Raw genomic sequence first — 67,204 nt, 5'->3', positions numbered from 1 at the left:
CAAACAGCTGGTAAAAAGAGACATGTGCAGGACTTGACAGGCCTACCTCAAAAGTTACGGGGTAAAAGAGAAAATGAGTAAAAGACAGCAGGGCAGCAGCTGACACCTGTTGCAAGCCATGCATTTGCCTATCCATCTGTCTTATATATGTCTCTGTCTTTCTGTCTGCCTGTCTGTTTGCCTGTACCATAAAAACTTTGTCACTGAGTTTGCAGTCTATCAAAAACGCTTTGCATTAAACGTTTGGTTTGAAGCTGCAGGATAGGCAGGAGAAATGTTGAAGTGAAGTGTTGCTTTATCCATGCGCAGGTTCTCAACCTTTTGTATATTTAACCAGAGGGCACACCAGTTGAGACATGTAAAGGCGACTGCCTCTGGCGTGGCTTGGCAACATCCTGTTTCTTTCCAATAACACACATCAGAGTATGTTCCATAAATACACACACGGATCAACACACAATACCCATAGAGTATCTGTCTCTGGATAAATAGCTTTTAATAACTTAGCAGTAGTCTCTGTTGAATGGTCTGTTGCCATGGACACTACTCTCATAGACAATTTTCACAAACCAGAGAAGTGTGTGTCTGTTTGTTGTGGGTGTATGTGGTGATGCTGTTTTCCATTCTCTCGCAGGGATGTGGTTTGGGGAGAAGTGAAGTGCAATCATCACGTCTATGCAGTTTCCCTACAGCTCCTTGACACCTTGCTGTTTATAAAACAAATGTATCATTCTGTGGGGCAATTACTTATTTCCTTTAGATAAACAGAGTTATATAGGATACAAATTACACAGACACACTGTTTTTTGTTTGTGTACAATTACCCGGCTGTAAGTATTTCCTAGTTTTATGGAGCAAAAGTAAAACTATTATATGTGAAGGACATCTTCTCTCTGTCTTTCTCTCCCACACACACACACACGCAGCACTGGTGCAAGTGGAAGAGGGTCAGAGGTATTAGGCTGGTGCTATTGTGCCGTCAGTGAAAGGCTTACATTGGATCCACTACTGATTGATCACCAAGGTTACAGCAGGAGCATAAATCTGGGACACTGTGGACTAAGCATTACTTTTACTGCAACTTTTTTAGACTTTGAGCTTTTTTCCATTCTTAAGACAGTGGCTGTGTTATGTGCAACCCAATAATCCCCTTTAGAACATTTAATTACTAATATTACGAGAGCATTTCCCCAATAAAATACAAATAGAGTAATGTACTGTAAGTATGTATGTGATTCACATACATATACATACATACAAGATATGTCTGGAAGCATTTATGAATCATTAATTAAATTGTGTAATGTATCCATGAATAAAACTGCTTTGGCTTGCATTGCTAGTGTATGTCTTAAACAGCTTTTGGGTTTGGAAAGAGTCACATTATGTACCTAAATGGCGACAGACTAGATCTGTTCTTTATGACTTTAAAAATACTTTTAAATTGTCATGGAATTATTAGGTCAGATTCAAATGTCCACTTCTCTGAGTCATACAGCGCCATGCCATTATACTTAGGACACTAAATCTGTCTCCATCAGCGCTGAGGCACAGGAAACCAGCTACATCTCCGAAACAATAACAATAAAGACCCAATGTCAACCCATTGTGTATTGCCATCCTGTGTACAGTAGTGTGCATTTGTGTGCATATGGTATTCACATGAATGTAAATGCATTTATTTCAGTGAAAAAAAGGTTTTGTGCCAGAGCCAAAATGTTACATGAAGTTTGTAACTTGAGCCAAGAAGTTCTCAATGTTTTTCCTTTATCTCTTACAGCTGTGTTTCCTCAACTTTTAATATATTACCTTTTTCAAATCCAGCGTAGTTTTTCTTTCATTTATCCCATCGCACTTTTATGTTACACTTCCTGTTGATGGCATTTATTAGCAGCATATTGGTCCTATTAAAGGTCCAGTTGTTAACTCCAAAGCCCCTTAAGTTAAAGCAACTGAACTACATTATAATGCAAAATATTGATTTGATTTTCATTTAGACATTTATAATTAAAGTACAGTCTTTAACAGTTTATATGGATGAAAAAGCTTGGGACGGAATCATTTCTATACAAATTCCTGTTTAAATTATTTTCTTATTACTGTACTGCCTAATACTGTCTGTTTCATTACTTTATATTCCTTTAATAAATGGCAATTCCATTGGAATCTGCATGAGAAAAACAATAAATAATAATGAATGGTTACAATAATCAACCACTTATTGTGATCAATTTGACCTGGACAGCTGGATCACTTTAGGAGGTTTATATAATAAAACATGTGTTATACTAATCACCCATTATGCTTTTAGGATGATGCTTTTATAATAGGTGAATAGCAAATAGTAAAAAAAAAAGTAAAAATGTTGACTAAAGTGGCCTTCAGCTGGATATCAAATAAAAAAAAAAGAATTTAGATGTTTAAACTTTCTCACATTAAAGCTTCCAACGTTTTTTTAGACAAACTTTCATGACCCATGTTTAGAAGTTTTATTAAAATGAGAGTTTATGAATGAGTAAAAGCAGTGTGACGCCCCCTTTTCGCTCATGTTCTTTTCTCTTACACCAGCTATTGCGCCAGCTTGTGTCTTCTCACTCTCTCGGGTTCTGACACACTTCAGAGAGGGGGCATTCTCCTTGCTAAAAAATTTATGAACGTTTTTGTTATTTACTCCCAGAGAAAGAGAAAAAGAGCACCAAATGAACCAGTTCTCCTCTGTTCCATAACTCTTCACCCTTTTGTGTGGCTGATCAATGGGAGGGCATCAATGTGTGGTTAGAATGTGAGGGTGAAACCAAAATGTGAGATGGACAGAGCATAGGTGTGTGTGTGTGTGTGTGTGTGTGTGTGTGTGTGTGTGTGTGTGTGTGTGTGTGTGTGCGTGTGTGTGTGTATGCACACGTTACACAAAAGGTGTTGCATTGCCATATTCATAATGCCAGCTTTAGAGGTCGTTACAGGAATGAGATCCTAAATGTCTGTTTGTAAAAAAAAATTGCTTTCCACTGTGAAAGCAAATGGCACTTCTTTGCCAGACTTGGCTGAGCATTGTATTACACTGCAAAACGTGAACTGTAGCCCATAGTAACATATCCGAACAGCTTATGCAGTTTAGAGTAATCCTGACAATGAACTATTAGCAGAGTCATGACATTATATATTCCACCCAGTTTTCCACTCTGAGTGTACCGAGTTCTGCTTGGCTGCTTTGGTCAAGGTCACTTCCATATGCAGACAGTTTGATCATTGGCTCCCAGTGCTGGCATTACCTTCCCAGTCCAATTTGTCTTGGCAGTGGTGCTTCACTATCTGTCCGTCGCCTTCCTTGGCCATGCTGTCCTATCCCTAGTCCTGAGACTTTCATTTTGTAAATGGAATAGAAGCTAAAACATTTAGACAAAAATAAAAAAAACATTTAAAAAAAGCTCTGAAAGAGGCTTTGAAGAGAAACAGTCTATGAGGGATATAACCAAAACAACCCAATGTAATGTTTTTTTTTACTTGTTCCGTGTACGCTTATGGAATAAAGCAGTGAACTGTCAGCGTATGTGGAACATTGCAACTGAGCAGGCAGAGAAGTGAACGGAGAGGTGAACCTGTGGTCACAGACACACATTCTAAGTGGTTGGAAATGTTGAAAGCTTTCTAGAACCAAGGCTGTGTCTTTCAGACACCCATGGAAATGGAAATAAAATAATGGAAATAAACATTGACTTGATGGACTTTCTTTAACTTGCATGTTGCCCACACTTACTACGATTTTCACAAAGTGATTATCACATTATGCTGATCATCACTTTTCTTTCCATTTTGCTCTGCAGACATGCTGGAATCTAACAACCTTGTGACGTTTGAAGGCCTGGCCAACAGTTCGTCTTACCACACCTTCCTGTTGGACGAGGAGAAAGGAAGACTTGTGGTGGGAGCCAAAGACCACATCTTCTCCTTTAACCTCCTGAATATCAGCAGAGACTACGCAAAGGTAAAATCAATGTTTTGATTTTCAGTCAGTCTGTCTGGTGGCTTTATCCATATAACCATCTATCATTTGCATTTCTGATCGACCTGATATCTGCCTTGAGTGTGCATCTCCTTCCAGAGTGCCAGCCAGGAGCTCAGGTATCTTGGGACTTTCTTTTCTGTTTGTACAGAAAAGAACCTCATGAATATTTCAGATCGGGGCTGTCGCACACAATCACACGCTGTGCCAGGCATGTTAGCTGCTCTCTGCACACCTGGATTAATAATGAAGTAAACTGAAACAAAGTGGATAACAAATCGCATTGTGACCCCTTCAACCCTCATATATACACATGCGTGCACGCAAGCAGAAGCTGTATCGACTCACTCTCTTAAATTGATTCGAGGAGGGGGATGATTCTTCTCTAACATGCACAGGAACTGTGTTTGTGTTGCAGATCCCTTGGCCAGCTTCTTCCACCAGAAGAGATGAATGCAAGTGGGCAGGAAAAGATCTCTCGGTAAGAGCTAAAACCATCTATCTTCCTAGTGGGTGTCAGCATTTTGCCCCTCGACTCCCACAGATGTTTTGAAAATGCCTTTGTTCTCTTGTGCTATGAAATAAGTGCAACTCTGCAGGTCTCAAAGTAAGCCTCACTTGTAGTTGCCCTGGGATTACATGGGATATGTGCTCCATTTTATATGGCATTTTTATCATAAACAATATGAGATTTTTCTTGTTATTCCAGTGTGTTGACATATCCTATCTGTCACATGGCCAACACACTGCCTACTGTAGCTCACCATAGGTCTGATCATAATCTCAGAGCCAAGATAGAGACCATCATTTGACCTTAATCACTTATGAAGCCTCTGAGCACTCCATTTAATGGAGTGAGTGAGGCCTGGGAAATAGCTGTGATTTCTGGCAGACCTACTGGTATAACATTATTATAATATATCATTATATTATAATATATTCAGGGCTCATAGGCATTGTTGTTCTGATGTTATTAGACCAAAATCTTTCATGTTTCTCCCTTGGTGCTTTTAAATGTATGTACATACAATCCACTCTTTTCAGGTATTTTCAGAGTAAACTCAGGGAGCGCATCAAAACTGGACTTGGCCTTGCTTGTTTCGCTATAAAACGGATCCTTTCAGACATAATAAATTGGGGAATTTGAAGTAGAAAGGGTCATTTACCACATTTGAATAAAACAAACTGGTTTCACCCAATCAGAGTAAATTGGTGCCTGCCTATAAGAGTTTAGTCTTGAAGCAGTTTCGTCTTCTTAGCATGTAGCCCGCAGTAATATGTTTTAAAACAAAACGCAGACTTAATCATCTGGGATTTATTTGTTTAGGATAAGAGTTTTTTATTAAATGTAATGAGCTCCGAGTGTCCAGGATCTGAAACAAAAAAACATGTTGTTCAGGTATAAAGATCCAGGACTTGTTTTAGATTCCTTACCTCAATCAACCCTTGCATGACAAGCTACGCATCACATCTCCCTGTTTGTGGCAGAGTCCAGTTTTAGAGCATCTTGTGTGGAGTGGTGAAACTCTATGTAAACACACTGAGAGGTTGTCTCTGCTCCCTTCAAGCTGTGTTATGAATTCTATCTTCAACAGAGCCTAAGGCAAAAGGCTAGAATGTAAAATCATGGCAATGCTGTTTGTTCCACGGTTCACTGCCTGGGTATCAGCCAAGCTCTCCTGCCCATCTGTATGGCTGATTGAAAGCGCTGTGAAGTCCTTTGTGTGTTATCTGTCAACATTGTGGCATGGATGAATAAGACGCCTTGAGGGGTGGTCTTTCTTTTATAGAGTCGAAGGAAAGTGAGAATTAAAGGAAGGTGGAGAAAGATGGAGAGTGAGTCTAGTGATGCCTCCTGATGTACTGTAAGCAAACACTTCAGAAGATAAAGCAGAGAGGATAGAAAGAGATAGACGTAGAACGGTGTACATTCTACGTATCATTTATTACAAACCTACACACCTGTATGGTTTGAGTCATATTTTCTGCATCATCATGCTACAGTACATATTCAGAGGTATGACAGTGCAAAGACAGTATTGTGTTATTGCTTGTCACTCAGATAAATCTTCTCATACGGGCCATATAAATCAAACCAAAGACAGCTGCTTAAATGACAACAAAAGCTTATGTAAACATAGCCTGCTATCTGCTCATGACCTAGTAAAGCCAGATGAACTTAGTCATGCATAAATTGTGGCGCTATTCGATGTTTTTTTTTCTATTGAATATGTGATGACACATTCAGTTTTATTTGAGGTCAGGTCTGCTCCGGCACGTGCTGCCAGAGCACGAGGAAATTAGCCTTTTGGCAACAGAGCCATGCATAAGATGCCTGTTGTGCCACACACACACGCACACGCACACGCACACGCACACACACACACACACACACACTTTACAGTACAGTAAATATTCCTAAGTTCCTACATGAATCATAAGAGACCAGTACAATGCAGAGTGACAGAAATGCAGCAATGGTTTCCTGCATTACTGTGATTGGTATACAGTAGGATTATTATGATTGACTTTTGTTATTCTATGGTCTAATTCCCTACTGTTTGTATTTCACAATTATTCCATGGGAAATTACACACACACACACACACACACACACACACACACACACACACACACACACACACACACACACACACACACACACACACACACACACTTCTCAGAAGCCAGCAGTGAAAGATCTCACTGAGTTCAGAGAGAAAGACTGTATCGTATGTGTGTGTGTGTGTGTGTGTGTGTGTGTGTGTGTGTGTGTGTGTGAGTGTGTGTGTGTGTGTGTGTGTGTGCGTGCGTGTGCTTGCGTGTGTGTGTGTGTGTGTGTGTGTGTGTGCGTGTGTGTGTGTGTGTGTGTGTGTGTAAGTGAAAAGAAATACAGAGTCATGGATAATAAAGCTTAGTCTGGTCAAAATATTATTTTCAGAAGTATTACTCAGCACAGTGCGAGAGTAGACTATTCTCTGGGGAATTAAAGTAGATTACAGGAGGCTTTGCTCTCTGTTATCATTACAGATTTCTGTATTTAAGTATTGGATTTTCCTCTGTGACCTCTGCACTTAGTGCGCTCTGACCTGTTTACTTTTCCAGCTGTTTCACCACTTTTTACTAACGCAAATGTCAAACAACAACAAGCTTTTAGACAACCATGGAACTAAAGACTGTAACAATTGTGACTTTAATGTAGTTTTGAAAGGTTTGCAAGTTTTTGTTTTTCAAAGGTTGATTTTTCCTCCTGCTTAATCTGTTCTCTTTCTCTGGTCCATCAGAGGGAGTGCTCAAATTTCATTAAGGTGTTGCAGCCGTTCAACCAGACCCATCTCTATGTGTGTGGGACAGGAGCCTTTCACCCTGTGTGTTCCTACCTGGAGGTGGGCAAGAAACCCGAGGTACAGGCACACGTTACATTTTCTTCACTGCCTCCACTTGCATTCAAACATAATGATGCATGCTATCATTAAGCTATAAAAGCTATACTGCATTTTATGGCATAGTAAAGTTTAAGTATTTAAAGTTGTGAAGGACCATGTGTAGTCGGGTGGGAGTGCATTCACTGATGATTTACTAAGTACATAAAATTGGTTTCATTTTGCAAAATGAGGTTGAAAATTACACACAGGGTTTCATAGTCTGCAGAATTTCCAATTCATCATTCTAATATGGAAACGCTGTATGTGTATGTGTGTTCATGTCAGTATGAGTGAAGGAAATTGCTCTCTTCTCCTCCAAATGTCAGACTCATAAATGTGCGTTTCCTATTCATTAGACGGCTATTTACAGACAATTAGAAGCAGGAAATATCTCTGCAAAAAGCCATCTACTGTATATAGATCATAAACTAGAAATGTAATTCATCTGATGGCTTTCCTATGAGTGTCGAGGTCACTAAATCATAGAGGGTGATGACATGTATTGCTTTCATTCTCAATCCTTTCCTGGCTTGCGTTTTTAAAACATGTTTTCCACACTGTATGGCAATATCACATAGTGCTTTATTTATATTCTTTAATAACATATTTCAAGCATCACATTTTTCTGTGATGAGCTATGAAACGTTAGGCAACCGTTTGGACTAAAATATATAATACAATTCTGTGGGTTGTAATAACACTTATTTTCATAAAATACTATTTCTCACAACCTGGAAGTTGCTGCAAAATTGGTTCCCCTGAGAGAATTCCAACTCTTTTTTCCTTCTGTAATTTGCATCCTTAACGCCCGAAAATAATGTGAACCCTTGTATTTGATAGTTCACTTCCACTGCTGTAACTTTCTGTCTCTCCCCGTCCAGGACAGCGTGTTCAGACTGGATCCTCTCATAGAAAATGGCAGAGGGAAGAGTCCCTATGATCCCAAGTTGCTCACTGCCTCCATGCTAATTGGTGAGTTTAAGACCGGATACACTGTGCTGTTCTTCTGTGCGTAAGAGCAAAGGTCATATAAAAACGTGAGAGTCTTGAAAACACCCTCTACCTCGCTCTTTCATTTCAGAAGATATATAGTGTGTAAAGTAAACGTGAATAACAGAACAGGGCATTCCTGTCATTCATTACAAGCGGACCTGCTCTGTAGTTTGTATTTACACACTGGGAACCACTCATTGGCAGGACTGTAAACTCTATTTCAATCTGAATACTTCCTTTAAGTGCTGGGCGTGCATGGCAGATGACACTTAATTGAGTTTTCTTTGGACTGAATCCCCATTTTTGGTATATAAAGCAGGATTATGTGAGCATGTCTTTCTTCTTTACCCCCAATTACTGCCAGTCACATTATGTTATATCACACCGTTTAACCCAGCAGATGGCCATTTTCCAGCCCATCACCCCTAATCTCCGTTCCCCTTTCTCTCTCCCCTCTCACCAGCATTATTATGTACACCCCCTGTCTCACACCTCTGTCCTGTCCCTCCTCATGTGTCCCTCTATCCGTTCACCCTTCCCCTGCCTCCCTTCTCAGCCCTGCCTGCTGTGATAATGTCAATTTCACACTCCTGATGTTCATCACGTCCATTACTGTCTGTGTTTTCTCAGGACTCCATGTCTACCTGCACTGCTAAGCCCCTGAACAATTACTCAGTTTTTGTACACCTGCATCACTGGGGAGGAATCACCTCAGACTGTTTTTCTCATCCGGGTTTTACTAAACTAACACATTCCTCTCAGATGGCGAACTGTATGCTGGGACATCAGCTGACTTCATGGGGCGGGATTTTGCCATCTTTCGCACTCTCGGAAAACATCACCCAATCAGGACGGAGCAACATGACTCCAGGTGGCTAAATGGTGAGAGAGAAGAGGAAATTCACTCAAATATAATACTTTCGGGTCCTTGATTTTGCAAGTAACTCTTATTTGGTTTATTTCCAATTTATCAAATGAAGAATTTCAGTGGCGGCGTGTCTGATGCTATATGACCTATAGATCGCCTCTTGTATTTTCTATTTAGACTACCGTCAGGCCTTCGACTTAGATGTTTTAATTAATACAGCTTTATACTTTCATGTGGATCATCTGGTCTCAATGACAGATATTGTCCTGAAACTTTTCTCAATTTAAATAAAGTTAAAACAGAGGTCCTTGGTATTGTCTCAGAGGAAAACAACTTTCTGCAGTCTCTGGGATTCATTTTACTCTTGCCCCATGTTTTCTTTATCTTCACAACTATGTTTTTGTAAATTCATTAAACTTCTGCTTCAGCCAAGGAACTGTAGATTTTTTGCATGGCTTAAAATATTGCAGCCTGTCTTCTAACAAAGACAAAGTGCGTTACTCAAAGGTTAGCTTCTCTCCGTTGGCTGCCTGTGAAGTTTAGAAATGTAATATAAAACTTGTGTTATTACTTATAAGGCTCTACACTGTGAAGCCCCTGAGTACTTCTCTTAAAATGAAAGGCTACCGATCATTTGCTGTCCTTATTGCTCTTGTGTTCACTATCCTGCCTCTTTGATATGTAATACTAAATGCTTTTATTGTGAAGCACTTTCTTTTGAAAAGTTATACATAAATATACACTTTGAGATAAAACCTAATCACTTAATTGATACTGTCCTTGATTGTGTTTATCTCTATGTTTTGCAGATCCCAGGTTTGTGGGCGTTCATCTGATTCCAGAGAGCGACAACCCAGAAGATGACAAAATCTACCTGCTCTTCAAAGAGAACGCTATGGATGGCGAGCACGCTGGGAAGGCCACACATGCGCGCATCGGACAGCTCTGCAAAGTACGCATACACTCAAACACGCACTCACTAAAGCTGGCTCTTACAAAGGAAAATTCAGACGCACACAAAAGGAGATAGACAAAGGCACACACACTCTCAAAGCGACATTATGTGAAATAGCTTCTGTATCAGGAAAAACACTTGACGGGTGTCTGAGTGCCTTTCATAATGGCAGGTTTCAGGGGCTGTTATCTGTGATTATTTTTAGCCTGGAGAAGAGTGGGCTTTGTTGTGTGTGGTACAATCAGCCCCCGAAGACAGAAACCTGAGAGAAATGTTAAATGTCACCAGAACCTGAGAGGCAAAGACGCTGTCAATGGCAGCACTGTTATCCTAATGCCAGGCTTTGGCACTGATTGGGTCTGCTACACCCTTTAGCTCCAGGGGATGGTTATGTTAAACCACTGGCCTCGTATCAGCTTTCACGTTCCAAATCCTATTCCTATTCATCAAGCAGGAATCCAACAGGCTGACTACAGATCAGCGAGTAATGCCCAGCCTCAACCTCCCATCTAGCAGCATATCGTGACTCTCTCGTAACAGCCTGATTACCCAGTATGCCAGGAATCTGCTATGCTCAAAGAAAGACAAGACATCCATTATGCAAGATGTGGTATTAATTTGGGCCTATGAATATTTGCACACAATCTAATTTACTGTCATAAATCAACAACAAGTTTTCTTAGGAGGCAGTACTTTTTGCTTCTGTGTTTGTGTGCTATTTGTGTGCCATATCTACTGTGAGGCACACAGACACTTATTATTAGGGTGTGTACTGGAACATACAGTACTTTAGAGATCGTCTGTTTCTTTACAAACTCAAAAAATCTATTATTCATCAAGGTAAATGCATTTTAAAGTGGCTGTTTGGTTCATTGACAGGCCTTTAATTAAGTAACCAAAAGAAAACACATCTTGAACTGAAATTGTTAAATGAGCTGTCTGGAGTATCTTTTATGCATTTTGCTGTCTGGTGTAACTTTCAAATCTATAAAGTGGACATAAGTTGTCTATGTAAAGACTCTTAAAGACACGTTTCTTCTAAAATTACACAACAAATGCAATTATTTATCATAGAATCATGTGTGTTATCATAGATATATTACCTCATGATCTGACACAGGTCTTAAAAGCTGTCTCCTGTTGCCTTGTAAGGAGTATGTATGTGTACATGACTTCTAATATGGAGGTCTCCAAAGGTTCCTTGTCCAGCCTTGACAAACACATCAAGTTCTCCAAGTGTTAGTCCCCGTCCAAGCAACAAAGGCAAAATGGCCAAACTTTGAAGGCTTATAGTATGCTCTAAAAGGCGTTAGAGGAGGGGGGGGGGGGGGGGGGGGGTGACAGCATCAATTGCGTAGGGTAGGCAATTCTCATGCTCTATATCCAGCCAGCATGGGAACGCCACACTTCATTCAACCACAGGGTAATGAGGCATACTGTATATTCACAGCTCAGCAGCAGAGTATGGAATTAGGCAATGCAAGTCCTTCATCACCATTATATAGCCAATGTTTTACATAAAGCTGCATATAAATACAAAAACAAAAAAAGCTTCTTTTGTTTTTTAAGAAGTCTGATATATTGGTATGAGCTTTAAAAAAAGTGGGAAAGTGTGGAAAAGAAAACAATAATTTTCTCTTTATGTAACTTCCAAATCAATGAATTTCCCTGCTGAGCTTCTACATGTGATGTGTCCGACAGAATGACCTGGGAGGTCACAGGAGTCTGGTGAATAAGTGGACCACCTTCTTGAAGGCTCGACTTATTTGCTCTGTGCCTGGCAGTAATGGAATAGACACACACTTTGATGAGCTACGTGAGTGATTGCTCCCGCACCTTTAAAAGGGTTTCCCACATTATTTCCTGAGGATGTCTTCTCAGTGGAAAATATGTCTGCAATGTACAACGTTCTCTCTTTGGCTTTCAGAGGATGTTTTTCTGATGAGCACAAAGGATCCTAAGAGCCCGATCATCTATGCAGTATTCACCACTTCCAGGTATTGTTGTTGACATTGAAATAGTTTTGGCCATAATCCCTAATTACCGGACTCTTGTTTTCAACGAGAACCTGACCTTTCCTTAACTGACTCATTCGTTCTGTCCATTAGCAACATCTTCAAAGGTTCAGCTGTGTGTATGTACAGCATGACAGACATCAGGAGAGTGTTCCTGGGTCCTTACGCTCACAGAGATGGACCCAACTATCAGTGGGTGCCCTTCCAGGGACGTGTTCCCTACCCGCGGCCTGGCACAGTGAGTACAGTACACTCTTAACTGGGACGTCAGTGTGTTATGAAATGGGCTTGAAAGTTCATTCTCCTTTACAATGTTATTGTTATAACACATTTTTCTCCACAGTGCCCAAGTAAGACGTTTGGAGGGTTTGATACAACCAAGGACCTTCCTGATGAAGTCGTAACCTTTGCCAGAAGCCACCCAGCCATGTTCAACCCTGTCTACCCCATTAATAATCGACCGATCATAGTCAAAACAGACGTGGACTACCAGTTCACTCAGATAGTGGTGGACAAAGTAGAAGCAGAAGATGGCCAGTATGACGTCATGTTTATAGGCACAGGTACACACATTTGCATACATACTCTATATTGTAAACTGAAAATGATTTATTGAACAATTGAAATAGATAGTTACGCATATTCTACAGAGTGGATATTTACTCAAGACCTGTTTGTTTTCATCATGCATTAGACATGGGGACAATACTGAAAGTGGTATCCATCCCCAGAGGCTCCTGGCATGACCTGGAAGAAGTCCTATTGGAAGAAATGACTGTCTTCAGAGTAGGTTATCTTCGTATCCCCTGTATTACTACAACAGGTTAAATGATTGGCAGTGTTGTCTAATCAATCTGTTATTTTGTCTTTTTTATTTTTTACAGGAGCCAACAGCCATTACAGCGATGGAACTTTCAACAAAACAGGTATTGATAGTCGTTCTTATTGCATATAACATTAAACTATAGCAACATGTGGAGCAGAACAAAGCACTGTAGCCAATGAGGAGATCTCAAGCTTACATCAAGAAAATATCAAATCTGCTCAACCCTGATCTCACCCAGATAAAAATGACAGAAGAAGATGGGTGTTCGTAAATAAAAACAGTTTAATGCTGCCAGTCTGAGCCTGTTCAGGCAAACAAAACAAACAACTTCACAAACGTCCTTTCAGTGTCCGAGGCTCACTGTGGCGGACACGTCTTTTCCCCCAGGACTCAGCCTACTGCAAGAGAACAGAACCAGGTTATCACCATGCTTATATTGTGTGACTGATTACCTGATTCTGTCGAGCTGTCTGATCTCCAGCTGAGACACTCCCATCTTTCCCCCAGCAGCCGGCACCGTAACCACACCCCCCTGCCACAATTGTCTTTCCACATTCCTGACTTGTATTTTTACTTGTATTTTGACAGACATAAACATAGGCATATTAATCAATATACACAGCTCATCCAGATTGAAGCCAAAATAAAATATCAGTTATTGAAAATGGACTTTTTCTCTCTTTTACCTCCACAGCAACAACTGTACCTGGGCTCAGATATTGGTGTGTCCCAGATGCCTTTGCATCGCTGTGAGGTTTATGGGAAGGCTTGCGCTGAATGCTGCCTGGCAAGGGACCCTTACTGTGCATGGGATGGCACCGAGTGCTCCAGATACTTTCCCATGGCTAAGAGGTACTGAATACATACTACTACATTCATGCCATGTCACCAACCTACGATTATGTTTTACAAGCTGCCTCACACCTTGTGCACAGTGACTAATCTGCCCTGTAAAAGGTTTAGCAAGTATTTTTGAAGTTTGCCTTAAATGCGTTAGGATACTTCCAACCTGGCACAATAGAATATACTTTAACACATCTGGTTAGGTATACACATTGAATTTAACTGAACTGAAACACACTGCAAGTAGCACAGTTAGGATGTGCGTTTCATATAAAAAATAACAACAATTACAGAAAGCTGTATTTGTGTTTTGCATTTTTAGCAATCTGCCTCAGATTTAAACATGTAAAATGTACAACATGTGTTTGAATTATGCTTGTTTAAGAATGAGTTTTGTTTTACATATTGCCTGTATTTTAGAGAAGTAAAAACAGATTATATAAAAGGCTTTTCGTGTCGTGATTGAAGACATATGCAGGCAGTCTGCAGTTCAGGACTGAAGCTAGGGCACACTTATAGTGCAGGCTCTGTATATTTGCCAAAACCCCCTAAAGGTAGAGGGTCGTGTTTCTTCCAGAGAGCCAGAAATATAACCTGCCTCATGCGTTTACTGTAAATGAGACCCAATGTCAGTGATGTCTGGAGGCTGTCTGGGTGAACCAGGGGTGAGGTAGGTGTTAGAGGTTCGGTGGTACTGCGGTTGTAGTAGTGGACTGATCTGTGTGTGTTCATGTATGTGTGTACTTGTGTGTGCTGTGTGTGCCGCCTCCCACTCACAGCTCCATGGGGCTTATTGATTTGAATGCTAGCTGCACAGTATCCTGTTCTCGCTGTTAGTTGGTCTCCAGAGTCCAACATTCAAACATAAGACAGCCAGAGAAAACTCTTACCTCCAATTACCAACACACCCACACTGGGTTAGAACAATGTGAAGCAGAGGGGGAGGACTTACCAGTTTGCTTTGGTGTCTGCATAGCTTCTTCAATTATTGTTTACAGAAAATATCCTCGGTGTTATGTTTCACTACCTGAAACTCCTTTGCATCTGCAACCAAGAGAGATGACAGGCTGAAATGATTGATTAGGTTTGAATTCCTCATACACACCCTATAATTAAAGCTTTCCTACAATATTTTTATTTTATTTCAAACACATCACATTCAAACACACACCTACACAAACAAACTCCCTGTACACACATATTCACACACACACACACACACACACACACACACACACACACACACACACACACACACACACACATGCACACACACACACACACACACACACACACACACACACACACATACACACATACATACACACACACACACACACACAGACACACACACGCACACATGCACACACACACACACACACACACACACACACACACACACACACACACAGACACACACACACACACACGCACACACACACACACACACACACACACACACACACACACACACACACACAAACATTCAAAGAAGCCAGTGTGTGTGTGCTGACTCACAAAGGTGTTTATATTTGTGTTTCTGCAGGAGAACAAGGAGGCAAGATATCAGGAATGGAGACCCACTCACACAATGCTCAGATCTGCAACACCACGGTACATAATGGAAAGAAAATGTATTTTACAAACTATATTATAATCAATGCAATGTGTAATAAAACATGTGTATGATATGTTTTTAAGTACAGACATTATTACTCTGATTAAACCCATGTATGTTATTTTTTTAACTTTCCAAATTATATTTTGAGAAGAGCTTTTCTAAGAGCGTTCTCTAAGGATTTCATTATTTAACAAAATAATTGTCCCAAAGCTGCGGGCTGACTTTCCCTGAAGCGATTGAAACAGTAGAAGAGCCAATTGAATGTGTGCTTTATGTGTCTCTGGTGGTGTGAAGATTAGAGTCGGTCCATGTGAAGCTTCTAATTAACATGGTCAGGATTCCTCTCTGTCGCCAAGCCCTCCACTCTACTGCCCTGTTAGTGGTCTTAGTCCAAAAGCAGCTTTCATACTGGTGTCTAATACACTGTGATTATACCTGTCTGTCTTTCATTTAACTGAAAAGAACAAGAGGAAAAAAAGTGTTATCGAAAGCTTCAGATTTGTGGAGGAGGAATTCAGACACACAAACAATACTTGTTACCTGTTGCTACCCACTTAGTAGGCAGCAGCACTTTTAAATATACATGCTAACCAGCCGCAGCACTCTATAAAGAAAAGCATAAAAGACACATTTACTGGAGAAAATGAGCAGGCAATATAATAAATTGTACCATGCTTCACTGGATTCTGAATTGTGAAAGTTACAACAGTATTTAGGAGATCAATCAGTAGAACACTGACTGAATAGCATTGCACCTACTTGACAGTATAAAAGCCAGATTTTAGTTACAGCCCATTTCCTCCAAGGACTGCCTCTGTGGTGGGAGCTGCCTATTCTGCACATGATTGAGTGTGATAAGAAAAGGAACAGGATAATGTGACAAAATAATGTAAAATGCAATCATTGAAAAATAAGTAAAACCAGGCCCACATCTCAAGCAGTACTACGTTTTTTTACATTTCAGTGAGAGAAAAGCAGAGAAGGTTTTATACAGCGAGTCACTAAAAATCACCAAAGAAATTGCTAAATATGAGTACATACGCAATTTACTTCAACAAACATGACTAATATGTTTTCCAATTTTTCATCTAGATGAACTAAATGGGCAGACAACTCTTTTGGATAAAACTGTGTATGGAGTGGAGAACAGCAGCACTTTCCTTGAATGCAGTCCCAAGTCCCAGAGAGCCCTGACATATTGGCAGTATCAGCACTCTGCTGATGACCGCAAACAAGAGGTTGGAACTACATCAGTACACACTTCATTTGTGTTGAAATAAACTCTGATACAATGTGCAGAGCAGATGAATATTGATTGATGGTACTTCATATTGAAAAATGTATACTAATACATTTTATGAATATTTAATGCCATAATTGACTCAAGTGAAATACATTTTGGGTAATCTAAACACCCAGGCATAGCTGATTCAATTCTTGGTAAATGTTGAAGTTCATATCTTTCTTATCTTTATCTCTGTGTCCTTTACTCTCTCTCTCTATCCAATTTTCTCATTCTGTAGATCAAATCAGAAGAGCGTTTCATCCGCACAGAGCAGGGCCTACTGATTCGCACACTTAACAAGAAGGATTCTGGGATCTATCTGTGCCAGGCGGTAGAGCACGGCTTCATGCAGACACTCCTGAAGGTGACCTTAGAGGTCATCGATACGGAACGCCTGGAGGATCTGCTACATCGGGAGGAAGAGGCCGCAGCCAGCGTCCCTGCCCAGGATCTTCCTCCGCCTCAAGAAACTCCCAATCAAAAGCTGTGGTACAGAGACTTCCTGTCTTTGGTCAATCACCCGACTCTGAACAGTGTGGATGAGTTCTGTGAGCAGGTATGGAAAAGGGAGAGGAAGCACAGGAGGCAGAAAGCTCACCTGGTGCAGCAAGTACAAACACACCAGCAGCAACAGCAGCAGAAGGTTGTGAATCCTCGTGCCCATGCTCAGGGGCTGGCAGCCAAGTGGAAACACCTGCAAGAAAGGCAGAAGGGACGCAACCGCAGGACCCACGAACTGGAAAGAGCCCCCCGCAGTGTCTGACTTATAAACCTTGAATTTTAACACCCAAACCTGAAACCACACCCTCATTCTGTAACCCCAATTAACCTAGCCACTTTTCTCCCTCATACTGAGATACAGACATCTTCCACAAAGACTGGGTAGAAAAGTTAAACTGGAAAAAAGGCAATACTGTTGTCATCTGCCGGCTGGTGTGTTCTGTGCGTGGGCAGCCATGTTTACAGTAGGGCAGTACAGAGGACTGCGGGAAACGGGATGTTGTATCACGCCACACCATTTGAGCATATTATCTCAGCTGGCCTCTGTGGCCTGAACACTGCAGAGGGACAGTGAACTGGATACATATACCCACCCTACAGACATGACTCCACGTTGAGATGTCAATGGCATTGTCTCATGGCATGCTAGTTTGGTGTCTTTATCAGTGTGAAACTAAGTAGATAGATAATAAATACCTGATCATTTCTTTTTTTACTTCACAAATATGAAAGAAGAGGAGGTGTGATTGTATTAAAAAAAAAACAGTCTGGAGAGTAAGTCATCTTGCAGTGGAATAACAAGCACAAAATAAGTGAAGCTCATGGAAAGCACAAATGGGATATTTGGTCACTTTTGGTATTATATAAGGTTAAATCAGTCAACACGAGAAAGAAAAATGTCCAAGCACTGCAACTAGGAGCAACGGTCACCATTTCCAACAAATACTATGTAGCTCAGATGTGTAAATACTGTGTTCTATGACGTCTCCTCGTACTAAAGGGAATGGCTTGCAGTTGTCTTGTTGCTTTATGTTGTTTTCCCAGATAGCAATTTATTTAAGAAAAAGTCTTTTGTATACAGGGAGATTTTGTACTAGTCTGTGTGTCTACGCCCTTGATAAGCTTCCCAAACAAAGTCAGGTTTTATTATTCTGTTTTTGTTCATCTTCTTTTTTTTTGAATCATCAGATTCCTTTCAGTGTCAACAGTCGTTAAGTTGGCCGTCACTTCATGGGGATGTCTGCCAACTGCATCATCTCAGTACATGAAATGTCGTACTGAGTTCTTCCATGTTCATTTTTTGATTTGTATACACTCTGTTTCCACTATATGTGTATTTATTGATATACAATTATGTACATTGTGAAAATATTTTTTGATGTGCAGACTTTTTTTTCTTTCTTGGTTTGATTAATCTGATTTACAGGACCAAACTCTTAAAATAACGGTATTATTATTATCATAAATACTGCAGTAAAACTGGACGTTATTTATCAATATACATGCATTACATATCAAATGCACTGAGCAATAACCCACTATCCTTACTGAATTTTTCTTCCACATTTATTGCCTCATATTCATCCCATGCAGCGCAGTGTATCAACTTCATTTCATTGCATGCAACATACAAAACTCTAGTTTTTCTGCTTATAACAATCCTTTTATTATACAACGCACACACAAAAACACAAACCTGGAATGTAGCTGTGAACATTATGTAAATATAAATACTATGATCTATGTTTGACAAGTATCACACTGTGTACTAGTGCATGTGAATACTATTGTAGTGTTCCTGTTTTGCTATAGCAATGATATAGTCTGGTGTTGTCACCGTTATTGTGTTGTTTGCTTACGCAGTACACAATATTAACTATTTCAAAGATGTAAATACTATTTCTGTTAGGACTCTTAACTGTATAATTGATCATTCCTGAGATAGGTATTCGTGAAAAAATATACAAACAGGATCTCACTGTGGATTTAAAACACCCACAGACCCGTTAACAATGGAAAAACAACATGAACAATGTTAATTGAGCAACACGTCAGTATGTCAGATGACCTTGTGAGTGTTTACAAACCTCATCTGCTTTTGGAAGCCATGACGGAGAATGATGAAAAACAGCTGGAGCCGTCCTTGAGAAAGCGATTTTAGGCTAAATAGACAAGTTCAACAAGTTCAGCACCAGAGTTGTGGAACGTTCAGTAGAGATGGGCATATGATAAGATCATCATTATAAAGGCAAAATATAGGGTGCCTCACTGCATCTGTCTTGGACATACGGTGAAAGTGAGGAAATGAAGTGCTGCTGCTGTTGCTGCTGCTTTTTTGGCAAGATAATGATGATGGTGGTGATGTATTCTACTGATCTAATAAATGTCTCTTCATGAAGTGTCGGTTTCATTAAATCTATTTTTAATGTGCGGTGTCCTGCTGCTATCATGAAGGATCAGATTAGATTTTGGACCACCTTGCTGCGCACATTACCATATTAATGAGAAAAACTTTTATAAAGTTGTATAATTCAATATTTCGGATTATTATTTACAGATGTGTATTTTACTCTCAGACAAATAAAGTGTACTGAGATCATAGAATGGTCTAATAAATGATTAATTAACAAAACTGATAATATATGAAAATATTAAATTGGTTAAGGAAGAATATACATGTGCCTCTTATAATATAATGTGTGAAAAGTGAAGCTGTGTAGGCCTACTATGGTGTGCCTCAGGCAGTACAGGAATTACTGTAAGTTAATATTAAGACCTTGAAATGCGATGCAATGTGAATAATACATAAGGTCCTCTACACTCAGTATCTCACTGAAACCCAGCTGTTGTATTTGCATAATGGCAGAAGTTGCTGGTTAAAGATACAGTATAACTTTGGCTTTCACTATCTGCTATAAAAGACTGAAAACCAACATCTTGCAATCAAATATCAGTTCTCAAGGGCTTGTCAGAACTCAGTTTCAATAGATCCTGCAACTAAATATATATTGTGTTTTACTACTGCCCTCTTGTGGTTATAATAGAAAAGCACATGCAGTATATACCGCTTCATGGAGAAAAGTGATTTCACATTTTCCATCTGTTTGTATAGGTGCTTGGTGTATATTTAGTCTCGACGCTACAGTTCAAAACATAACCGACTTGTTTTTATCACAATAGAGCTTCTGTTGAGACACTTGGTCACCTTTGATCCAAGGTCAAAGGTCAGTGAGCATATGTCTCACCTGGGCTTTGACCTGTGAAGTCAATTGAACTGGTGCTGAGGGAGCTCATCAGTTTCAGTGTTCACTTCCTCAGATGCTTCAAAGGGAACATTATTGAGAGGTTCTAGTTTTGATAGAGGTCACACACACACACACACACACACACACACACACACACACACACACACACACACACACACACACACACACACACACACACACACACACCCTTTGTGACCCTGCTCTTGACCATGGTGTGACATTGCTAAACTTTGATACCACAGGGTGGACACATCGTACTATACCATACTATAAGAATATTTAACAATTATTATAAAATGATACAAGATGTTGGCAGTAACATTTTGCCATATAAACCACAAATGCATAGACTGCTTTAGCAAACACAGAGAGACAGAGATGAATGCAAAATTGCAGCATACAGTACACACTTTTATCATGTCTTCTTCTAAGCAAAGTTAAACTTGTTCAGAGTTTTTCCCCATCTGCCTCCATACACAAAGCTCATTGATAGGATTGCTCTTTGGCATTGTAGCCATAACCGTAGCACGGAGCTTGACTGCCCCCCGGTGGCTAAAGGGACCTCTTTCGATACGGTTCGGCTCCAACAATCTCACTCTGCCGAATGGAAAATAGCAGCTCCCCCTTTGACTCCAAGCCAAGGCCATGGATGAGTGAGTAGGACCGCCCTGACACACACACAAAGGACCTCTACACTCAATGGAAAAAAACTGACACATGAGTGACAGAGTGGGAGAGCGTGAACACAAAGATTAGGGAGAAGCTAATAACCTTCTTGCTGCTGGTTTATTTTGCACTGAAACTGCTCGGGGACTGTTTGTTTGTGGAGAGTAAAGTAAAGCTGTTTCAGTTTTGTAGAGTTCATTCATCACACACAAGACAGTTATTTGCACTTCAATTTAATTCTGTTCAATTCCATTCAACTAACTTTTAAACTCTATTCGTGAGGGTGACACATGTACATCTAATTCATACCACAAGTTTAAAACATTTTAAATATAATACACTTAATGAATATGGGTAACACTATAATATATGATTTTATAAATGATCAGAGCAACAACAAAAATATCTGACAAGATTGTACGTCATTTAGAAATCAAATAACTAGAGAGAGTTTCAATGAAACTTGAGTGTGATGACCCACTTTGTGTGTTTCATCAGGTGAAACTCATCTTTCCTCAGCATACACTCTTCAAAGGAAAGGTTTGGATGAGGAGGCATCTGGCAGGCAGCTGAGTGAATATAAGATCACATGTTTGCATGAAGACACGCAAAGTGCATTGGACTCTTTTCCTCAGACACTCATCATCTTTTACTACCGCTGCATCCTTTACTGCCGCTGTGGGGGAAGAGGCATCGGTGTATTCCCTCCTATCAGGAGACTTGGAAAAAGTGAAATGGAGCAGAGAAAGCCATTTGCCCAGTTGGGTTCTGCTGGAGACATGTACACACATGAACACATCACTGGTACGTTCCAGCTGGTCTGTTCTGGGGCACCCCGAGAGACAACACGTTGCTTTATCTGGAAGATTGATGGAAAATTCCAAAAGCGCCAAGTTTCAGCATGCACCTCCACATCTTTGTTGATGTTTGGTTCATAATGCAAACCACAGACTACTCATGTAATACTCCTAACATTTGAGCTATTGTCCTAAAGGAGGACATGCCACACAGCTGGGAGCTCAGCGACAACATGTCTGACATTTAGTCAACTAAAGAATGACCCCTGACAGCATCTAGCCCATTAGCCGGGCAAGAAATAACATTCATATCATATGTCATACATCTGTTCTGCCACCTTATAGCAGAGTATGGTATATCACAGCGCGGAAGTGAGGTAATGATCTATTCTTTTCCCTCCAGCTGTCACTTATCAAAGGCTTGTAGATTTCTGGCTGTGTCCGTGTCTACGTCACTGAGTCAATACTGATGGTAGAAGTGTGGTTGGGTGGGGGTTTATAAAATAATTTTCTGGAAAACTTAATTTTGCAGATTTAGTGGGGGTGGGGTTACTAGATCAACAAAGAATAATGCTTTGAAGCGCGGTCAGTTTGTGTGTCTGCGTGAGCTGCTCTCCATCAGACTTTGGTAGCGTGCAGGGGCACATCCATCTCCTGGGGTAAAACAGAGGACAGAGTATTTAATTGTGGCAGTTTGGCAGCGGTAGTGCTGGTGGTGTGCTGTACATTTGGCAGGAACTTCGGATGCCTCTCCATCCAGTGACAGAATGGCACAAGAGGTTTAGACTGAAGGTATGACTAGACCTTTTGCTCATTTCATGTGGAAAAGACCTGCTTTAATTTTATTTTTATAACAGTCACATACTTATAGTGTAGTCTACTTACAACTATGGAACAAATATGTATTTTAATGTAAATATTATGGACTTTCTTTTTACAATGCATGGCAATATATATCAACTTAATCGAAAATATGCAGCAGGAATTCTTTTTGTGATAAGGACACAAGCTGAGCAAACACACACACACACACACACACACACACCCATATAAACCTTATAAGCCAGACATGATAAAATAATTGATATTTGACATACAGCTGTGAATATGATATTAGTATAAGTATTTTTATTGGCTTCCTTTAAGTACAAAATTGCACTGTAATTTGCGGGCTCTCATCTCAAGTGTTACTATCACAATTTTGACAGTTCACAAGTATAAAACTTGTTTTATAATTAGATCTGTCAATTTTTTTAATCTCACCAGACATTTGATGACTCAAGGCCGTTTTGGAACATCTTACAGATCATGCAAATAAAAGAAGAGGGAAGTCTTTTTCTTCCCTCACCTTTACCAGCTCACACTTGACTCATGGAGCACACTTATAAACATACAATTACATTGGAATAAACTTCACAATGAATGGTCAATTACCCTGAGTCTGTTTGTAAACTTCTCGAATTGTTTATCCAGTGGCAATGATGTACAGGCCCAGTAAATCCGTGTATGTGTACAGTACTGTGTAATGTAATAGTCTAGACAGTCCAATATTAGCATTGGCATGAATGTGAGTCTGGGTGAATGAGAGTATTTATTTACCACCGCATGGTCAGATTGATGGACAATGTGGGGTATGAGTTTACATGAGACAATTCAAGAAAAAAAATATATCAGTTTCCAAATCTCGTTAAAACATCTCATTATGTGTTCAGTAACATGTGTTATCGGACTCAAAGGAATGCAGAATAGGTATAATCAATAACAAATGTATCTGATTATCCTTAAAGACCCTTAAGGGAAAGGGTGTTGGCTCAAGCAGATATTAGATAAAGGCAAGAGAGGGGGCAATGTAAAGAAAAGCATGAAAGCTGCTGAAAGGAGGTGATGAGGTTCAGACAATACATGAATGAGGCCTCAGACTAGACCTTAACAACCCTGAGATGGGTCAAATGTCTGTGCACCTAAGGGCAGAGGTCAATGTATCCAGAGAGTGTGTAGGTAGTCTGTGTATCTGACTCTTACCAGGCTGCTCCCTTCCACACGTCTAATCTGTAACTGATTGAGGTCTGCTTAAGCAAAGTTTGGCTGGAGCTCCTGGAACACATCACCCAGTGGAAGGCTTAGCTCTGTCATTCTGGCTCAGCGCTGCTTTCAGAATATGAAGAGGATAAAGAATCAGTAACCCCACATTTGAAAGTAACACAACCAAATTAAAAATACATAGGTCTGATTCAGAGTTGTTTGTTCATGTAACCATAAGGGAATGCCTTCCCTGAATTTAACCTAATTTTCAAAATTGCCTAAACTTTGGACGTGTACACAAACACATCTCCATCTCTACTCCCTCCCTGCTTGTGAAAAATGTGTTGATGTAATTTTTGAAAAATTAGGGACATGGACATTTAAACATTTACCACCAAAATTCATCCTTGTCACTTTAGATTAACCATTGCAGCCGAGAGAATGTGCACTTAACAAGATCCTGATCGTAAAAATATTGTCACGCTATCCTGTCTAGATGTAATTAAAATTTTGATACATTTGCATTTCTGAATCTACTGAAATCTGCACACTCAGAATAACAAATGCACATTTGTAACTAATGTCTTTAATTGTTTCTTATGCCTTCAATTTGATTTTCTGTTACGATTGGGTGAAGAGGTGGACCCAAATGCAGAATGCCAGATGAGGTTTAACAAAAGGAGAGCTTTATTTAACAAAGCTAATCGAATACAAAACAAACTAACAAGTAAAACAAAAAACACAAACCAGGGAAGACACGAGGTAGCACGAGGTAACACGAGGGAAGCACGAAGTGGCACGAGAGAACATGTGTAACAAGAATGACGAACCGACAAAGAACACTGAGCCAGACAGGGATATATACACAGACACTAAATGAGGGAACGAGACACAGCTGGGAGAGACAGGCAAACACACAAGGGCAGGAAGTAATACAAGACATGACACAAGGGGAAGAGAACATTTCAAAAATAAAACAGGAAACGCAAATCCAGCATCGTGACAGAACCCCCCTCTCAAGGGACGGATACCAGACGTCCCAAAGAAAAATCACGTCAAGTCAAGTCAGCAGGGCGGGTGGAGAGGGTCCGGAGGAGGGAATCAGGGGCAAACATGGCTCAGTAGGCCGGCGGAAAGGCAGAGCTGGAGGCAGGCAGAGAGGCCGGGCTGGAAGCCGGCGAAGCCGCTCGGGAGGCAGGGCTGGAATCTGACGGAGTAGTCGCTCGGGATGCCGGGACTGGGGGCCGGTCTGGGAGCCAGAGGAGCCGCTCAGGTGACTCGGGAGTCAAGGGGAAGACGGTGTCCCGAGAGCTGATGGGAGCACAGAAACTGGGGCCAGGAGAATGCAGGGACTGGGGTCTCGAGGGACAGAGGGAGCACAGGGGCTGGGGTCTCGAGGGAGAGGGAGCACAGGGGCCTCGAGGGAGAGGGAGCACAGGGGCTGGGGTCTCGAGGGAGAGGGAGCACAGGGGCTGGGGTCTCGAGGGACAACAGGGGCTGGGGTCTCGAGGTGCAGCTGAGGTCTGCAGTGGTCCGGCAGCAGGAGCGGGAGTCCGCGGAGGTCCGTCAGGGGGAACTGAAGTCTGCGGAGGTCCGGCAGTGGGAACTGAAGTCTGCGGAGGTCCGGCAGTGGGAGCTGGAGGCTGTCAGCGGCCCGGCAGCAGAAACAGGGTGCTGTCGCGGCCCGGCAGCAGAAACAGGGGGCTGTCGCGGACCGGCAGCAGGAACGGTGAACTGGGAGCCAGAATGACGCTGGCTAGCACTGCCAAAACTCCTCCTCAGAGACCTGGAAGCCTTTTGTGCACACCTAGGTCCTCCCCGGGCCAGGCGAGTACCCAGGAATGGATCAGGTGCTGGAGCAGGAGGAACGGTGAGCTGGCGAGCTGACTGGAAGACAGACTGATCTGCTAGGTTGAGGAAATCCCTAATTTTCTCAGGCAGAAGACTCCTCAACCAGGGCTTCTTTCCATTCCAAGTACATTTTACATACAGACCAAATAAATCTTCAAGCAATGCTGGGTCCATTTCTGGTTGGTTCGCAATGTTACGATTGGGTGAAGAGGTGGCCCCAAATGCAGAACACCTGATGAGGTTTAACAAAGGAGAGCTTTATTTAACAAAGCTAATCGAATACAAAACAAAAAACACAAACCGGGGGTGGCACGAGGGTGGCACGAGGGTGGCAGGGTGGCACGAGGGTGGCACGAGGGTGGCACGAGGGTGGCACGAGGGTGGCACGAGGGTGGCACGAGGGTGGCACGAGGGTGGCACGAGGGTGGCACGAATGACGAACCGACAAAGAACACTGAGACAGACAGGGATATATACACAGACACTAAATGAGGGAACGAGACACAGCTGGGAGAGACACGTAAACACACAGGAGGAAACTAATGAGGGTAACGAGACACACCTGGGGGAGAAAGGCAAAAACGCAAGGGCAGGAAGTAATACAAGACATGACACAAGATGAAGAGAACATTTCAAAATAAAACAGGAAACGCAAATCCAGACTCGTGACACTTTCTTTGCTATGAATTTTTTTTATTGAGATTGAGAATGAATGATTAAGTATTTTACTTTCAGACTGGAAAAGGAAAAACAACATACAGGAGTACATACAAGACTGTCAGTGATCACGTTTCACTTTTACAATTTCAAACAAATTCCATACATTTTATGCAAAACGTCCTTGTACTTGCTCAGTCTAGTTGTTGCTGATACAACATATTCACCAGTAAAAAAATGATGTACCTCACATACATTCCTCTCCAATGTTGTAAAGTGTTTAACGTTTTCTATCTTGCTTCCCAGTAAAACATTTGTTGTTTACTTACATCCTGCCACCTCTTTGGACATAATTGTTTTCTCTCTTTGCGTCGCAGGATCAGACGGACTTGTACATTTGTTATTGACAGGTAAATACATAGCCAAAGTACTTAGTTAATCCCAGTGGGAAAATGTCTTGTAACAGCAGCCAAGTCCTGTCAATCATAGAAGCTGCAGAAACAAGACCCACAAGACATGCTTAAGGCAATGGCTTACTAAGCTTTAAGGCCTTGGTCTTGATAGCTGTCAGTTTGTGAAGATAATTTTGCTGCAAAAGTGCTGTTTAACTTTAGCTTTGATTACAGGTGTTACCTTCAAGGTGTTTTTCTTGTCTAAATTTAACCATTAGCTAACCTTTTCATGTGGTGAACATGTGAAAATAGCACATCTGTTTTGTGCTGTTGCCACATTATCCAATTAGTGGTTGAGGAAATAAACTTTCTCAACCACCGCATATACTTTTCACAGTTCATTCTGGTTGTGCGAGACTGTGTTGATGAGTATACACTGCTGAAAATATGTGACCCAAAACAAGTGTGTTTTGTTCCAGGAAAAGTGTTGACATAAGGGGTTGATTTTATTGACTTTGTAAACCCCGGTGTTTACCTCCAAACCTCCTCACACAGTCAAAGCGTATCTTGAAATGTTTTTTATGGAACTGTTAGTCCAGTAATTATGGACACATTAAGTGACAAACAAAGGCGGTGGAGGTTACAGAGGCATGAAGTCAGACAATGCAGACACTAGGCTTGCTGGCATTGCTCTGATTAGTGCCACACTGGCGTCAGTCTGAAACTGTAACTTATTAATGGGTTTATAGCTTACGGGACTTTCTTTGTTATTTGTAAGCAGTCATCGTTGTGGAACTTTAAAGGATGTTTTAGATGGAGGGAGGCATATGTTGAAGTTCAAATAATAGTAGGAGAAATATTATGAGAAATACTTTAAATCACTTTCTTAAAGAGAGTCAGATGAAAATATTGATACCACTTTTGTGTCTGTATGGTAAATGTACCACAAAGACTGGAAACAGGAGAGAAAAAACCCCTGTAAAACCACAATGTGCCCTTTTAACACTTCCGTTTTTGGAGTCAAATAATGATCTTTAAAGGTAGATATTTTTGAATTTGCATAGTAGCTGTTTACAGTATTTGTTCTAAGCTAAAATACATCTACTGGCTGTAGCTTCATATTTATTGTACAGAAATGAGAATGCAAGAAAACATTTCCCCAAATGTCAAACTGTTCCTTGAAGGTATAGCGTATTTGGCCCGGCTGGGGAAAAACGCAAAGGCTATAATTTTTCCAAGGTTATGGTACTGCCTGCCACATTCTTGTGCATATACATGTGTACACATACAGTATATCAGCATACTTTTGCTTCTCTGGTATATGTCTCATTGTGATCTAAACGATTGCCAAAGGTTATTAATCAGAGTTGGGAAGATATGTAAACTTAGTGACATCTGCAGATGGATTAACAGGAGATTGTGACACGGGTCACTGATAGTGCCATTTAAAGCAGTCAGAGTGATATAGTGTAGGTTAATAGGTTAACTGATAGTTCTGCCAGAACGAACAGCACATCTGTAACAAGCATTAGCCCTGATACGCTCCACCCAATTCTCAACTTCCCACTCACATTCTTACTCATGTTTGACAATGACGAACACATACTGCATGTCAGTGTGTGAGCAAAGGGTGCAACAGTGAAACTTAGTTAGTATTGAAGGGCAGTCTCACTCTGTCCTCTTGATAATAAGAGTTCAGACAAGGACGAGGTGTTGATGTGAAGCGTGTCTAGCATTTGTAGGAGGAAGAAACGCAGGAAACAACAGACACTAGCCCATAATTTACTAAGAGAGACATACCAGCTAACAAATACTCCCAAAGTATGACTCACACTCTTAATGAGAAATTATTGTCTGGGTTTGAACACGAAAGCTGGGCTTTATTGGTCACAGAAAATCAATCCATATGGGATTTTGGGGAACCCTTACTGATGCTGAGCCACTTCAAAGTGCCACAAGATCCCCTTGTTGCAGCAGCGCATGGTGGTCCTGCCCCAGAGCAGGATGGGAGCACTATTATTCAATTTCCGTGTCACTATTCATATTTCATAAACAGTGAAGGGTACGCATAAACATACGCATGACATCTCACACACACAGACGTCATGCACTCACACACACACTGGCGGGCAAGGCGTACATTTACACATCGCAGTCGCATTAAGAAAAGTTGTTTTGCCAGTTTGGTTGATTTCATGCAGGGAGGTTTTCCCAAACGTTGTCTGAATTAATGCAACGTACAACACTGTATTTTCCCCACAGTGATCACAGCTGACATTTCTGTGTGGGAATAAATCACAAACCAGGGTTCTAGAAAAAACAGCCATAAGTACATGTTGAAGGCAGATGTTGAGTCTATACTTTTCACTCACCATTATTATTATATCTACCTCTATTTTGTCTGTTGACAGCGATCAGATCCAAACGTGTCAAAAAAGCTTTTCAAGCCTGGTTTTTCAATCTTAACCTTTCTACATAAATACACTCATGTCACTTTGCCAAGCATTGCGGATAACAATGCACAGGAGTATAAATGGGTACTTCCGCATGTCCGTGAACTTTTTCGTTCTGTGCTCATGTTCAAAAACAAAAACTAATTCACCGGAAAGCACATAAACACATAAACACAGGCACACGATGCACATGCACTCTCAAGCAGACAGCCACACCCGAGCAAACACCTGAAGATTATGTGACCATTACAATGATGATGAATGAGAATACACATGAGGCCAGATGGTCACTTCCACATATATCTCCAGAGGTGTAACCCATTCCTCCTCTTCACCATCTGTGACCGGAGAGCGCTGGCCTGGGCTGTGTTTCTCATTACTAACTAATAAATATTCCCTGAGAGCTGAATCACAGGAAGCAAAGAAAGGCAAATATTGACCCTGTAGCGTCTTTGATAGTAGAATTGTAACCACCTGAGCTTGGATGATACATTGTGGTTTCTGGCATTATATATATATATATATATATACAGTATATATATTATTTATTTGTTTTTTTGTGGCAGAGAACATTTATTTACCACACTTTGTTGCCATGGACGCTCATGCGAAACGTGCACCTACTTAGGGCCTCACCTGTGGGTTACCGGCACTCAATAGGAGAGATGTGAGAGAATAATGGAGTGTAACTGAATACATACAGACCGTATTCCACTTCTCTATAAACATATGTTAAAAGCGGTCACATGTATGATTTCATATGCGTGAAGGTGTGCACAGCTACTTCTATATCATAATGTTCGCACTCAGCAGACACAGCTAAGCCAACCATAACACACCTGGCTTCTCAGTCAGAGTATACCTACACTTCTTCTCTCCTTCCTCTCTCCCAGTTTGTTCATTTGTGATTTACAGTGACTCCCTCTCGCGCAATGGTATCATACACAATGCAACATGGGCTCCATAGAATATAGATTCAGGATACACATTTGTTCGTCTCGGTGAGTTTTTGTTACCTGGCCACTCAAGTTGTATTAAATATTGTGATGGCTGAAGTATGAAAAGGAAGCAAGGACTGATACCCGTCATTGATTCTGACTGATGCCTCTGTAGTCAGTGTTTGCCGCGGGTAAAACTTCACTAGCCATATGATAGCCACCTGTGTAAACGGTTAGAGTATCTAGTGGCTCTGAAACACTGGATCCTCAGAGTGCTGCTTCTGTTGCCGCAGGAGACCAGGGACCTGACCTCTCAGAGGGGAGCCCAGCAGGCAGTCAGTGGTAGACATACACTAACATACACACAGTTTCATGCATAAATGCATCTACAAATACTCACCCACTTAAGTCTATCTTTCTTTTAATCTCTTTATTTCCATTTCTTTCTTACTCTCTTACACTGTAACTCTGCAGCACATAACTATTAGACACTAGAATAAGCGTAAGCAGTGTGTATGTTGGGGCGCAGGAGGACTGTCTGTCTCTCTGGGTCAAAACAGGAGGTGAGGGAGGCTTCTGTTGAACAGAGGCGGATATTGACACAGCATTAACATGAATGAAAATATTTTCTATGTTCAGAGAGCATGAAAGGAACACCGGCAGACGTTTGGACATGGCCTATTTAAACAAACGCCAGACATCAGCACTCAATCAAACTGTCTTTTCACACACGGCGACTTCCTAAAACAGCAGCTAAAGGAAGGTGGCATTTAGCAATGTGACAGGCTGTATGTTAGATTTTGTGACCATGAATGTTACCGTCTGTGAAGGTTAACAGAGTTCACAGAACTCAGATAGTGCAGAGAAAATATCTCTGCAGTGCAGAACATGCTGAATAGAAATTCTAGGTATTGTTGGAATCCCAGGGACGCATGCAAGGGGACAGAATTTCAATTGTGGTGGAAAGAAAGCAGGTGTACGGCTGCTGTGTAGGAGTGCTGCATGGCAGGGCCCTTCGTACAAGCTACTAGCAAAGTCAGAATCATACAAATGGAAACGGGAAGTACAACACAAATCAAGAAAAGGGGAGGGAAGGAAAGCAGGGACAGAGGGTTGGTTAAAAAGGAGTGGGGGGTTGAGTTGCTGCTGTTGCTGTATCTGGTCTGAGGCAGATTTCTGACTGATTACTCCTATTAGTCTGGGTGAAGGAAGGACAGACCCATTCAGTCACTGAGGGGCCACTGTGAGTAAGAGGTTGCTGTGCCCAATGGCCTATGTGCATTAGCCTCCTTAAATGGCTATCAATCTGAGGTAGTGGCTTAAGAGCTCAGAAATTAAGATCTTCCTGCGCACCTTTCATCAGGATGCGAGGCTAAAATATGCTCTTAGGTTCAAACTGATGAAATTGTGTGTCACAGTCAGTCAGATAGTGTCAGCTCCATGGGAAGCTGACGTTGAACAGTTGTCTCAACCTCAACAACAGATGAGAGTCTATAATTGCACCAGGCAATGGAATAACAGAGATAGTGTATGTTACGAGACCTCCTCTAACACAAAGTCCTTCTGTTCTGGCAGGGAACAGGTGCAACGTGGGAGTTGGAGTCATCAGATCTCAGGGTGGTGCAAGGGAGTGAGGGTGCAGCTGCTACGGCCTAATGGAATCATTTCCAATTCGGTATAACTGTATGTGTCTTAATGTAGACGCAGGCCATTTGTTGATGCGTATACATTCACATTCACATTCACTCTCACACCCACACTCACATGCACCCCCTCGAGCTTTACATCCTATTGATTCAGAAATATATGTTAAGCTTTGTCTCTGCATGGGTTTGTGGTATTGGTGCAGTTTTTAAAATGTTTGCATTTAATCACTGTAGATCTAAATGAGGATTACCATGGGAAGTGTTCTCATTATTTTTGTTTTGCAAATTAAGAAACTTAAACCACAAAATGTAGCAGAAACAGATTTGAGGAAGGAAACTTTTTTCTTTTTGCAGACTGATGGAATGCTTCTATGTTAGGGATCAGCATGACTTGATGTTGGTGTCAACACACAGCCATGAACAAGAGAGAGAGAGAGAGACAGAGAGAAACAGATGTATTACAGAGGGCTTTACGGGAGACAGACAGCTCTCTACCCCAGTAACTGGACGCCTGTGGGACTTTCCTGTGGGATATGTGCAAAATTCAATAATGACTCCAGTCACATCTTGTCTGTTTGTTTCTTTTTGAGTGTGTGTGTGGCTGCTAATCAGATTCAGAAAGCTGTGGACCTTGAGACAAAACAAAAGACTACACGGACACAACAGAAGAGTGCATATCAATGAGTTCAACATTAATATTTCACACTAATAGTACCTGAATATCTATGCTCACACAGAGGTGCACATACACAAACAGAGATAAACAGTAACTCAGTTGCAGTAGCAGAGAAAGAGAAAGACAGACAGAAATGTGAAAAAGTCAGGCATGATATGATACATTACAAACTAATAACTAGGTTTTACAGAACTGAGAAGTGTAAGAGGTGGTTAGATACACAGAAGGATAGATTAAATGAGCATGGCATGAAAGAAACCTTGTACATGAAAATCCATGGTAACAGTGATAATGACTCTCCGCATGGAAACACACACAAAGAGGGCAATAATTGAAAATGAAAGAAGTGCCAGAGTTAAGAGGCTGAAAACCTTGGCTCAGGTCTATGTTAATGCGGTGGTGAAAGAGGAGGGCAAGGGAAGAGGAGAAGCAAGGGGTGGTCTGTAGAGTGACATGAGAGGCAGTATTTATTTTAGAGGAGAGCTGGGGAGAGTCTTACAGAGCCTGCCTGGGAGACACAGCACACTTAATCCAGCTGCCTGGGAGGGAGAGAGAAAGAGATCTCAGGACAATCTAGAAGAAGGAACAGGCAATGTGCAGCCCGTCAGGCTGATACACACTCCCCTCATTAGCAACCACGCACTTACACAGGCTTTTCCTTAGGCATACCACGCCGTGGCAGGTGGCCTCTGCCCAGATCAGTAGCTGTGGGAGAAGCCATCTTAACTGACTCACTGAGGTTTGAGCTGTGGTTTGGATCCTCCCTGACCGTTGAAGCGTGAGCAGAGTTAGGAGAGCTTCACTTTCTTCCCCAGTGCAGAGGGACCGCACGCCAGGCACGAGGCTCCCCACTCCTCCCCTCTCCCACTCTGCCTTTTCCTGGGCTTCCGTCCAGAGAATGACTGGCTCCAGTGGACCCAAGAGGAAGAACGCAGTCTGAGGATACTGTATAGCAGCTTCAGCCCTGTCTGCCTGCTGGGACTCACACATGCACTGAGGTTTTACAAATCAGCTCCAGCACCTTCGTGGGATTCACAGATTTTTTTTTGTAATTTTTTTTTCTGTCATCAGATAAGAAAGACTGGGCATACAGACAGACAAACAAACAGACGGACTGACATATGGACAGAGAGCAGTGGGCACTGCGGCGTGAATGTAGCAACTGGACTTCTCTTCTCCGTGGTTACTAAGACCAAACAAGGATAACAGCCAGAGCACTATCCTGTCCACCGAGGTAGTGGGTGGATGCAGCTTTCATCACACTGCTATAGGGGAAAGCAGAGACTGTAAAGAAGCTGCGGAGATACATCTAGTTTATCCATATTGTGGTGATCGTCAGAAAATGGACTGTTACCTCCAAGTACACTTTTGTTGGATTGCTATCTCTTATTAAACACTGTTTGCAGGAACTTGCATGGTAAAGACTTCTTTGCATGGACTTTGCTGCCTGTGTTTAGTGGACTTGCAGGATTTCTGTGGAGTGTGTGTCTCAATGATGCTGCTGTATCTTATTCTGCTGGGCACGGCTCACACAGCCTCAAGCATCTACCCAAGGATACGGCTTTCCCACAAAGGTAAGACATGCCTAGTGTGTGCTTCCTTTATTGTGTTTAATCCACTTTGGCAACACATTGTTATGGTGCACAAGTGTTGCACCAATATAAAAGCAAAGACAGCCTTTCGGTGATGCAGCATAGTGTGTTAAACTGACAGGAATAGTTAATGCAGCCTCAACCACAATTGGCATTCTCTGTCAGTGCCTTCAGTGCAGGTGTAACAGGACTGAATTTTTTACACTCTACTCTCAATTTAGAGCAGTCTTCATGGCAGCATATGGTTGGTAGCACTAGCATTAGTTAAATTATTAGTTTAAAGTAGATTATGCATAATACAAGTGCACATATATTGTCAAAACAAGTAATGTCAGAGATGTGGCATCCTCTGTTGGTGAGTAAAACCACCAGAAGGTTATCATTACCATTTAATGAGATGGTCATTGAAGATGTGTGTTTAAGCCTAAAAGAAAAAGTATCCATGCAGGGTTGGTTCTGAAATCAGCTCTGACTTTGTGAAGTGTGTACTTTTTTCACTCACTGTTAATGATCAAGGAGCCTCTTGTAGTTTGTTTTGATTCCTCGGACATGCAGGCTGAGAATCCACAATATGGCTTTCTCTCATGCCATAGCTGCAGAGCGAAGGAGGTGGGGTTTTTATGGGAATGGATGAGGCTGTGTAAAAATGTTTGTGTGTGCCTGTTTACGTGTGTGTGGGAGTGTGTGATATGGATGTGCATGCACTGGTATGCGGAATGATCGTTGTGTATCTCTAGGACAATAATGGGGGTTTTATCTTTGCAGATAACACTCCTGAGTAAACATTAGCTTTTCCTCACAGTTTCTTTGATCTCTACAGAAACAGAAGGTGATGATTCCTCATAAGCCTGTTAGTCATGGTTGAATATAGGTGTGGAATTTGGATGGTCAATAACTCATATATAAATATGGTGCTGTGAGTCCATTATGAGAGAGAGTCTGGTTCATCAGTTACATCCGTGAGGAGGGTTTTCTGTAATATGATATGTACTGTATAATTTATTTCTCCCATTTTTGCATATGTATTACCATAAATAAGTAATTACAGTAAAACACACTTTTCCACTGAGACAAAATGGGAATTGAAGTAGAAATTGATTGCATTTTGAAAGACAAACTGACACATTGGCCCTTTTGTTAACAGTAATGCAATGTTTAAAAGTAAGCAGATCAGTGCTGATATGCTAAGTCGTAAATGCCACATCAATATTTGTTATGATCGTGACTAAGGTGCTGATGAATATCACCCAATTCATTAAAGGCCTGAGGGGAAAGCTGCTAGAGTGATTGACATTCCACCTTTCTCTCTCCTCTGATACATGTTCTGGCTAGCACAGAGGCTGACAGCGGCATGAAAAGACTGCAGTTGGATCCTATCATTATGGAATGAAAAACATCTAAGCTTAATATATGCCTCATGGGCTCTGTCAGTGAATTTTGCACACACCCTTAAATTCACACAAACTCATACACGCACACACACACACACGCACACGCACACACACACACACACACACACACACACACACACACACACACACACACACACACACACACACACATACACACACACATACACACACATGCACAGGCAGAATAGTGTGAATTCCAGACACGCCAATGACTTGGATGCAGTTCAGGGAGATGGAGAGGATGTAGTTTTAACTGTTCACCCTCAGGACTCCTAAGAAAATAGAAAATTAGGTATCAAAAAAGAGTGGAAAAACTAGATTCTACTCTTTGACAAAAAGTTTGATAGTGGGAAAATAAAAGTGAATAATATCAGTACGGGAATATGTTCAATCTGCTTTTGGTCACATAGGTAGATACCAAGTGTTGGATCAATAGAAATTTCAATAAAACGTTCTCCTTGTTTCTGGGAATAAATTCCTTTGGGCATATTATCATGTGTTTCAAGGATAACCTAACTCCCATCGGGGATGGATCTCTGCATGCTTTGATGTTAGCCACACCTCACACATGGTGTGGAATTATTATTTACTCCCTCTTTCATCTATTTCCCATCCTCTTGTCTAGACTTCTGGACCAGTGAAAATCCAAATGCATTTGATTCACTTTCATCCTAGTTATCCTTTCACTTGCTTACATCCCCAATTAACTCCAGTTCCAAAAGGTTGTTTGCCTAAATCACATGGAGTATTAAGTTACAATTACAGGCTCACAGCTGTATTTAGAAAGAATTTAACCTAATCTTTTAGTGTACAGCTTCCAAAGTCCTTAAATACAAGCAATTGCTTGGACTTTTGGCCAATTAAACTCCCTAAATTGTGGGTTATTATACCCAGAAATGCCCTACAGGGAGAAGTGCACACTAGGACAGAAAGTGTATTTTGTACTATTTCTTTGTGCCTTTGGACACAGATCCATGAAATTTGGATTTGAATCGTCCAAGGCTTTTGGCAGCAGCTTCAAATCTCCAGTCCTGTGGAGTGAAATGAGCTCTTCTTTTAGGACGAACCATCAATTCTGCTGCTAATGATGCTGTTAAGCAGCTAGCATGTGTCAGAGTCTCGACAGGCTGCAGATAGGTGGCTCTGCCTCTACAGCACTGTCATCATGCCTGGCTTGAGCTGTGGAGAATGTGATACCGCACTTTTCGTAATAGTGATGACCTAATCCGATCAAAGTCACTTCTAACAATTCTTCACTTCTGCATAGTTTGATATGTTTCATAGTTTGATATGTTGGCTAATTTAGTTAACTTTGCACTTACTTCTGAAGGTGAGGTTGACATTCAGTTCCTGTTGATTCAGTCATGTGTGTTATTTTCTATTCTGCAGTGTTTTTGGACAAATAAGGAGAATGCATTCCTGATTTACTGAAGCTTAAAGTTTCAACCCACACATATAATCAGTACCTTTCCAGAACTACTCTAGTAATGTGCACTTACAGAAACTATTATCTGATAAATAAATACATTATTCATAGCTGATAGAGTATGTGTGCTCTTTCTTCTGTTTGCAGCAAAACAAAATCAAAACCAAAAAAGACATTTTCACATAGCTGAAAAATAATACAAGTCAGCAGGTTATTATTGCAGTCAAGCTTGTCTCTCCTAAAAACATGTCTAAGTTAGGTAAAAGTGTTCATAAGAGCAGCTTTGGCAGACACACGGAATAACCCTTTTAACATTTCACAGAAATGTAATTGAGCAGGCATACCTTCAGCATGTCTACCAGAGATGTGTTTACTTAAAAGTCATAATCATTTAGTAAGGTATAAATATTTTTCTTCAGCAGGTCTGCGAAGGTGAATCAAGTTATCCGATGATGCTAAACTGTTCTGACAGGGTTAAAATGATACTGTATATGTTTGCTTGTATAAATAAATGCATGTTTTTTAACCTCTTTCAAACTCAACATTTACCTCATAGAAAATATAAACACAAGTTGGTAAAAGCACCTAACAGCTGGATTTACTCATACATGTATGTACAGTATATATGCATGTGTGTGATACTCTTCTAACACGACATTGAACGAGAATATAGGTGAGCACATTAACCGTTTCTTCTGCCAACTCATTGGTCAACAAATGCTAAATTCATTTATTTTCTCCAGCACTTACAGTAAAATTGTGACATTCAAGCACAAGGAACATAGACATGTGCATGTGTGAACACAAGGATTACTCAGGTAGCAATTACTGGGTGTATGAAACCCCCTTTGAGCTGTAATTTCAAACCTTCATCTCCTGACAAGAAGCACCTCTCTATATATTTTACAACCGTGAAATGATGTTGCTGTATATGACTGTTTTCTGAGGGTGAGATGGGGAATACCAGTATGGCCTAAAGTTGTGTCTGCTTGACATGAAATGACTAGGGGGATTTTCTTTTTCTTCATGTTTTTTATATAGAGCTAATGTGAAAAGTACCATTAACTTGCTTCCGCTTACATGAGCACCCTATAATTAACATTTACCACTTTGGATCATGGCCATAGGGCAGTCACAGACCTTATATCAAACAACTGGAAAATTGAGGTTATGGTGATGATTAGATAAAACACACCTTTTAGGTCAGCAAAGGAAAAAGGATATTTTCTAAAGCCCCTCCGCTCCTCACTCACCTCTCCCACCGTCTCGCTTTCTCATTTTGTCTGTGTACATCCCAGCGTCCTTTTTCGCTCCCATTGTGTTATGTGTGTGCTCTTCAGTTCATTACTGAGATGTCCGCAGGGGAAGGCAGCTGGTGAAACTCTAATATCCTTTCTGACCTTTTCCCGGTGAAGGGATCAGAAAGAGGAGATGAGCTAAGTGTGTGACCTGGGAAAGTAAGAGAAGTCACACAGATTGTTTGAGTCTTCAGAGAGTATGTCGCAATGATGTAAGAGAGGAAAGGGGGAAAGAGAATGGAGGATGACAAGTGAAGTGAGCACTTTAAGACACAGAAACACAAAGTAGATATTGCTTATTGTAGGCTGGCAGTTAAAAGCACAGCTTATTATTGTGTGATGCCAACTTGTGGGAGACAGAGAATAAACAGAAAGGTTCATCTAGAATAAGTAATGCACTAACAAATGCAACAAATAATCTATATTGAGGCTTGAATAAGTTCAGTGTGTTCTGCTACTTAAACAAATTGAGAAAACTTTTTTTTCCGTGCTGACGTTGCTTTAGATATTCCACACAAATTACTGTACATATGAAAATCATTATTAATCTCTATGAGGCTGTTGACATACAGTAAAGCTATGCATTGACCCATAGTAACCCACATCAATAACTAATTCATATCAGCTCTAAGATTATATACATGTGTGGTTGATCAGGTCACATACTTCATTACAGAGAAACATACGCTTCTCTCTCTGTCTCATCCTGCTCGGACACTCCATGTGGCTTTCATTTTGTACTCTTGACATCATTCCCCCCACACACACACACACAAGAGGATACGGGAACACAAGGCTGTATACCAGCTCCTGACCCAACCCCCAGTGGCTCCACAGTCTCAGGCCTCAACGGCACAAGGAGAACAGACTCCCTCCTTATTCTTCACCCCTTTAACTCCAGCCCACTCCAATCATTCTCTTTGTTTCTCTTTCAGCACAAGTCCCATAACTCAATAACTAAACCTATAGAGGCTTATTTCCCTGGAAACATGAGACTGCCTATCTCAAGTTTTATTGCTGATATGAAATGTGTGCTTAATATTGAAAGTATATTAAATTACGAAATCACATTTAAGTTGTGTTTTTAATTTTCCTGAGGAATGTTTTATATGAACTCCTGTTTGCATTTAACTTCGGCCAAGCATGAGTATGTTCCATCCTCCTGCCAAGTGACTTATAATCAGAAGTAGGTTGCTACTGCACGCACACACACCTACACACACTCACACACACACACACACACACACACACACACACACACACACACACACACACACACACACACACACACACACACACACACACACACACACACACACACATGTATTGTTCTGCCCTGGTGCAGTAAAACAGTGTTTCCATACAGGTATGAAGAAGAGATCACTAAGTTTATTTTGATTTCACTTAACCAAATCTTCTCGGCCATCTCTCAGCACCCCTCAGACAGCCGATGAAAGTGTCTGTCTTGAGGGAGTCCTTTTTCTCTCTGTTTTCCATTTGAAGTGGGATCACAGGAGGGGCCATGTGCCTGCCTGGCTCAGTTGTCAATGGAGAAACACCCGCCACTTCTTCCTCCTCTCAGTTCTTTAGCTGACGGCTAAGATGCAGATGGCATGAACAACTTGGAGAAGAGAGAGAGAGAGAGAGAGAGAGAGAGAGAGAGAGAGAGAGAGAGAGAGAGAGAGAGAGAGAGAGAGAGAGAGAGACAGACAGACAGACAGACAGAGAGAGAGAGAGAAAGGGGAATTGTGGGAATTCCCCCTTTTCCCTTCTTCAGTCTGAGTAGTGGCTGCAACTGTCTGTAACTAGTGCACATAATGACAGAGGAGAAACCTTTAAAACATCATTGTGCGCTTTGAAGCGTCTTACAGTGTGTCTTTGTAGTCACATCCACCAATTGTGCTTTATAGTAACTCTGTAATCATGTGTAATTTAGCCGATTTATCAACACCTTATTATACATATGATTATAGTTTCTTATCACTTGTATTTGCATTTGAATTGATGTTCTTTCTTTCTTTCTTTGACTCTTTCTTTCTTTCTTTGTCTCCTTCTTTACAGTTTCTAGATTCAAGCTGGTTATTGTTAGAGTTTCTTCCTCCTCCATGGAAACATTCCAGTTCAGAGTTGAACACTATACATCTAAAATATCATATTTACAATCATACTGATGTAAACAAAATTATAGGACGGAATGTATCTTTATTTTTGTTTGTGTGTGAGAGTAAGCGAGACAGCTAGAGCATATATGTGTGTGTGTGTGTGTGTGTGTGTGTGTGTGTGTGTGTGTGTGTGTGTGTCCATATAAATCAGCTGCCATTCATGAATATTAACAAAGACAAGTGAAAAGTAGACGGAAAAAAGTGTTTGGCTTATGGACTGTTTACTCCACCACTTTAAATAGCCGTCCACTTCTGTCTTCTAAATAAGTGGAAGCAGATTTTGACTTCACATAAAGAACGAGCTGATTGTTTGAGAGCCCGGCCTAACACTTGTAGAAACGTTGGAGTGGAATGTCAGAGGATTGCCCTTGATCCAAGTTGAGCTTAACTCAGAGGGGACTGCGAGGAGATAGAGGGGAGAGTGTGTGTGTGTGTGTGTGTGTGTGTGTGTGTGTGTGTGTGTGTGTGTGTGAGAGAGAGAGAAAAGGAGCTGCAAGTGTGTGTGGATTAGATAATTACAGGAAGCATGTCTGAGCCCTGGCAGAACACCGCTGCCACATCCCCTCAGTCTCTGCCACCTAACCACCCGAGATCTAATGCTACTCAAACAAACAGTCACTTGTCTCCAACATAGAAATCTTAATAGCAACCAAATATACAAAGTTACCCAATCCTCTGTGGATACCTAATCCCATGTTAAACAAACACAATTTATACGGAGTCAATGCTGTTGCTATGACTAATCTACAACATTTCGATAAACACTCTCCTTCTATCTTGGAGATCAAGTATCACTAAAAATATACAGATGCTAGGAAAACAAATCATACAATTGCCCCATGCTACTCCAGCATGTAGAGACATCTCAGTGTTATTTAAGGTAGCTGAACGTTTGGCATGGTATTACAATCATGCTGGGGGTCACCTTTTTGTTCTCCTCTCTTCATTTAAAGGGAGTTTTTTAAACACTAGTGCATGGATGGCCTAAAGCGTGCATGAAAGTAAAACAAATGGACAGAATGCAGCCTGTGTAATGCTAGTGCTATGAATCTGAACAAAAACCCTGGCTTGTCTACTTAAATCTGTCTGAGGTTTCAAAAGCTGTGCCAACACATACCAGATCCCCATTACTTCTTTGACAAGGACACCCTGTCCAACGCGGTCATGTGTTAATGAAAGTCCAGTGGGACCCAGAGGAAGTGCACACCTCTGGGGCTTTTGTACTTTTGTCCTTCACCCTCAATCTCTCCAGAAGCTTACAGAGAGCAGGTATAGAGGAGCCGCCTGTCAGGTTCAATCAGGCAGATACACCTGAGTGTGTTGCATGTGTGCATGCAAACTATCTGGTGCTCTGTGATCATTCTTATCAGTGTGTGTTTATATGTAATGACGTATCTGTCATGGTCCATTGCTTCCTTTTTAAAGTAGGATTGTGAATCACCTAAAGCAAGACTGACAGGGAGTGGTAACTGATCTCAAACTAATCTCTGATAAAGAGACTTGTTCCGTTTCCTGACTGATAAAACTGCTTCCTCCTGGTAAAAACGACGATAGACCATGCATTGCACATCAAATTCCCAGGATCAAATTCTCATTTCCCACTTCTTCTATCCCTGCTTCTGCAAAGTGCCCGTATGGTCAGTTCTCCCCTCAGTATTCTATAAAGCAAGTTCTTTGTGCGTACTAGTGCCTGGGAGGTCTGCTTTGTGCTGCCAGTACTCTTTATGCCTTATGAACCTGTAGTGATGATAAAAACAAGATGCTTTGTACACATAGAAGCGCAGCTAAATTGAATGAGAGGAGGCATACTGTAGGTGTTACATGAGAGCGAGAGATATGATGGAAAAGATAACCCTGCTGTTGCTCTTTGCCACTTCCTTGGGGAAGCTATGAATCGGAAACACATATTGCAATGTGCCCATGGCCCTGAGAGCAGTTGGGACTCAGACACAGGTTACTGGAGAAGTTAGAATCCCTTGAGGATGGGGTTTGGTCAACTTGTATCTTGTTGGTTAGTACAGACAAGAAGCAAGGTGAAGATTCATGTTTGAAATGAAATGAAAACTCTGTCTATCTTTCTATCTGTAGGGAGCTGAAACTGTTAAATTGCAGACTTCTATTGTGTTGCTATAAAAACATTGTTGTCTTAATCTCTCTGTGTGTGTGTGTGTTGTTGCCTGCAGAGCTTTGGCAGTTGAACAGGACCTGGGTGTTCCAGGGACATGGAGCGTCTCTTCAGCCCCAGACCATGCTGCTGGATGAGGGCCATGAGAGACTTTATGTTGGGGCCAAGAATACTCTCTTCTCCCTTAGCCTGGACCGAGTTAACACACACCACAGAGAGGTGGGCATGTTTCCATCACCCCCCTGCCTGTTAGGAAGTGAGACATGTTGAACTCACACACCCATAGGGCAATAGGTTAGCCAAACTGAGTGTGCATGTTTGCATCTTCATACGTCTGTGTTCAGTATGAAACTGTACTTTGACTGAGTTTTTTTAAATGGAAACTGAAAAGGTGGCATGATGTACAGTATGTATGTGCAAAATGTTTCATTAATGTTTTTTTATTTAGGTTAAATTAACGTTATTTTAAATATGAATTCAACTGAATTTTCTCACAGATCCAGTGGGCCAGTACAGAACCTCAGATTGAGGAGTGTCTGCTGAAGGGGAGGGAAAAGGTAAGGGACACCCATTACATGACTGCATACAAATATGTGTTCTCAACTGGGCATTGGTTTTATGGCTGAGATTGATTATCAAGGGAAAAGCTAAAGTGCTCAGTTGATAATGTGCATTAACTTGGCATTTATATAGTATCATTTATTTATTACAAGTAGATAGATCCATTAACGAGATAGATACTGCCAATATGTATGAGTGGATTCACATATCTCACTGTGTTCATTAACCTTTGTTTAACCTGAAGTATTTATGTTATTGATGAGGCGGTAAAAAGGCATAGCATTTTTCCAGTACACCTTTTTCTCAGCTTGGTCTCAATCAGTCTTTATGACCTCTAAGCCAACCACCCTCCTTCCCACCCACTGCTTCCTCTCTGTATCTCTTCCAACAGTCGGAGTGTGCTAACTACATCAAGGTTCTGCAACAGTACAACCAGACCCATTTGCTGGTCTGTGGAACAGGAGCCTTTAACCCCACTTGTGTCCTGATCAGAGTGGGACAAACAGGGCAGGTGAGTCCCAAAGACAGAATTATAGTTTTGTTTCACAACCAAATATGCAAATAGATTTAAAGGGTTCCTCCAGCTAGAGATCTTTTCAAAGCCAAAACAACACTTTGATATTACTTGAATGTTATAGTAATACATGGTGGGCATTTCTAATTATGCTATTTCTTTCTATGCCTGCTTTAAAAACAGTGGTTGCCTTTCTTGAGAACTATATTTTCACTGCAAAGGACTGGTAACAAAACAGATGATTATTCCAATGACAATGTTGCAGATTTTTTCATTATACAGTCAGTCGAATTTCCCATTGTGCTCCTTTAAACTACACTTTATTTTTCAGTTAGAGTAGCCAAAACATTCGTCACACAGTTTTGATGTTTTAGCTCCTATAAATGTTAGTACAGCTTGGACTGCTGTGTATCCTCCTAGAAACAACAAGGAGTGATGTGAGGGGTGGAGATGGAAAATACCGTTAATAAGAGAGGGTGGAGTTTTTGTTTTACTCAGAGGGACAGAGAATTATTTTGCATAAAGTTCTCATTTATATTGAAATAAGCTGACACCAATACTGTCCAGATAAACAGCAAGAAATGGCCAGGTGCTGCTTTCTGTAGGAACTTGTTTTAAGAGGTTAGTTTTAGACTAATGTTCTCTCACTCTGGGGTGTGTGTGTGTGTGTGTGTGTGTGTGTGTCTGCTGCAGGGGAGTGTTTTGCCTGCATACTGGTGTCCATGCAAAATTGCCCGCATCCATCTGTTCGAGCATGTTTGTCCACATTATGACACATATCTCCCAGATGTCAAACATGGAACAGTCCTCGGTGTGTGTGTGTGTGTGTGTGTGTGTGTGTGTGTGTGTGTGTCTTGGGTGTATTTAGAGCAGGAGGACGGGGGAAGGTTTCCACCCTGCATTCCAACACTGGTCCAGTAGGTCGACCAGGCCAGTCACACCATCCAAACAGGAACCAAACATCACTCATATCATTGGAATGCTCATAGAGTGAACACAACCAGGTCCATATAAACTACTTAATCTCACGCCCAATACTTGGTGTATGAGATGACATCTAGTCTACGATTAGCATCAAGCTTGTGTTGCATAGTATTTACATAATGATAAGCTATGATAGAACATACTCTTGCCATTCATCAAGACAATCTCTGAGTTACAACTCAAGTATTAATGCACCACGGGCCCAGACATTTAAAAAACAATGTAGAGTAAGATTATATTACCACTATTTATAATACTATTTTACCTATTTTCCTTTTGGTTTTGTTATTATATGATGGATGAGTTTAATTTAGAAACTGACTTCTGTTACAGTCATACACCGGGCGGTGGTCACAGCACAGCAGGCTTCCGTTGCTACTCATAAATCAATATATGACATCCCCTCTGATCTGCCTGTGACAGTCATAAACACTGTGGTGGCCCAAAAGATATGAGCTGTGGTTCTTTAGGGAGTTCAGGTTTTGTGTGTGTGTGTGTGTGTGTGTGTGTGTGTGTGTGTGTGTGTGTGTGTGTGTGTGTGTGTGTGTGTGTGCGTGTGTGTGTGTGTGTGTGTGTGTGTGTGCGTGTGTGTGTGTGTGAATTTGTGTGAATTTAAGGGTTTGTGATGGGGGGGGGGGGGGGTTATGTGTGTGTTTCTGCCACCTGCTGTGTGTGCATGACAATAAGATCAGAGGAATAGGGTAGTGAACTCTCTATGATGTAAGTGCAGAGAATCATTGGTTATACACATCCAGACAAAAATCCTTCATCTGGTCATCCATCACTCCCTGTCTCATCAATCTTTCTTTCTTCTTCTCATCCATCACTTTCTGATCCCTCGTCTCACTAAATTCACCTCTCTCTCTCTCTCTCTCTCTCTCTCTCTCTCTCTCTCTCTCTCTCTCTCTCTCTCTCTCTCTCTCTCTCTCTCTCTCTCTCTCCTACACACACCACCTCCTGGAGTTTGTCTGGATGTTGTTGAAGCTTTTTCAAGGGAACAGCTTTTGAGTGTGTGCTAACTGTATTCATATTCAAGCATATGTTTGTATGAATAACTATGACTGTATCTGTGTTGTGTGTTGTGTGTTGTTCTTAGGGCAGGCTGTTTGCTCTTGAAGAAGACAGTATCATGAGTGGAAGAGGACGCTGCCCGTACGACCCCAATAGTCCCTGTACGTCTACTCTCTCCAGTAAGACACTGCTCACTCTATCACTCACCACATCACCATAAACTGAGCTTGAAGCGTGCTCACTTTGTTGACCTGTAACCAGTCAATACTGCCACCTTGTGGTCTGTTTTCATGTCTGTATTTCAATCACAGTAAAATGGTTTTCACATTTTCTAACATATGCATTGTTATTAACTGGGGTTTTGTGTGTGTGTGTGTGTGTGTGTGTGTGTGTGTGTGTGTGTGTGTGTGTGTGTGTGTGTGTGTATTAGGAGGAGAGCTGTATATTGGCCTGTATACTGACTACTGGGAGAATGATGGTGCTTTCTGTCGACTTAACAACCAGACCTACACCCGCACTGAAAGAGACGACAGACAGCAACTCAATGGTTGGTGTACAATATTACAGGAACATTATCTACCTTTAAATGCAAGGGATTGCAACTTGTATTGGTAACAAATCCTAAGTATGTTTTCAAAAATATATCAAAAGTAGGTGACGGTGTGCAATTTAGATGCTATTCACATGACAAATATTCAATTATGATTCCGACAACAAAATCCTAAATGAGCATGCATTTGAAATGAACAGCTTATAATATGGTAACACTATTGCATACCTCCACTACATAACCGTTTTTTAAATTTACTTACTTTAAATTTCCAAGCCTTTTGTGACAATTTTTTCTCCCTACAGAACCTAAATTTGTGGGGTCAGCAGTTATTCCTGACAACGATGACAGGGATGATGATAAAGTTTACTTGTTCTTCACTGAGCGAGAGATGGATGCTGAGGGAATGAACAAGGCGGTGTATACTCGAGTTGGGCGAGTCTGTGCGGTGAGAATGCCAATGCAGTAGAAATATTTCTGGCCGTTATCCAGCCAAAGCCAAAGTACTGAACTCACTTTCTATATCTGCCGTCATCCCTCAGAATGACCAGGGAGGACAGAGAATGCTGGTGAATCGCTGGAGCTCCTTCCTGAAAACTCGTCTTATCTGCTCTGTGGCTGGACCGAATGGCATTGATACACACTTTGATGAACTTGGTGGGGCAAAACAAGGAAACTCTTTACATGTCATTTTATTGACTAATTGTTGAACGTTGAGGTTTCTATGCTTCTCAGTAATGTACACATTTGCATCTACTGTCCTCAAGATTTGGAGAGCCACTGTGGTATTAAGGATTGGTGTTACATTGTGTGTATGACCTGCAGTAGTGGTAACCAATATTTAGTAGCAAAGCAACACACTTGGCAATGTTTCTATAAGATGTAGCTACAGACAGTAAAGCTCCATTAAGTGTCTTCAATGTATTACCATTTATTTTGAGTCGCTAAGTATTTAATTAAAGGGGAAAATAAATTAAAGGTGATCTTTGAAACCCACGAAACAAGGCTTACTGCTGTTTTGAAGATATTTTTTAAATCCACAAAGACTCTTTTATCCATCTGGAGGAGAAACATATCCATCCGCCTGCTACAGGATAAGAAATATTTTAACTAATATTTTAAATAAGTATTCTTTAGACCTTGAATTTAAAAAGCTCCCAATTGACTGTCTGTACTTTAACAAGCAGTCCATTACAGCTCTGTGAAGCTGTAACTTTAGCACAGCAGCTTTGAGTTAAATGCTCATTTCAGCTTGCTAGCATGCCCACAATGACGTCGCTAACACACTGATGATACCATGTTCACCGTGTCAAATGTCAACGGCTAATTTCCGCGTTCTGTGTTTCAGAGGATGTGTTTGTGCTCAAGAACAAGGATGGGAAAAACCCAGAAATCTTTGGCCTCTTTAGTACAACAAGGTGAGTGGTGGTGGATGTCGGCATTTCAATAAAGTCACAATTTTACTATCCATCAAATCAATATTCAAACCTTCTTTTGCAGTGCGGTGTTTAAAGGCTATGCGGTGTGTGTCTATCACATGGATGATATAAGAGCAGCCTTTAATGGTCCATTTGCTTACCGAGAGAGACCTGAGCATCACTGGACACCTTATGAGGACAGAGTGCCGTACCCTCGACCTGGATCTGTGAGTATTAAAGTCTGAATAAAGCATTGTTTATCAGATGTTGTTTCTTGATGCACCAACATTTTGCATTCGCAGCACTCTCCATTAGACTGTGTCCATGACTGAGGTCCTTTGGGAGGGACAGTGTTGAGAGCATGTAGGACAGCTCGGGTGAATGTCAGCACTGTTGTAGCTTCCTCAGCAGGTCACACAGGGACAGACTGAGCGAGACTAAAGCATGTCAGCTTTTTTTCCTACACTTCATAAAAGGCCAATGCAATCAATGCCCCTCCTCTGTCTCTGTAATTCCTATACTCCCTCCATTTCTGTCACTCCATCTCTTTAACAGTGTGCCAGTAAAGTGAACGGCGGTGGCTTCGCCAGCTCTAAGGAGTTTCCTGATGAGGTTTTGCGGTTTGTGCGTTCTCATCCTGTGATGTATCGTCCAGTCCTTCCCCAGCATCGAAGACCTGTGCTGCTGCAGACAGAGCCAGGCAGAAGAAAGCTGACCCAGATCGCTGTGGACAGAGTCCAAGCCCAGGATGGACACTACCATGTTCTCTACATCGGCACTGGTACACACACTGTGAAGAAATCTATTGTGCTTTATCCTGAATGCCATATGCATGTACTATTGGCAAAATAAAAGATAAACAGGAGATACTCTGAACATTAGGGTGCACAAACACCCTTTTTGCCATGAGATTTTTCATGTATTCAAATAGTTGTTATGTAAAATTAAACCCTCACATTTTGAAGAATGTTATGTCATTACCTGTAAAACTTTTTTTTATAAGTAACAATGTCTTCTATTAGACGACTCAGTGGTGTTGAAAGTTATCACCATCTACAACAAAGAGACAGACTCTATGGAGGAGGTGCTGCTGGAAGAGCTGCAAGTATTCAAGGTATTCTATTTTTAGTTACAAAATGTGAAAGCAAAGTAGACTTTGTAACTAAGCAAATTCTGCATTTTATTGCATACAAATAACAGTCCATCATTGTTGCAGTTATGGAATATGCAAGTTTGTTTTAAAATCACTGATTGCTGATTAGATTCCTTTCCATCATCAGAGGGGCGCATGTATGATAGAGCAGCAGGCCTGCTGTGAGAGATCTTGAATGATTTGATATATCAATGGTACTTATATCAGTTATATTTGAAAACTAGTCTGCAAGCGGTTGCCATTTTAATTAAGGCCTGATTTGGGATGGATGGAAGTATGACGGAGGGCCTCCAGTCCAGTGACAAATAACTTTATGTCAGCTCTTGTTACTTTATGCTTATAGCACATGATGAACCACTAATTCAACTTCATTTTCAAATAACTGTAACACGTTTCCTGTTTGCAGGTGCCAGCACCAATAAGAGAGATCATAATATCACCTAAAAGGGTAAGTGGACCATATGAATCCCTATATCTTGTTTATTCATGCAATTCTAATTTTTAGCCACAAGATGTTAACATTGGAACACTTTTCATTACTTTGTATTGATATCATTTACATGTAATGTTGCCTCCTTGTGACCATATAACCCAATCCATTGGGTAAAGACTATAGCATATTTACTGTATAGATATATATATATATATATTGTGTGTGTATATATATATATATATATATATATATATATATATATATATATATATATATATATATAAATAATAAAGATAAAAGTGGATTCCAATTTAACTGCCTTTATACTAATTGTCCATGCTGTTGGGTCCACAGCAACAGCTGTATGTGGGGTCAGAGGTGGGTGTGGCCCAGGTCAGACTGCATCAGTGTGACCTCTATGGCTCAGAATGTGCTGATTGTTGTCTGGCCAGAGACCCGTACTGTGCCTGGGATGGTATCACCTGCTCCAGATATTACCCTGCTGGAGCCTACACCAAAAGGTAACAGCACACACACACTGAGACTCCCTGCAGATGTGTGTGTGTGTGTGTGTGTGTGTGTGTGTGTGTGTGTGTGTGTGTGTGTGTGTGTGTGTGTGTGTGTGTGTGTGCGCGTGTGTGTGTGTGTGTGTGTGTGTGTGTGTGTGTGTGTGTGTGATATCAGCTGTTAACACCTGTACCAGCACTTCTGTTACATCATAGCATCTTGCTCTGAATGTCACAATGCTCTGATGCTGGTTTGCTCAGTCATTATCACAGGCTCTGAGAGACATCACAGCCAGGTGTTGTGTAATTCCTATCAGTATGCAATTGATCACCCTCTCCCTTGTTCTATCTTTTCTCTCTCGTTCTCCCTCTTTGATTTTTTCCTCTTTCCTTTCAACCATCTCTCACACTTCCATCACATGTTCAAAATGACTCTCTCTACTTCCCTGGTTCTCATCTCAGCAGACGATTCAGGCGGCAGGATGTTCGCCATGGCAACGCCGTCCAGCTGTGCAATGGGCTGCAAATTGATGGTTAGTGTATAAAATGAGTGTGATGTGTGTGTGCATGGGCATGCTTGTGTGTATTTACTGGTATGAAAAGAAATGTAAAGGGAAATATACAGTTCTCCCGAAACGCTTGAAGCAATATGAAAAAATATGAACTGTTCATGTGTGATTGCAGTTGGATGTAAGAGGTTAGTTTGCTTCCACTGAGGCGATAGATTGGTCTATTCTATTTTTGTCAGCTAATGAAAGGTCACGTCAGTTCATTGCAATCTCTTGTCGCTCACTATCTTTTATGATGTTTGTGTGTGTGTGTGTGTAGATGAGCAACGGCCTAGATCTGAGGAGAGGCTTGTGTACGGTGTGGAGAGCAACAGCACATTATTGGAGTGTGTCCCTAGATCACTTCAAGCTAAGGTCCTCTGGCTCTTACAGAAAGATGGAGAGAAACACGAGGTGAGTTTTATAAAAAAACAATACAAGAAAAACATACAAACGTAAACATACTAAACATATATTACACGACAAACACAGACATGAAAAGTGCATAAAAGGTAGCACCAGTAGGCGATTTGTTAATTTGTTGACAGGGAGGACTGAACCGATTTGTTTCGTTCACCCACGATTTGCGAACCATCCCACGAACAACTCTTTTGGTTCTGTATTTTTTAATATCCCACCACACCACCTTGCCGTCTGCTACTTCATCGCCACTGACAGTGCCATGGATTGATCAATACACAGCAGAGGTTTAGATTACTGATATTTCAGAGCCATGGTGGGATATAGATTCTAACTTGCACAAACCTCAGTCAGATAAAGGATCAATGAGTCAGGCAGACAAGACTAACATATTCAACTTAACAACCCCTCTACCCTGTACTCTCTCTTCTACTAGGGGACTGAGAGGGGGGATGGCAGGTTAATAAGGGGCATGCGTTTTAGTCATTTTGCTATCAATGTGGATGGCATACCACCTCCAATTGCCTCCTGGGTAGCACAGTGGTGTATAAAGGCTCATTTAACCTAAATCATATTTTGCCACTTACTCCTATTGTGCACACCCCTTCCAAAATTAACTTCTGGCCAGGCATAGTTTGGGTTTGATTGAGATTTCTGCAGCTACTTCAGTGCAATTGACATTTACATAGTGAGGTTTGTGGACTATCCCAAGTAACTGGAACATTGTTACTGGAAAAAGTTGTCTGGAGTTTATATTTTATTTTTCAACGATTACACCACAAACCAAAATGTATTTTATATATTGTAAGTCATAGCCATAATTCTCAAAACCTTGGTAAATAGATTTAAATGTTTATATCTTGAACATTTCCATTGAAAGACTATATTAAAACATGCATTTTATAGAAACCTGGGATGGCTACATACCTCATAGAACCTTAAGTACAGAAGCCAAGGTATTGAGTGACCTGTTGACGTTCTACCATTCCTTAATTTATCCTTTAGTTCTGTAGATCCCTCTTGGGAGAAGAACGAATGCAGCAGCAGTGCAAATGTCTGAATTGCTAGACTTGAATAATGGCTACATCAATGGCTTTTTTACCTCCATGTAGGTTCGAGGTGATGAGCGGGTTATCATGACCCCCCACGGGCTGCTGTTTTTACGAGTGAGAAGCTCCGATGCTGGTGTGTACGTGTGCCAGACTGTGGAACATGGATATGTGCATACATTATTACATATCTCTCTACAAGTGCTCAGAGGGGAGAGAGTGGAGTCAGCGATCCACAGGGCTAATGATGCGGACAGAGAGAAAGCTGCAGCTCCATGTCACATCTCCATGGACCCCCCACCAGGCCCCAGCATCAGCCCCAGGGCTCTGGTGCCATCCTCAGTCCCAGGCCCCCACTCCAAGCTGTGGTACAAAGAGTTTCTCCATCTGATTGGCTACGGAGATGCCCAGAGAGTAGAGGAGTACTGTGAGAGAGTCTGGTGCGCCGATAAAAAACGTAAAAAGACAAAAAGAAGGTATGTCCCTTCGGGTGGCGAGAAAAGAGGGAAAGGGAGAGGAGAGGAGAACTCCCACCGAGTGCCCAGGCAAACATTAGACACCTGAGGAGAACAGAGATTGACTGCACACACACACACTCACACACACACACACACACACACACACACACACACACACACACACACACACACACACACACACACACACACACACACACACGTACAGACACATGCACAGTCTAAAGGTCAGACTCACTCAGTGTTTGCATCATGTAAAATGTTTCAACTTTGCTTTCAACATAAGCAGTAACAGAAAAACAACAGTAGCAGGCCGTCTAGTTATTGTAGCTACATTACACATCACTCTGTAGTTTGACTGTGATATTTCCATTTAAAAGCAACATTTTGCCCTTTTTGTGTGTGGTACTGATTATGTGGTGCAGACCCTGGGTAAATACTATAAACGTCAGCGTCAGAGCAATGCAGAGGCCCTGGGAGGAGATGGACGACTGTGTGTTGCCTCTGATCTGAAGAAGCAGAATATGATATTTAAACTCCTGTGGACTGACCCAGCCCAACCCAGCTGTCCATCCAAACACATACAGAGACTGCTACACTAAACCTGTGCCTCACCTCTCATGCAATGGCTCTATATGACAAACTCTTACTGTATCTATTATGAGAGAAAACTATGTTAAAGGTAATGGCCTTCTAATCTTTTTTTGGTACTATTTTAACTTATTTTCGTGGTCTCTACTTTGAGTTCTGTATTTGTTTTTTAGATGTCATAAACTGGAAAATATAGTGTTGTTGTTTTTGTACAGTGAAAAATGCCTTGAGCTTTATGATACTGCTAATTTGATTATAATGTGGTCACAGCTTTGGTGTGTGTGGTTATAATGGCCACAATGCATACATTAATATGTTGCAATGCCACTATTATGGATATTTGAGGCATGTTTTAATTATAATTATGCCCTCAATGGAAATGATCATTATTTAAGCACTTGTGAAAAACTGTTAATGTAGATTAAAAGTGGTCCGATCAGTATATAATATTGTTATTGTAAGTGTCTACATTTACATTTACACAATGGGATCAAATGTACCAACAGTATTGTGTGTATTGTATATTGTATTTATCTAAAATTCAGGGTGGTCTTTGTGTGCACATCTGGTAACTATATTCTATATGTATTCAGAAAGTCACCGTTCTCTGCTGGCTGCTCCCGACTCTTTCTCTTTTTCTCTCTCTTTTACTCCTTCTCCCTATTTCTGTCTATTACACCCTCCTCCCCCTTCATCACGTGCACCTCACCCCTCACCCCTCCTTTTGGTTGTCTCTAACAATGTTGCAGATGGGATTCATAAATACCCCAGCAATGTAGAACACAACATTTCCCTCAGAAGAAAAAAAGACCAAAAAATGTTAGGGTGACCATCCAAGCATGCTTTTCTTAAAACTGATCAGCGTCATGGATATTCAGTTAATCCTGAGAAATATCAAACAATCAAATGTTTAAAGTAGTACAATAGTAAATGTGGTGGTTGTGCTAACAATACAGTCTGGAGGATCAGCACTTTTTCTATGCCGTGCCTTATTTATCCCCTAATTGTGTCACTTTAGAGTGTTGTCCTTGTTGTATTCCACATATTCATAATGGGATAAAAGCAAATGTTGAATATTTTTTCAATTTAGAGTTTCGACTTAGATTAAACATGTTGTGTCTGCTATACCCCTTATAAATACCGGACATAAAAAAAAAATGAACCATCCTTTCCTGGTGTCACCACAGTGGTTTAGCCATCAATAATGACATAGTATACTCAGTATACTCAGTCCACACACACACACACACACACACACACACACACACACACACACACACACACACACACACACACACACACACACACACACACACACACACACACATAATGGGCCAATGAAACTGAAAGAAAGAGTTAGGGAGAGAGAGGGAGAGCTGTGTGCAGTAGGCACTAATTAAAATGATTATGTTATTAATATTAAAACACACATTTCCATAAGAATTTAATGGTTTCATTTTCTTTGATCGGGCAAATACTGTAAACATTATATCAAAAAGGTTGCTTTGTTTCCTAATATTGTATTTGAATATGCCATGTGCTGTTTAAGTACACAATCGAATACCACCAGTAAGGACTGGTAATGATTTATTTTTTCTCAACGTGAGCTGCCCACGAGGACACCATACTCATTCATATTCTGTCTCGGCCTACCTGAGCGGGTGGGGTGCTGAAGGCATTTCAGAATGGTTCATGCTACTGATTTATTCCACATGGCTACCATAGCAACAGGCTTTGAACCAGTACAGCTCCCCTCCTCATCAAAGCTCTCTCCCTCTCTCTCTCTCGGTCAAGTTTTAACACTGTTATTCTGGCCCCTGGGTCCCCAGTTGTCCCTGTGGCCACTCATAGATCACACTCTGATGTATGAGACTGGGCCTTTTAGTTCAGATTAAAAGTGGCTTCTTTTCTTCTCGGACTGAAGCTGGCATTTTCCTTCTGGATCGAACTTCTGACCCCTCAGAGAGATGCCATTTGGGAAAAAGATACAAAAATAGACATGAGTCTGGAGCTGCACGTATTTTCTTCTAGACATCATACATTTCAAGGTTCAAGAGGCCAATTTGATGTAATGACATGCTATAAATCCATTGATTGATCTACAAAGGTATTAAAAGGTCAAAGGCCACTGCAATGTTTCTGTCACTGCCTGGCACCACTCTCATTTCTTCCTCCTTTGTACGCATTGTTGTTTCTATCAGGAATCGAGGCACCAGAACGGTTTATTACAAGTGAAAATGTCAGAGAGGGAAGGAGAGGATATTAGCCAGAGGAAAATGAACATTGGAGGTCAAACAGTAAACTAGTCTTTTACAGCCAGTAACTCTCCACATGCTGTCAGCGTGCACAGTATATTCTATGTGTGTATGTGTACATGTTTTTGCAACATTTGTTTGCATTTGCATGCAAGCCTTGATTGGTATGTCTGTGTAAATCAGAATGAAAGCCCAGGAGATATGAATAGATCAATGTCTGTTTCTCTTTCTTTCTCCTTCCTTTGATTGAGAGTTATCAGTGACATGCAAGGCTAACCTCATATATACATATTAAGCACACCACCATGCCAAAATGGTCTTGCTTTCATACCATTCACTTCATAAACTCTCTTTCATTCTGACCTGTAAACTACAGATTAAAGCCGCTGAGAAATAAATAGTTCTGGATTTACTTCCTCAACCTTCATTTAGGTTTAAATTACAGCACTCACCGTGCTTTTAATATTTCCAAAAGATTAACCTTGTTGGATTTGCTCCAATCTATGGCCATTTAATAATAGTTTTTAGTATTTGTTTATGTGTCCGGACAGAGCAAGCCTTTGTTTTTATCCGGAGATGTTCTCGGCACATGGGTGTAAAAAGTGAAGGTTCAACATCAAATGCAATATTCTTCTTCTTCGATAAGTGATCCGATAAGCAAAGAGGAACTACTATCAGTAGAGGCACAGGCAGCAGTTTGCCATGCATAGCAGTTTAGGACAAAATGAACTCCAGTTTTGAAGTAAGGTGTATATGTATCACCAATAAATGACAACATACACACAAAAATACACAAAATGAATCTGAAACAATATAGACATGAACACACTGTACACACAAGCAGCAAGTCAACATGTATTATTTGTTATCTCGCTGACACAGCTGTCTCTGAGGTACAGTATTCCCCGTCAGCAGTTAGTACATTAAATAACCAGCACCAGGAGAGGTTAGACTGACCCCTGCAAAACCTTTTTTGTATTTGTTCATCTGTCTGTCTATTTTTTCCAACATATGGCTTCCAAAAACATATACAACATACAGCCTAATAAATAAATACATCAAAAAATAAAAGTGTGTGTGTCTCCATGATTCTTGAGAGGTGTTTGTATATATAAAAGATTCCTACAGCCTACATTATCCTATGATGTTTCCCGTAGCGCATTCTCAACGGCGAGGGAGTGATAAAGAGATATGGCGTAGATCATCTGGCTTTTTCCTACTGCTGATAGCCCAGGCAAAGCAGAGAAAGCAGAGAGAATCAGTGAGAGAGAAAGTGTGAAGTGAGTGAAGCAGTGAAAAGGAAAAGGAGAAGGCAGGGAAAGAGAAAACAGAGAAATGTGTAGCCGGGGAGAAGTGTGATGTGAAGCTCTGTGCTCTCCTCATCTTGGGGCTTTTGCCTCCCATGGGACCAACACGTCTTTGAATGATATTGCTGTCAGGAAAAGTAGGACGGGTACCTGATGAAAGAAAAAAAACACGGTGAAAGGGAACATGTCAGACAAGTATAAATTACTAATGCTGTTTAGTACAACTAAAATATAACAACAATTTATTGTAATGTATTTCTTATTTTTGGAACATATTTCCAGCAGAATGTCTGAATATAAATCCATCTTTGCAACTTTGTTTGGGTGCATGTATCTGCATGCATTAAAGTACATTACGTTCAGGGAAAACAATGCACATGCGATGGGTGTCTGTGCATTTGTGTGACGCAGTGCCGTGCCATTAATCTGGGTGTAATCACTACATCTGTGTCCCTGTGGGGGTTGCTTTCTCCTCTAATCCCTCTCTTTATCCCTGCATCTCATTACATCACTCTGACCTCTGCACTGTAACAGCCCCAACAGCTGGTTAAGGCTGTTAAACAACAAATCACACGTGCAGTCAATCAACACACCATAGTGAGTCTGCAGGAATCGAAAGTGAAGCATTATATACAAAAAGTTACACCACAACACACATACTGTGGTTTTACTCAAGGATCACTTACAAAAGCCTGACAGAGATCAAATATGATTGCTTGAAGCGGTACTCAGGCATGCAGAGTAGTAGCAGGAATCCCTCTATATCTATAGATCCCAAAAGACTTGTATAGTTGCATAAATACATGTATTGAATATTCAAGGACTTGTATGGCAGCATAAATTGCAGGCAACAGGCCATTGGAGTGAGTGTGTGTTGACTGAGCTGCGCTAAATGTCTAATCAATATGCCTGATATTCTCTTTGTATATATCTATGTGTATATGTGGACCTAATGTCTAGCCCATTGGGATTGCTTTTAGTCATCAAAGGTTTACAAATAAAATGTATTATTATTATTATAATGTTTTTATTTAAACATAGAAAGTTGCATTTTATATTGATTTATTTGAAGTAAAAAAACATAACTAAGCACAAAAAAGTGAAGCATAATATTGAATATGTTTTTATAGTGTATCTAACTGTCTCTCCTCAAAAAGGTCATTTTTATACAATTATTATTATTAATATTATTATTATTATTATTATTAAGCTATTATAAAGTAAGAATTGCATTAAATGAGTATACCGCACCACAAAAAAAATTGTTTTTCTATAATATAATCCCTGAATCATTCTTTCTACAGGACAAATAGGAAGTCATAGGAATTAAAAAATAACCAGATAACAACTGGCACAACTTTTTGATGAAGATGAAGCGTGTAGCTTTCCCCCACTGCAGCGAGAAGATAAGAGATGTAAGGCTGCACGGTGCCAGCAGATGCTGCTTCCACAGAAAAAATAAGGATTTATATGAGTGATCTAATTAAAAGAATTAAGCAGATTATTCACCCGTTGTGACATCTTCGGAAACATTCTTAAAAGTGTCTTGTAGTACACTCATACCTTGTAAGTTATTAAATTAGATGTGTCCCAAATGTAATACATCACTGATTAACTCTCAGCTTTACTTTTTGACACCCAGTTGTAATATAATTTTCGAAATGTGGATAAACGGTGTTTAAATAGACTTAATTAAACATCCATAGTTGCAATATCCTTGCAAATGTGTTATACTTGAATGTATTTAAGTACATGTTGGTGCTTTGTTTTAATTCATTTCTCACAGTGTCCTTCAACCAAAGCAGTTGCATTTGCAGAACCAGTCTGAGCTGACAGCAGTTCATGATCACATGAAACAAGTCAGCTATGAAATTAAATCTCCCATTGGAAAATAACTCTTACAAAGGTACTATACTATGCATCTTTATCTGTAGGACTTCAGCACAAGTTTCCATTTTTGGTTGTGGAGTTCTAAACATATATAATTTATAGGTTCACATTTAAGTCATATAAGTTTCAAAGGCACTGTAATTTATAAATGCATGCATTAGATGGAAGTGGATCATGTCAAAGTGCTGAAAACATTGTAAATAAATCAGACATGTGTATGTATTATTCCTCTCCTGCTTAGAGGTCTGTCAATCAAACAACCTTAGCTTTATTCAATATTTATCAATATTGCTACCACTTAGACAAACAGGGCATGCATATTAGGGTGGGATATTATACAAACAGCTGCAATATTCTCTGGAAGCGCACGAGCACATGTTTTTGAGTGGGATTTGAATTTTACTCACAATCTAGCGAAGCAGACAGCTTGCATTCAAGTAGGAGATTTGTTTCAAGCAGGTGTAGGTGTATGGCAGTTACACTTGAAGCTGAGCTGCATAAACTAGAAAAATTATCCTCAAAATGGACTGTTCAAACATTTTATGGGGCACTTTTTCAAAAGAATACATCAGGAACCAATAACACAGCAATGTGTGTGCATTACAACAGCAGGCAGCTTGGAGCCTGTGGTTGCTGGTGAATATTTGATGAGAGAATGGATCCTCTCCCTGGGCAGGTTGAGTACAGTGTGCATACTCAATCGCACACAAGCACACACACACACACACACACACACACACACACACACACACACACACACACACACACACACACACACACACACACACACACACGCAGGCATACATATATGTACACAGACACAAGGTGGTACAGTTTATCTGCTCTTCCACGGTCTTATGCCAAAAAGGTGCCAGTGAAGGTGATATTAGAGTACACTGCATAACTGCCGATGAAAAGCACACCAGAAAGTGATGCCTCTTACCCTCAATAATCTCCATCTTAGAAATCATTGATACACATGCTCACGCACACATGCAAGGTCATCTTCTCATTTTCAACAGTAGCTTTAAAATGGCAAGAGAGGAATACTAAGAGAGAGTCGAAGACAAGAAAGCCTAGAAAGTGAGCAAATACAACTGCACTTTATATTTATTCATACTCAACGTTGCCACTACTTGTAGCATTCTGCACACATACTGGATCACACCAGTATGTCTTTATGTTTTAGCACATTATTACAAACCTTTTTAGAGGCTTGATTGTGTTTTTTTCTGTGTGGCACTGCAGTGCAGACTTTTCAAATAGATGTGCACTTATAACGACATTAGCATAGTTTAGCATAGAGAGTGTGATACATCTCTGACAACATAACAATCCGACATGGTGCTCATTCTGATGGACTACATCAAGTTTCAAGCCTTTGCAAGTGTTTTTCATACTGTTCTGAAATGAATGGAAAACATTCCCAAAGTGGTAACTCCATATGAAAACTAAAACATCATAGTTTAAGGGGTTAGCGGTAATGAAAATGAAATGTTAATGCTAAACAGATAATAGACCTGAAAACACTTTCAGTTATGACGGAAAGCCTGAACAAATTGATTAATAAAACATACCTCGCACTGAAAAAGAAATGCAAAATTGAATATTTGAAAAGTAGCAATGTTGTTTAATCTGCACTATGGGTACAGTACCTGCCTGTTGACTGAGCAAGGTTTGCCTCCGACTGTACACTGGAGGCAGGAGTCCTCAGGTAGTCTAAAACCCACATCTTCTTTTACACCTCTTCAATTATATACAGCCTGCTGTCTAGACCTTATCACAGCACCAACACACATGCTGATGTTCATCTCCCTGCCGAACAGCAAGCAACACCGTACACCAATATATCTCCGACTACATACCTACAACCATTATAGTTTTATCTATTCAGTGGCAGGGCTATAATTTGTATTTAAAAGCTTTCACAATCTGCCATTATAAGGGAAGAGCATTTATGAGAACATATTGCAGATGTGTGCACTTTCCATTGCGAATTAATTATTAGCGAATAATAATGGCAACAAGATATGTCTGCTGCAAGAAATACTTCTTACTCTAGGCATTTGCCAGTTCCAATAAAGGCTTACACTAACACTGAAGCATCCAAAGCTCTGATCTTCCTTCATTTTCTATTTAGAGCAACCCCTTCACTACTCAATTTCTGTCCTCACATCTGCCAAGAACTTTTCTCCTTATCGTTATGGTATTTATCAATGTACTGCCCTCATTTCCATTATCAGATGTATTTTTATCCTACCCACTCTTTTCCACTCTCATTTTCATTCCCTCCCACCCCTCTGTCCTTTGCCAGTCTGACTCTGATCAGCAGTGATTTCCTGCTCACTGATTTGTAGGATTTGGGGGCGTGAACTGTGTTATCCTTAGAATTCTCCCATGACATAGCAGCCAGGGGAGGGGCTGGTGGGAAAAGCAAGATAAGAAAAGGGGACGTGATGATAAGGGTGTTGTGATGCCTTGTGGACACTGTTCCTTTAAGAGTATTTTTAGTATGGCAGATCGCAGTGGTCACTCGACAGGCAAAAAAAAGGCCTGCGTGGCTTTAAAGGCTTGAGCAGTGTTCTGGCATGATGAGGAGTAAGGAAGGGAGAAGGTAAAGCACAAGCCATGTTCCCTAGTGACACACAGCAGACTGCCAAGGCTTAGTAACTCTACCTGTGTAACATGCCTATTCCAACACAATCAAGCTATCAGTCAATCAATTACATTGTAGGAACGTTTATAATGTGTGACAATACCGGCTTGAATCAGTCCGGGAATAACCAGGTGTTCAGAGACCCATGATAAACCAAATTAATTTTACATTATTATTATTATATATATAATTCAAATGAAGACAATGTATATTGGCTTTATATATTGGCTATTTAATATGATACAAACAATATGCTAGCTTACATGACACAAATTGTGCCTAGACTTAAATATTATACTTTACTAAAAACAATGTATCGAGTGTCACCTTTTAATTTTCTATTTGTTGTATTTTGTGCATTCCACCATTTTTGGTTCCATTTAGAGAGTAGTGTCGTGAGTGCATATTTCCCCCTCCTTGGAGCAGATATGTAAATTTAATGACACTGGCAAAGTGCGTGTGATCAGGTTACTGTATAGATTACATGGTGAACCTGCTGAACACACATAGGCCGAGAGACCTAGCAAGGACAGCAATTCACCTCCATGCAGGTTATTGCTCCACACCGCTCCAACTCTGCTCCAGAGAAAACCATGCCGGGGAAAAACTGCTTTGCCTTCCTCAAGGGTCAACGTCAGAGGTGTGTCTTTTTTACAAGTTCCTTTACCAAAAATAATTTTAAAGGCATTTGTTATTGACTGTTTAGTTGTTGTTGTTGTTGTTGCTACTGCTGCTGTTGTATGGAAGTTGCAGTCTCATCCATAAGAATTACAGCCGAGTGAGTTAGAAACTGCTAGGCAGCAGAATGCTCCATTGTGTCGGCTTAATTAAAATGAGAGCGAGATAAGTACTGCTTCTGAGCTCTGTGTGTTTCAGGGTGTTTGCGTATGAGAGAGCCAGATAGGGAAAGAGAACGAGCGAGAGAGAGAGAGAGAGAGAGAGAGAGAAAGAGGGGGAACGGTCTCAACCATGCAGAGAAGAATACAAATGCTGTCTAAACGTAAGGTCTTTCAAATGGTGTACGCCTGAGTGAGCAGAAAGGCAATACTGCAGAGAAGAGAAGCACAGTCGGATTGGACATGCTATCATGTCTAAATTAATGTATTGGAAAATGGAATTCAGGGATAAGTACATTGATAGTTAGCATTAATGGACTCTGGGTTTGTACCATGGCAGCAATGTGGCTTGATGGTATTCACTGTTGCCTCCTAGGTCCTGAATTAAAATCCGCATTGGTTTCCTCCCACAGTCTAAAGACAAACTAAACTACTAAAAGGCCTGTAGATATGAATGTATTCGTCTGTATGGGGCCTGTGATGGACTGGTGACCTGTCCAGGATGTACACCCCACCTTTTTACATTACATTACAGGTCATTTAGCAGATGCTCTTATCCAGAGCGACTTACAGTGAAATAACTACAGGGACAGTCCCCCTGGAGCAACTCAGGGTTAAGTACCTTGATCAGGGGTACAATGGTGGCAGCCCTGGTATTGTATTTAGGAAACTGTACCACTAGACCACTAGGCCATCACCACCTCTCTTCCTATAAACTTCAGACACCTGAACCTTGAACAGGATAGGTTTCTTCTCATGGAGATCATCTTTCAGTTTCAGCTGTGAAGCATGTACTGGAATTCATTTGTGATTTAGTTCAATACAAACTCCAAGCACATTTCAGACAAGCCCTAATGCCTGTCATGGAACAGGTAATACTCATTACTCCTCATCATTTATATTCATTCTTTATATCAAATGCTATCCGTACCTTTTTCTAGATTTTCTTGATGTGTGACTGTACACATAACATATTACTAAATGCTTCTGGTAACTGAATGTAGGCTTCATGTTTCCATTAGGACTGCTAAATCACACCACAGAGAAGGAAGCAGTGTGACTGATGCTAATCATTTCTTGAAATTCCTGTTTGTCTGTTTCCTTAGGGATCTGTTTGAATGAAAGAAATAATTGAACAAAACTGATTCGAAAAGACCTTTGATGGAAACGTTATCTCAGTCCCTCATGTGAATTTACTCACTCCACATGAGGTAAAGCCAGACAAAAGGAACCCGCAGGTGAAACACGTTTTAATATTCAACCTTTTCAAATTGTTCCCCATGAGCCAGTGAAATTATTTTCACTTCTTAATACACACGAGGGCATTGAATTCATTTTGGGGTCTGTCTCTACAAATGAGCAATGCTGTTAAAGTATATGATGCTTTAGCTGTGTGAGCGCAGGATTTAAGTATGGTCTGGCATTATCCCAGTGTGCGTGGGAGAAAAAAAGGATGGTGACAGAGGAGATTGTAGTTATTGCATTTAAACTGACAAGAGGAGAGAGATCAAAAGAAAAGAACATGATGGTGCCGCATCTGGTGATTGCCTGCTGTTTTACAGCCTTACATAACATTGTTGACTGACAAACACGACTCACTTGTGGAGCGGGATGAAAGCAATTTCTCAACATCTAAAAAAATGATTATACACTCAGTTTTTTTTCACGGCTGTCATGTGTTTTAAAATAACAGGCCAAAGAAGCAACAGTTATGTATTCTTCTCAAAATATATATTGGTTCATGGGTTTGACAAAACACACAGTTACATCTCCCACAAGATATTAAGAAGTGGCATACTGGAAGGACATTAGGCCTTCATTGACATAAGTTATATTCTGATACCTCACAGAAACAAGAATAAGATCATCACTTCTTATGTCAACCAAAAACATTTCCAAGTACCAGATTTTGAGGATGAGATAGATATAAGCAGTCTAAGATTACTTAAAGGATTTCCGGACCATGTACGAGCCCACTCCAAAGCTACAGCCTATATCCCCAGATGGAGATTGTGCTGATGAATGTTTCCTGTGTGTGTCTGCAATAGAGCCAAATCTGGCACTTCCCACTTCCCAAACCAAAGCAATTCCGCCTCTCACTCATCACGCATGACGTAACTCTTCCACACGCCCACACACCACTTGCTCTCCATCCTTCCCACACTTCTCACTCATGCTTGCTACATACGGAATAGGAATTAATCTACTCTCTATGCCCTGTGTAGAATTGCATGTGACTGTTGGGTGGGGGGGGACGGCATGTGACCGTTCAGAAATTCGAGATAAATCATTTTGTTTGATGGTAAGTAATCATTTCTGGTGAATTATCTTTCTTATGGCAGAAGGGTGATCTATGGAGGTGACAATGTTTTTTTTTCTTCCCTTTTTTGTGGTGCATTGTCATCTTGCTATTAAATCAAGTTTTCTAAACCTTGAGATTGTAATATGTAACCCAAGTCAGAGGTCAGTGTAGAAAGCAAAGGCTTTGTTTTAATGCATCGAGGGAAAGGCTATATATATATATATATATATTGTGCTATTCATATTGTATGAGTTTATAACATAATGTTACAGTCTAAAGAGGTGTGTAAAGATACTAATGCTTTTCAAGGATTGTGATCAATTCATGGTTGGAGAGAAGTATCAGCATGTCTATTCATCTGGCCTAGAGCTGGAAGGAGAAAATAAGAAAGTCAGCTAGTTTTTTTTATCACTCTGACAGCTGCACAGGATAAGATTGCCCAGATTGTCTCTTCAAATCACATCTGCTTTGTAGAAAAACTCTTGTGGGAGGAATGCCAGCACAAGAAGGCCAGCACATGAAGAAGAGACAGGTTACACAGACTGAAGAGGTGTTCTTTGCTCGGTGTTCACTTCCGATTACGTACATCTCCATTAAGTATTCTATAAACTAAAATGCAACCAACAGCAATAAGCTTTAATTCAGGCCCAAGAGGAAATGTCTAGACAGTGTATGCACAGTGGAAGAATTGCTGCATACTGAAGAAAGGCGTACAAGCATATTGTGCCTGGTGTATCAGGTCTGGAGGCAAGCCTAAATGTATGGAAATATTAGGTTTGTTAACTGACTAAGAGAAAAATATGAAAAGGCAATTTTAATGATAGTTCTGAGATGGATTGATTCCTGTTAAAACGAGTTGTTACTGTGTGTGCTCATATTTAGACAGGGTTGACGGATGGAGGATGTTTAAGATATGCAAGATGGAGATGTACTGTATGATCATTTGATCTATCAGTGTCTGGATGACAATATTTTTGGTTTGATCAAATCAGGTATAGATTGTTTTTTAATTAGGACGAAGGGAACACATGGCCAGCTCATTTTGAGCAATGACCTGGCATGCAACTGCACACACACATACCTGAATACATGGATCTGTGTATATTTGGATTATAAAAATAAACAAGACAGAGATGTCTGTAGTTATTTTGTAGTTAGAAATACTACTTTACCTCACAAGTGCTTTTTTAATGTATTTCCAGTGTACATTATACAACAAAACAAGCAAGTGCACATCATAAGGGAGTGCTGTGTTTTGAAACTATCATATGCATAGAAAATATACTTATGTGGATTGGAATTGAAGGCGAACTGAATACTTCTGACATAGCTCTCATGGCACAGCACACTTGGGGCTAAAGTCACATTACCTCTCTATAATACTCATCATCACTACAGTGACATTTTAAATATGTCAACGGTCGCTGAGAAAATGTGCAACATATCATGCGGCAGGGTAAATCTTAAAGACATCGACGCTGATCACACGTCACTCCGGGGAAATAAATCGCCTTGTCCCCTTTAATTTCAATTTCCGTGCGTGATATATATTGTGATCACCTGTCAGATGCGGCGCCTGCGCACTGGATTGGGGGGCGGAGTGGATGCTGATCGCTCTCTATCTGCTGCCCTGTGCCCTCCATCCCTCAGCGATCAGACAGACACGGACAGGGGGATATGCGAGGAGCTTTGGGCGAGGATAGGAAGACAGATCTGCTGTTGATGAAGGTACAAATTACTTCACTTTCACTGGAATACCGCGCTTCAGTGTTTGACATTGTGACCGTGGAGGGTGAAGGATGCTCGGCTGCATGATGGGAGGAGATGAGTAGGGGGGACACGGAGCGCAGAACAGATGGTATTTTGGGTGATGCTACCGATGACATGGCTTTTGCTGGGTTTCCTCTCTTATTTTGGCTGGTTTTAAATAATTCCGGATTGAAAAACATTTAGTCTTTTACAATATCGGAACAGACTGCCGGTCAAGGGCACACAAATTGGTGATAATGTGTTTTTTTTTGCCATTTTATCTCTCTTCACTCGTGTGCACGGAAATGTCATCACCTCATACCCTCTGCAGACTTAAATCTTATCGGGTTTAGTGGTCGGGCGTAATGCATGCTGTTTTTTTTCCATGTTGGTAAAATGCTGTGGATATGCTACATCAGATCAACTCAACCGCATCTGGGTGAACCATTTCTGCCAGTGGGCTGAGTGTAGTAACATACACGTTAAATCCAGCTGTTATGTAAAAATAATTGCTGATGACAGACCTGTACTGCCCTTCATACTGCTTTTGTAAAGGAAAGTATCAGTATTCACTTCCCATGCATTATTAGATGGGCCCCTACCCGGATGTGCCTGCAGTTGCTTTAGAGACAGCGCTGGATTTCCTGTGTTTACTCGTCTTGCTGCTGTAAAACATGTCCTGCATGAGATTTCACACTCCCCGACACTCGGTGCTATTTGGGTGATGAATGACATGAAAACCCGCAGAACAATTTGAATTATTTAACGGTGGAAGAAAGATTGTAACCCGTGAGTACACCTTGAATGTTCATTTGAATTGGGTTTGTAGTAGCCGGGTCTATTGAGAGCGATATCCGCCTCCTGTGTTGCACATTGATCTGTATTGTATTGCTGGATGAAAGGGATATCTGAGGTTTGTGTACGCTGTGATCAACAGAGCGGCTCTGACTCTATCCATGGTCCTGAAAGCAACAGTCGGAGCGCAGTAAATCAAAGTGAGGCTGAATCATTAATGGCTTTCTCCGTAAAGAGGCGATAATCGTTTCATCCGGGATGGAAGTAAATTTTATTTATCAAACACTGTGTTGTGTCACAGATGCGATTTCTTCACATGTACAGTGTATTCAAATGTAGGCTAAATTCCTCTATAGTAAAATGTGCAGTTTAGATATTTAGATAAAACCATATGGTATTATGTATTTGGAGTTATTAGAGATTACATTTCTGTCACAATATGGAAAAGGATAAAAAAAAAAACCACCTTCAGTGGAGGAGTGATATTAT

The 67,204-nt window shown here is 40.8% G+C and overlaps 2 protein-coding genes across 5 annotated transcripts in view; both read left to right on the top strand.

The window, feature by feature from the left end:
- The window catches only part of sema3ab (sema domain, immunoglobulin domain (Ig), short basic domain, secreted, (semaphorin) 3Ab), a 45,429-nt gene extending 25,697 nt beyond the window's left edge, over window positions 1-19,732 (top strand). For 2 of the 3 annotated variants that reach the window (XM_029433849.1, XM_029433850.1), the window contains 16 exons: window positions 3,822-3,982; window positions 4,419-4,481; window positions 7,285-7,404; window positions 8,307-8,397; window positions 9,181-9,300; window positions 10,096-10,238; window positions 11,943-12,057; window positions 12,169-12,238; window positions 12,350-12,494; window positions 12,600-12,819; window positions 12,951-13,042; window positions 13,141-13,182; window positions 13,777-13,934; window positions 15,472-15,539; window positions 16,639-16,784; window positions 17,070-17,594. In XM_029433849.1, coding sequence (XP_029289709.1) covers window positions 3,822-3,982; window positions 4,419-4,481; window positions 7,285-7,404; window positions 8,307-8,397; window positions 9,181-9,300; window positions 10,096-10,238; window positions 11,943-12,057; window positions 12,169-12,238; window positions 12,350-12,494; window positions 12,600-12,819; window positions 12,951-13,042; window positions 13,141-13,182; window positions 13,777-13,934; window positions 15,472-15,539; window positions 16,639-16,784; window positions 17,070-17,594 — 2,279 coding nt within the window. Of the gene's footprint in view, window positions 1-3,821; window positions 3,983-4,418; window positions 4,482-7,284; window positions 7,405-8,306; window positions 8,398-9,180; window positions 9,301-10,095; window positions 10,239-11,942; window positions 12,058-12,168; window positions 12,239-12,349; window positions 12,495-12,599; window positions 12,820-12,950; window positions 13,043-13,140; window positions 13,183-13,776; window positions 13,935-15,471; window positions 15,540-16,638; window positions 16,785-17,069 lie in introns of all 3 variants that reach the window. The other variant, XM_029433851.1, reaches the window with a different exon arrangement.
- Window positions 19,733-33,816: 14,084 nt separating this feature from the next.
- sema3e (sema domain, immunoglobulin domain (Ig), short basic domain, secreted, (semaphorin) 3E) lies at window positions 33,817-54,250 on the top strand. 2 transcript variants are annotated; one of them, XM_029434385.1, is made up of 17 exons: window positions 33,817-34,270; window positions 42,770-42,930; window positions 43,209-43,268; window positions 43,664-43,783; window positions 45,867-45,960; window positions 46,212-46,328; window positions 46,637-46,779; window positions 46,874-46,988; window positions 47,680-47,749; window positions 47,832-47,976; window positions 48,305-48,530; window positions 48,772-48,863; window positions 49,309-49,350; window positions 49,690-49,856; window positions 50,307-50,374; window positions 50,670-50,803; window positions 51,922-54,250. In XM_029434385.1, exons 1-17 carry the CDS (start codon window positions 34,111-34,113, stop codon window positions 52,420-52,422), a joined length of 2,415 nt encoding a protein of 804 aa, XP_029290245.1. In that variant the 5' UTR covers window positions 33,817-34,110; the 3' UTR covers window positions 52,423-54,250. The 2 variants fall into 2 exon arrangements, with proteins under 2 accessions (XP_029290245.1, XP_029290244.1); XM_029434384.1 differs by having other exon boundaries at window positions 50,304-50,374.
- The last annotated feature ends 12,954 nt before the right edge of the window (window positions 54,251-67,204 follow it).

The sequence above is a fragment of the Cottoperca gobio genome, chromosome 6 (genome assembly GCF_900634415.1).
Source record: "Cottoperca gobio chromosome 6, fCotGob3.1, whole genome shotgun sequence".
NCBI lineage: Eukaryota > Metazoa > Chordata > Actinopteri > Perciformes > Bovichtidae > Cottoperca > Cottoperca gobio.
Note: the sequence above shows the minus strand (reverse complement) of the source record. Positions and strands in the feature narration are given on the sequence as shown.

Bases quoted from the DNA above. Each gene is read 5' to 3' on its own strand.
- sema3e (XM_029434384.1), top strand. From the start codon at position 34,111: ATGGTAAAGACTTCTTTGCATGGACTTTGCTGCCTGTGTTTAGTGGAC. The intron at 48,531-48,771 runs GTACACACACTG...GTCTTCTATTAG, and splicing joins TGTTCTCTACATCGGCACTG to ACGACTCAGTGGTGTTGAAA. The intron at 50,375-50,669 runs GTTAGTGTATAA...GTGTGTGTGTAG, and splicing joins CAATGGGCTGCAAATTGATG to ATGAGCAACGGCCTAGATCT.